This window comes from Coptis chinensis, chromosome 4 (genome assembly GCF_015680905.1).
Source record: "Coptis chinensis isolate HL-2020 chromosome 4, ASM1568090v1, whole genome shotgun sequence".
In the NCBI taxonomy this organism is placed as follows: Eukaryota; Viridiplantae; Streptophyta; class Magnoliopsida; order Ranunculales; family Ranunculaceae; genus Coptis; species Coptis chinensis.
In genome coordinates this window covers 32216200-32288288 of record NC_141459.1, presented here as the reverse complement: position 1 = coordinate 32288288, position 72089 = coordinate 32216200, and the positions used below count along the sequence as shown (strand labels likewise).

The 72089-nt window shown below is 37.0% G+C and overlaps 2 protein-coding genes across 3 annotated transcripts; both read right to left on the bottom strand.

Moving 5' to 3' along the window:
- Positions 1 to 40839: 40839 nt before the first annotated feature.
- LOC147503226 (uncharacterized) lies at positions 40840 to 44520 on the bottom strand. The gene is made up of 2 exons (XM_086604745.1): positions 44463 to 44520; positions 40840 to 41351 (listed from the first exon to the last, which is right to left on the bottom strand). Exons 1-2 carry the CDS (start codon positions 44518 to 44520, stop codon positions 40840 to 40842), a joined length of 570 nt encoding a protein of 189 aa, XP_086460871.1.
- Positions 44521 to 59629: 15109 nt separating this feature from the next.
- On the bottom strand, positions 59630 to 63071 carry LOC147503225 (RNA-binding motif protein 25-like). 2 transcript variants are annotated; one of them, XM_086603948.1, is made up of 4 exons: positions 62345 to 63071; positions 61660 to 62249; positions 59959 to 60082; positions 59630 to 59869 (listed from the first exon to the last, which is right to left on the bottom strand). In XM_086603948.1, exons 2-3 carry the CDS (start codon positions 62056 to 62058, stop codon positions 59981 to 59983), a joined length of 501 nt encoding a protein of 166 aa, XP_086460074.1. In that variant the 5' UTR covers positions 62059 to 62249; positions 62345 to 63071; the 3' UTR covers positions 59630 to 59869; positions 59959 to 59980. The 2 variants fall into 2 exon arrangements, 1 of the variants encoding a protein (XP_086460074.1); XR_015220151.1 differs by lacking the exon at positions 62345 to 63071 and having other exon boundaries at positions 61263 to 61849.
- Between the last annotated feature and the right edge of the window lie 9018 nt (positions 63072 to 72089).

Below are 72089 nucleotides of genomic sequence, written 5' to 3'. Positions count from 1 at the left end.
ACTGGATAAATTGGAGTAGAGAGTCCAAAAGAGTATTGAAAGGGAAAGTGGCATGTACCTGAAAACCGGAGTGTTGGTACTCCTGGTTAGTCTCGCGCGCTATTAATTTAGTCTCGTCCGAGACTCTTTTGTCAGTTCAGTACTTCAAGTTCCTACGGAATACTTAAACTGTGCTAATAAAAATAAACAAGATCTGGTTCACAGATATCTGTTAGTAGAAAAAGTTGGGGCAAATAGGTACGTAATACATTAGTATTGCAAAAGAAATGGAAATAAAAAAGATGAGGGGGTAGGGGAGGGGGTTTATGTTTGATGTATTCCAGTTATTACATTAAATGTCTAGAGTCTTTCGGCGTGCAGCGGCGCCATTTGATAAAATGTTAAATCCACGTTATTTGGTTTTTATTACTTAAGACCGAGGTCCACAGTCCGAAGTCCGAAGACCAAAGTCCAAAGTCCAAAGTCTGTATAGTCGTCCGTTTAGTCAAGTTACCTTATTCACGTGGGTTTGGTAGGATAGGTCGAGTAAGGGATCGTCCAAATCTTAGGGCTCGACAAGGTTCACAACTAGAATTACAACTTTTAGTGAGTAGGATTTTAGGTTTTTTAGTTGGTTTAATTAAATTAACGGTAATGTAAATAATGTAAATTACTAACGGTGATTTCGATGTAAATAAACAAAGATAGAGATACAGGGAGAGGGTTAATCATACTCATGCAAGAATCATTTTTCAACAACTTATATTACACATCACTACAGCTTTAATTCGTCTCGAGTTCATAGACAAATCCGAGACGACATCGAGTATCGATCCCTAGCAAAATGCCCACATCTCTGAGCCGCATCGCACTAGCATAAGGAGTTGAACTAATATTTCATCTCTGGAATATCATTTCAGGTCCTGGTTCGATTCTACATTAGCTGGACAAATTGGAGAGCTGTCTGACACCAGAGAGTCGTGCGCGAGACTCTCGCGAGATTGTTCTGGAGCATCAGCACTCCAAATTTGTACAGTCTCAATCATTTTGGGACCGGATGTATAATCTACACTTAATTCCTAAGGCTGAGTCCAATGGCTCTCTATCCCTTTAAAAATAGTGTTAAAGTCAATAAAGTAGAGCTAAAGTCAATAAAGTTGAGCTAAAATAGAGCTAAAGTCAATAAAGTAGAGCTAAAGTCAACATATTTTACTCTCTATCTCTATTTTACTCTCTATATATGATATATATAGAGAGTAAAATAGAGATAGAGAGTAAAATATGTTGACTTTAGCTCTACTTTATTGACTTTAGCTCTATTTTAGCTCTATTTTAGCTCTACTTTATTGACTTTAGCTCTACTTTATTGACTTTAACACTACTTTTAAAGGGATAGAGAGCCATTGGACTCAGCCTAAGTAGTTATTCTAGAACATTAAAGTGTCAATCTGGATTCTCACACAAGCAGCATAACCCTCCCCCTGAGGGGGGGGGGGGATTAGCTCATGGTCATTGAAGGAATAATTAAACTTGCTGTATATATTAAATAAATAAATGCAGGACAGGAATTAAACTTGAAAAGAAATGACTTTTATTAAGAAGAAATGACTTACAGAATTGAAGCTGCTGAAATGAAAAGGACGGAATGTAAGTGCTTAAATGAAAAACTACAGACGATTAACTAGCTAATGTATTGGCTAAAGCATAAAATACTGAAGGAGAATATCTAAAGACCCATATATATATATAGGATGGCTGGAGAAGGATTTAATTGAGTTTTGGCCGTTTCTCAAATTGAGACGTTCAAAGTCTGCATGTGAATTCATTTTATCCAAAGTTTTGTTTACGAAATAAAACTTCATTTAATGTTTCTTCCTTTTATGTTTTGCTTTTGTCCCTTTTCTCAATTCCATTTCAATCTTTGAACAGGTACGTGTCTTCTCACATTGCAATGTGGCACAAATTTGTGACCATCTCTTGCCATCTGCCTATGCTGACTCGTCATGCCTTTTGGGCCCGCCGAGTGGGTCCAGTGGCGGCGTTGATTTTGGCATTTTTACAATTTTTTGTCTTTGTGTAAGGTTCGTCGCCCTGGTCGCTCTGGCAGTTCACTAGCCAACGTCGGCATCTAGATTTATCAGATGTGAGCTTCGGAAGTTTGCTGCTTCTTTATATGTGGACCCGTTCTACACTGGTTTTGTTCTTTTGGAAACTTCGGCTCTAGTCAGGCTTTGTTGGGCTTCACTAGGGTTGAGTGAGAAACTTCAAATATTCCAGTATTCCCGTACTTCGATGCATGTTTTATCATTATATTCATGTTAACTGCGGAAACTTGCAAAAGTACAAAATTATAATTATTACATGATTATTAGACACATAATTGATCAAAATGCTATGTCTCTCGGGGTTTAATATTACAGTTTTGGGTGCTTATCAGTAAGTCCTGATGAACTTTATTATCCCGCACTTACATCTTATTTTTATGATAATTGTAAGTTCTTTGATAGACCAGATGGAGAACAAGTGTTCTCCATCACCATCGGGGATGAACCAATGGAAATTTTGAGGTTCTTGCTAGCCTTTGTTCTTGGACTTGCTATGCCCGCTGAAATACAATACTCATGGGCCTATTTGGTAGATAATATGTACATGTATAACTATGAGGATTTGCATGAGCATTACGGGGCAGGAATCTTTAGGATAGATGACCAAGGGGATTACAACGTCGCCCTTAGTAGCCTGTCTATGAACGTGGGCACTGTTATGTTTTGGATCATGCTAAACATTATAGGGGAATGGCGTTATTCTTTTGTGAATGACGAAACTTGTGATATTTTCCTTGCTTTAGCTGGGGGATGTACACTCTATGATATTCCCCAGACCCTAATGTCTAGTTTAGCCCAAGCCCATAGCAAGAGGCATAAGTACCTTCTTATGCCTGTTTTAATTTGTCGTATTATGCTATGTTTCTTTCCTGTTTTTTGTGCCCGTTTCACGGATTGGGTTGGGGTCGACATTGTGAGACCCACTAATTGTATTATTCGATCATTCCGTAAAATGATTTGGCAAGGTTGGAGGATACAACCTCATCAGGTTGCACTTTACACCCCATCCGACCAAGTGGCGCTTGACATGTTAGCTATAGTAGACGATAAGTGGCATGAAGCCTGGCAAATTACCATGGCATGGCAGGATGCGAAGGAACCTCCTCTCTTTGGAGAGAGAAATGAGGATGAGGCTTAAACGGGAGTTAAGGTTAGTTTTTATTTCAGTTAGTGTCTGCTTATGTCCCAAGCAATTTATTTCTCATTAACCCTATAACGGGTGGAACTCTTATAGAGTTGCATCAGTTTTATTTTCTATATTAGTATGTTTAACCTTGTTTTGCAGATGTTCCAGAATTTCACACGTTTCCATGATATTTCTCTACCCTATTTATTTAAATACTTTGAGGACAAAACAAGCTTCTTGTTTGGGGAGGGCATAGAAACACGTGTAATTAAGGCATCTGTTAGGATATAGATATATACAGTATGCACTTGTTTTCTAGTAAAAAAAAATCAAAAATCAAAAATCTTAAAAATATTAATAAAAAGTTTATGCTGTACGCTTAGGAATATTGGTATTGACTCCTTCTCTAGGCCCTTGATAATCTAGAATTCTTATGTAGCTTTTGCATTAGAATAGTTTTAAGAAACTTAGGTTAATATGTAGGTAATAATCTTTGCATCAATCTATAAATATGTTACATGAGTATCTATGATTGCTGGCAGTAAGTTTCTGAAATCTAGGCAAGAGTACTTATTCTACAAATCTTGTGAGAATATAGCCTAAAGCCTTATATGAGTGGAACATTTGAGAAATGACACAAGGGAGAAGTAAAATCCGGATAGAGAAATCACACGACCACTTGCTTGATCACTATACCATATCTTAAGCGAGAATTTAGGCCCTCTTTGGATCGATATAGCCAGAAATTCAAACTTACAAATTATTTTAAGCTAGTTGCCCCTCTGAGCCTTTCTTTAGCCTTTCATAAATCGGAAATCCTTTACCTTGTTACAAAACAAACAAAATAAAAAAAAAATCAGCCTACCCATTCTTTGAATGAGTTTGAGAATAGAGATGAAGGATAGAAAAGAGAAAGACCTTTGAAATCAAGAATTTGTTAGTCGCTTCAAATAAGAAAATAAAGTTTCCATCCAAAGAAAAAAATATATATAAATAAAAGAAAATAAAGAATTAGAACTCCAAAAATAGAATCAAAGGAGTCAAAAGCCAAAGACTATATATATATATATATATATATATATATATATATATATATATATATATATATATATATATATATATGTCTAAGGATGGAAACAAAGTGTAGAAGCAAAAGTAAAGAACAAAGTTTTCTCTAGTTATATAATATGAAGACCCTATTATCTCAGACTTGTTTGTTTTGAATATCCATTTCCTTCCTTTTTAAACTATCTCCTAATACCCGCAACACCTAATAAAGACCTCTAACACAATTAGGAATAGGTTAGTGTGATAATAAGTGGTAGATGTGTTTGATCGACTCCGGCTTCCTTGTGTGTCATTGAGATTGTAAGGTAAAGTGTGCCCATGATAAGTGCTCAAAAAGTGCAATTTAACCCTTGATTATGCCTCTTGTTTAGCCATCTTAGTGGACTAATAGTGTTTGTAAGTTATGTTTTATGATTCTATAGGAGAAAAAAAATGAGTTTTGTGGAATATTAGAGAAAAAAGGGTAAAACGGAGCAATTCGGAGCATTAAAGATCACATGGGAAGCTCGTGGACAATCATGGAGAAGGCCAAGGAATTGAAGCTATTAAAGACACGACTTGGACTTATTTTAAAGCCTATTTGGAAGCCCAAGGCCAAAGAATTCGTTGCTTGGACCAAAGCCCGCAAAAAAGGATAGAAGGATAGAGTAAAAGAGACAAAATAGACTTACGCGTCTGAGACTCATGGATTGTGAGTCCAGACTCAATGATTATATCTGGGACGCATGGATCATGAGTCCTGACGCATTGCTCGAGTCTGAGACGCATGGATCATGAGTCCAGATGTATGAAACGACACTGTAGCAATTCTTTCTCAGTTTTGGAGACGAAGTTGGACTCTAAAAGAAGTCTATTTGTATTAGGAAACAAATGGCGGTTTGGAATGCTTCTAGAGCTCATTGTAACCTCTATAAATAGAGGACCTAAGTGCCTCATGTAATTTTCCAATTCACTTATATTATTGTCTCCAGAACTTGAGGTAGAGAGAGATTAATAATAAAAGATCGGTTTTAACTAGCTGAGTCTTAATAAATTAGTCTTTCTAGTCTTATATTCTTCGACTCTTCTTCTCCTCGTTCTTCGTGTTCTTCATTTTTTATGGAAGGCTAATCTTCTCCTTCAAGGGAGAAGATGAAGCCAGTGCTTAAGGTTTAATGATTCTTCTGGTTCATGGTGTTCTTCAATTAGGTTAGTTCTTTATGGTTTTAGTTTTAGTTCCATTGCCCAGACCAGGGGATGGAAGTATAGATTAAGGTTTTTATTTATTACAATCGAATATCATGCTAGTTTAGAGTTGTATTTATTACAATTGAATATTTGTTAGTAACATGCTTTTATTTATTGCAATTGAATACAATGCTAGAATAGAGTTTTATTTATTGTAATTGAATATTATACTATTATTCTCTACTTTTCTTCTAGTTGTGTATTGTTTTAGAGTAAGGGAAGTATTCTTTGTGTTTGCTTTAGATGGTGATTCATTGAATAGCTGCCCAAGCTCACATAAAAGGAAAGAAGATACTAGTAACATGAACATAGGAACAACCTTAAGTAGAGTTATTTGTTAACAATGTTTTGTCTAAGAGGGCATCGACACTCGCTCGATTGCCTAATTGAAGTCTACTTGTGAGAACAACCATGAAGTAAAAGGTCATTGAATCAAAAGTATTGGTGGATTCTAATCTCTTGAATTCTCTTTCTTATAAATTCTCAATAGTTTAGTTTAGTTTAGCATTAGAATCTAAAATATATAATAATAGTTTTTAATCCCTCAAACCCCCTTTCCAGTCCTGTCCTTCATATAAACATACACTTAAAAGTAGAACGATACCTTACTCATCCTTTACTTATTGAGGGATAATTAGGTTTTGATACGCTTCTATTTTGTTCAACGACCATCATCTATCCATATCCCACATCTCATCTACACACAAAAAGAGCTAAGGTCAAATGGCGCCGCTGTCGTTTTAAGTTGTTTATGTTTAACGTTTTCTTTCAAGATTAGAATTTTGGATCTTGAGGTAATTTTAGCCGCATCATCCATCCTTTTGAGAAAGAAAAAAGCTTGAAGGATATCTCGAAGACAAGATCTACCATCCAGGTTAGTCGAATCTTCATTCTTTTTATTTCACTCTTAGTATAGTTGCATCGTAGTTTAGTTTTATTGCTTTCTTAGTATAGTTGAATCGTAGTTTAGTTTTATTGCTTTCTAGTATAATTGCATTTAGGACCTTTTCAACAATTGAAGTTGTAAGCCAACACAGCGAAACATCAAAATCTAGTGTTTCTTGTCTGAATCTTGACAAACGGACTATCGTCTGTGGGTCGTGGTACTTAAGCAATCCAAGTGATTCACCATAACCCTAGAAGAGACAGCTTTAGACAATGGTCGAGATACTAGCTACAAAGCCCAACCCTTGAACTGCCTAGCGGCTGCCTACGTATCTCCTTGTTTATTTAGGAGAATTAAACCCTATTTTGCATAGTTCCTATGAGCGAATTCCTATAGTTTATATAGGAAGAGCTTTGAGAGTCATAGGGTTATGGCTGTCCTCACCGCTTGTGAGTTCCCTTCCATCTTTGGATTCTACCTTCATATTAGGAATCTTTTCCTCATGGAAGTCTGAATCTAGACCATATCTTATTAGAGGCAGGTTTCCTTGTTGATCATAATGTCCCATCGTACATGGAAATATTATATCTAAAAGGTAACTCTTAAAGATATGCCATCACGATTCCTTCCTTATCATCAAAGATCGCCTTCTTCAGTTTCCTTCTGTTTAGGAACTGTCCATATCAGTTCCTAACGACTTGGAAAATTGTTATGCTTAGAGGCGGTCAGTCATGTGCCTAGCACATGCCTACTAAACACTCGTGTTAAACACGAGATCACTTATTTGCAGAACTGATCCGATGGTCCTCATCTCATTCTAGACAGCTATAGTCCTGGGTTATTTCCCATACATGTGTCATCCATCTAATGACGGGAAATCCGCTTTACAGCGTCCTTGACCTCCACTAGGGCATCTGTGGCTTGGAACCCACGGTTCTGCATGATCTTGGTGACCAGCACTGTAGAGGGGCAGTTGTCTTCTTCGGTTTGCAGAGTTTCTCAAAGATAAAGGAGACGATGCAAAAGTTGTTCATCTGCTCTTGAAGAATCCATAAAATGTGAACTATTAGCTTACCTATATCCGAAGGCTTGATTGAGCCTAGCAGGTTGTACGCTGTCCACGGAGATACTGCAAGCTGGTTCCTTTGTAACGAACTCTGATAAGCGCAATGAGACTTGGGGTCAGCGTCTCTACCATCATCACATCGATGGTCTTATTGTCTGGGGACTGTTCCGTCTGAACATAGGCCTTCAGAGGAATCCCCGGCCAGAACTCCACTCACCACCTCTTTGGTGAGCTCCAGCGAGCAACCATCCTTAACAACCATAATGCGGTCATCCTCCCCTCTAATCATGCAGTTATAAAATGAAAGAGTAAGAGATGGAGAATACACCACATCTTCCAACAAAACCAAGGGTTCCCATCATCTTCTTCTAATCTTAGCCCTGAAGTGCACTTCAAACATATAGGAATAGAAAAGGTCTTGAAAATTTTGCTCCGGCACGATTTTAAGAATTCGAGCCATTTAGAGTAGGGATTTGAAAATTTGGGGTTTTTAGTTGGAATGGGGGTTGAAAATGGGGAAGGTTGTAAAAAATTGGAGTGGTGGTCTGTTGAGGTGTACATGCGGTCGCGAGCTAAGTGGGGCGGCTAGGGTTGGGAATTTTTGGGATGGTGATAAAAGTGAAATTGAATAGTTTACCTACGCAATGAACGATGAAACTCAAAACGTAAGTAAACTAAAACTAAATTATGTGTCTATAGTTATCAAAGTTTCTACTCTCAATTCTATCGAATATAGTGGAGTAGGAAGTTCGTTCCACTCCTAGTGCTCTAGCATGGAATTGTTTTCTAATCTAATTAGTCGGTCTTAAGTCTATGAGAGTTTTATGAGGGGGAATTATACTACGATGCAATATGAAATTGATTATTTTAATTTAAACTACGAATGCTATGGAAATATGATTGTTTTTGAATCTAGATAAAGGATTAGAGGGGAATTGAATCCACCTCGAATCCAACTTAATAACCTAGCATAGATTGTTGTATCTCGATTCTTACGTTCTTACGGCAAGAATTTCGAGTTCTAATCCCTAGTGTTCGTGGCATTTCTACCAAATACTAACTAGCATGTGAGGTCGTCCACCCATTCTCATGGCGAAACACGACCTTCTAGAGTGGAATAGAATCTACAAACAATTCTACACTAACAACTAAGTTTTCATCAAGGCTTCATCAACCCCTCTAATGGAGGTTTTAGCCTTGATTCATCAAACTAACATTTCCCATTGAATCTAAACTAAACATAATGTAAAGAATTGAAATTTACTTAATCAAACAATAATGACATCTAATTTAATGACTAAAATGAAATAAGAACAAGAATTGAAATTAGATCTAGAAATGGAAATGACAAAAATCAAAATTGATAAAAATACTACTTTATTGATCTAATCAAATGAAGAACAAGATTCAAAGGGTTAATCTAATACAATGAATTGAAACTAATTAAACTAAGTTCTAAAACTAATTAATGGAGGCTAACTAATCTAGGTCTAACTATCTACCATTAACAAAGAGTGAAGCTTTGGTTTTTATACTCTCAGATCCAAAAATCGTGCATGGGCTTGGAGCCATGTTTTGGGCCGCAGAAATCGCCCAAAACCCAATTCTTTCAGTCCAAAAAGGCCTCTTCAGCTGCAGTTCGCTTCAACAGACTTTTTGTCCACTTCTGCTCCTCTGATTGGGTCAAGGCTTAGACCATTGGAAAGCTCTTTCCGAGCCGGTCGGTTTGACATAAGGTAGGCCCAATTCCGAGGTCTGAGTCCAAAGATATGGTCTTCGGAAGTTCTGTTGACTCGTAATTTAATTTACGCTTCGTGGACTTTGACTTTTCAGCTTTGACCGGGCTTTAGAAAGGCTTTGTCTTCTTGAATCTTGGCCTTTAATCACGGAACTCTTTAGTAACTGACCTTTGCTCCTTTATCTCGCTAAAGTGGTACATTTTTGCACATAATAGACTTTGAAGCCTGAAATGCATAAAAACACGTAATCAGTATTAACTCTTAATTATTACTCACATAATTGGTCTAAAAGTATGATTGTTAAGGGGTTAAAACTACAGTTTTGGGCTCTTATCAGATGGAGAAGAAGGGAAGGGGCGATCGTGTGGGCAAAGAGGGTTGATGGCATGTGCCTCGCTTAAGAAAATAAATTTTTGGCTTAAGCCCAAATGAATTCAGGAAATTCCGATCTTGTCCTCAGTGCCTTGCCAGCTTCAAGAGTCGATCCATGCTTCGTTACTCGTCCGATCTTGACCCGTTAGATACCAAAACGATCAACATCGATAATGCAATGTAGCGGTATAGGATACACTCATATCCAATAGTAGATGCGAAACAGATGATGGAAAGAACTGTACAGGAACTATAGGAAAATATGTACACATAACATAAAGAAAATTTTAATTAATTTTTTTGGATTTTGAATAAGTTTGACTGAAATTTTAAAAAGGTGGGTCGTTTTAAGTTAGATCCCCAAGACTTGGAAGTTTTTGAAAACTTGAGTTAATCCCAACCAGACGGCTGAATTACATTCTTAGACCCAGCGTAATGCACTGGGGGATAACACATTTAGACTTTATAAATAGAATTATTATGAGGTTGAAGACCAGGGAAAGTTGGTGTTTGACAATTTGAGCACCAGCCTTCTCTCTTAGCTCATCTCTTACGTGCGTATGAACTCTTACCTAAACTAGGAATGATTTTCGGTATATATGTCCATATCTTAAGCTGCAGTTCCCTAGGAAGTGTTTGAACATGATCATTGAAACTGATCCATCTAGTCTTATTAGGTGGAGGGTTTTTGTTTGCTATAGAAGATATTTTTGAAAAGTTTTCAGAAACGAGGGAGATGAGAAGGGAAAAAGATTTAATAAGAGTGTAAAGATTTTTAAGAAAGGAAAATTTTGGAAACTTTTGAGTCTTTTAACATCAGATTCTTGAGACAAAAATAGAGAGGTGGAGGTAAAAATATAGAATTAAACAGAGAATAGTATCACTTTGGGTTACTCTATTTGTTTAATTCTCGTTTGGAGAGGGGTTTTTTTTTTTGGTTTGTTTTCTCATTCAAAATATATCCCTATCCATATAGAGGTTTTGCCAAGAAGATAAATTTATACGTTAATCCAGTATTATTTTGGTTACTCCAGGCGTATAACTTTTATTTTTTATATCTTATGGTGTTGAAAACTATGGAAAGATGCTTTAAGAAACTCGTACTCAAAAGCTGTGATTCTAGATGTTACTACTTTAAAACAAAACAAATAATCTTAGGCAACTTTCGTGTCGACTCTGTGGCGAACCCAATCTAGACAGACAGAGCTTCAGCTATGCGAGTTGGGGGATTTACTGCGCAAGACATGGAATGTCCTGACCCGGGCAAATAGCTCTGTGATATAGGCGACTCTTAGTAAGCAAAGCTGATCTTAAACCGCCCCTAGATTGCGTTGTTATAGGGGTTGGTCTCTGTAAAATCCATTGACCATTTTGAAAAATCACTTAACTATTGATGTATCGAGAATCTATCATTAATAGCACAAAGAAAACAAACATTTTTATTAAAGAAAGAAAGATTTGTTTTTGGCTTTTTGGTTTTTATGTTCCTAAATTACTATGATAGAAAAATACAAACTGATGCATGAGCATGGATTATTAAATAATTAGTAGTTTCTATTTATTTGGTCTCCTCATTGAATTAGGAATAAGAATAAGATGGTTTCCTATTTGGTTTCCAATTAGGTTTAGTAGTTATTTTCTTATATAAAGGTATCTAGGCCTTCATTGTTAGGGGGTTATTATTGATTATTAATTCTTTGTGAATTGTTTTTCATGTTTGAAGGTTTAAACCCTAGATTTAGGTGTTTGTTTTATTAAATCTTATTGATGTTCATCCATTATTGAAGCTTCCGCCAACAAGATACATCAAATTTGGTATCAAGAGCCAATCGATTTTTGGATTTTTAAAAAAGGAAACATTGTTCACGAGTACTGTTCACCGGAGCACTGTTCATCGCCGGTTCACTTCATAATGCCTATGGAGCCAATGACCTTGTGATTGCAAATTTATTCAATCGAGGCCAAGATAATTTAGATACCTATGTGGATCTTTTTCTTTCTTACTTGAGAAATAAGTGTTCTTCTTGTTACAACAATGCCTTCCGATATATCATCAATGAATTACCAATTTGCATTTATTCGCGGTGGAATTATTTGAATGGTGAAGCCATGAAATTGTGGTACTTGGTTCATTTTGTGAGTAATTATTTGGGCAAAATTCGAGGTCGAATTCCTTTGAACTGCGGGAGGGTGATGGTGATGTACGTGACTTATGCTGACTTTTTAGAGCGTGTTCATGAAATCAAACTCGAGGATGAGTTTCTTTCAAGCGGGGGAGTATGATGCATGAGCATGGATTATTAAATAATTAGTAGTTTCTATTTTATTTGGTCTCCTAATTGAATGAGGAATAAGAATAAGATGGGTTTCTATTTGGTTTCCAATTAGGTTTAGTAGTTGTTTTCTTATATAAAGGCATCTAGGCCTTCATTGTTAGGGGGTTATTATTAATTCTTGGTGAATTGTTCTTCATGTTTGAAGGTTTAGACCTTAGATTTAGGTGTTTGTTTTATTAAATCTTATTGATGTTCATCCATTGTTGAAGCTTCCGCCAACAAGATACATCACAAACTATAAAATTACTATGACGAAAGTGATCCTCCCAATAGAAGGTGCTTGAAATTAAGTGATTCTAATTGCGAGCCATCCCATGGTTTAGCCTTCATAGATCTTCCACCTCTTGTTTTGCAAGTAGGCAAATCTAGTGAAGAGGACTAGCTCTATTTCTAGATAATCTAGTCTCTCCTCTCCTACTCTCTAGTTAGCCATAGTTAAAGCCATTCCAACCAGAGAGAAAGACGAAGCTCGAAACAATTAGAAATCACCCATAGAAGGAAAAAGTTTTCGAAATCAAGGGCTCCAGCTGCTAACCATCCCACGGTATGGCATGCCTATGGAAGACGAGACATGCTAAACAACTATGAGAGGCAATCGTAAGACACCTTCACTCAATCCCCATCGCCCTCTGCTTTGTTTCACATCTCTTTTTTGCAGAGGAAAGACTACTCAGCGTCAAAGGTGAAGATTGGAAGAAAAATGTTTATGTAGGACAGAAAACGTAAAAATAGATAACAGGTAAATGAAAAGACAGGAATTGTAAATGACATGAATAGAAAAGCTATTCTAAAAAGAAGTGTAAAATAAAGAAAAGAAAAATTGTATACTCGCTCCACAGGTTCACACTTACTCAAATGACGAGTATAAAGTGTTTTACAAAGAATATGCAGACGCCCCTTGACTCCGGCCAAAGTCGATCGTCTTTCTGCTACTTCTTCAGCTCCTCTTCAGGTTCTTGGTTCCACACCCTAATTTGTAAGAAAATAGATAAGTAACGAAAAAACAGCAAAATAAAATGACAAAAAATAAAAGAAATGGAAATGAAAGGGTGCGAAGGGTGTTTCCTCTTTAGGTGCTCAACCATGCTCTTCTCCTCCTTCAATCCATGACGGCGGCGCCATTTGAAGCTGGATTGTAGAAAGTATACTTGAAAGATTTGTAAGAAGTTAAAGTTCATCCTAGATTGTTTAGAGTTGATAGATTGGGAGTTTAGGGAAGAAGGTAGACTCTTAGTTTAGGACTTAGCTAGTTTAGCTGTGAATGAAAACATTGAAAAGCAAGTTGTTGAAGATTGAAATGACTCAAAACATTGAAAGCAAATGATTGAATGAAAAATTGAAACAAGAAGAACAAGGAAATATTGATTGATTAAAATAAACAAGATAAAATAACAAGATTGAAATACAAGAAAATGAAAAACAATAAAGCAAAACTTGAATTAAAAAACAATACTAGAAAAGTAAAGCAAACCAAATAGTTTGGATCCTAATACAATGGATGAATTCTCTCTCCTTTGCTTTTTGATTATATACCCCTCCTTTTGCCAATTACAGATTTGCCCTCATTTATTCTAAACTAGACACCTCACCCCTTTCACTTTTGCTTTATGGGTGCCTTTTTGACCAAAATAGGTTTAGGGATAAGTCATCATAATTTGAGATAAGGACTTCCATCTTTGGTATTCTGATTTGAGTCCTTTAACTGTTGACTTTGACCGGTTGACTTGACTTTTTCAATACTTTTCTATAGCAGCTACTGGTCTTCATAATAAGCGTGATTAATACTCCTTTTGGTGCTAAGATGCATCTTTTATGATAAGTGGTATGAAATACTCCTTAACCTGAAAAGGGCAGTAAAAATTACGAGTTGTCTTTTCGTCAAGCGTAAGAGGGACTGTAATGCATTAATAAAAGGGTAATAAAACGTATATTTGGGAGCTGATCACCACCCCCAAATAGCATCTTGCTTGTCCTCAAGCAAGGATACACTACAACAAACTGGTTCTTTAGCGACAAAAGTTTTAGCGACGCTAGAAAAACGTAGGTAATGATTCCCTTTGGCGACGTTTACAAGCGTCACAAGTAAACTTTTGTCACGATGCTTAAAACCAATATATGGCAACGTTTTTAATGTCGCTAAAAGTCATAATCCAAATTCTGTAAAATAATAAAATTGAGAGTTAGTTTTCGGCGACTTAATCAGCAATGGCAAAATCTTTTGACATAAAACGACATTTAAAAACGTCGTCATTGGTGTGGTTTTTACACAACATCGCGAATCTTATGGCTTTTGGAACCAAAACTTCGTCGTTAAAACTTTCCCACCCCGGGCAAAAAAAAAATTAGATCTTGCCGTTGGGTTTTGGTATCTCGCGCCCTCCTTCTGTTTTGGCAGTATAACGAAATAATTTGAATAAAAAAAAAAAGGGAAAAATAGTATACCCGGCCGCATAAAAACAGGAAAAATAAAATAAAGAAAAAGACCTAAAAGCTAGGGAAACAAACCACCACCGTCTCTCCTCTCTCACCATCGTCTATCCAAGAAAGGAAATAACACCGTCACTCCAATGAAGTCTCTCAAAGCAACTAGAAAGCAAGTCTCTTTCTCTCCTCTCTCACCTCGTTATTCTCTCCTTCTAGCTAGTCTCGCTCACTTGTGAGTTTTCCCCACCCTTAAATCTCAAATATTTTAGATTTAGAATTTCTACTAGTTTTGGTTTAAATTAATAGTTTTTTTTTATTAATTGGTTAGGGTTATATTTAATTGAATTCGGTTTCGATTGTTTGTTGAGATTTCGCTCCATTGCTGAGATTTCTTTGAAAGCTAGGGTTTTTAAAATGTCATTGCTGCCACTGGTTTCAGGCTCTCTTCGTCATCTTTTTACTATGTGATACAAATATTAATGGCATAATGGCAGTTAAGTTTATGTTTGATATACTTTGCCTTTATATTTGAATTTGGGTTTATTCGCCCGATTCAAGAATTCTAGTAGCTTATTTACCTTTTTTATTCTTTCAGCTAATTTGTGGTGCTAAAGTTTGTTTGGGTGTGTCTTTGCAGTTTATGTGTTACTATTATTAAGGTTTATTTATTTATTTATTATTTTTTTTTCTGGAATAGAATTTGGTTCCCATTTGGTTAGACTCATCCTGTTTTGGTTTGTTTCAGGTATATATATAGTGTTATCTCCTTCTGATGGTGTTGTTGTTCATATGTTTTGGTGATGTTGCTTTCTCATAAAATATTTCCAATTTTCAGTATAATCTATTGCCAAATTCTGTTCCCTCTTTTTGGGTTGCTTATGTGTTGGCTTTATAGCTAATAGGGCCAGCTGTTTAGAGATCCCATTCTGGTTTTGGTTTAAAAATTTATGGTGTACTTGTCTATTCTTTGATAAGCCTTACGCAATCAAACTTCAATAATTTACTGTCTCATATTACACTCAGACTAAATCTCATTTAAGTTGGTAGACTTATATGTTTTTCGATAAACCAATTTCTTGTGAACTTTAAGTACACATTATGCGACAGTGTGAGATGAAATGCTTTGGTGGAGACTGCAAAAGGCTTACATGATTGGAATAGCTTTGAGGATTCAATACGGAAATGCAGGTATGAATTTTGGTACTTTTTCTTTCTTCGTAAGTGATTTCTTCGTTATTGATTTAATTTAATCGGATGTGCTCTGGTTAGACTTAAGGTTATTTAATTAGGTTGTAGGCACAAGTTCAAGATCTTTGAGATTATAATTTGGTGAGTCAATTATTATCTAACAACATGACATAGCTAGTGAGGTGTTTATACTTGAAATTTGAGAGAAACACAACTAGTCTATACATAGCATGACATAGTCAGTCTTGGTGTTGGGTGTAGACACATTCTTGTTATAATAGTACTGAAGGGTTCTGCCTAACCCCAACTTGCAATAGGCATAAAGAAAAATATATTAAGTTTCTTTTATGGTTATCTAAGGTTGTTTTGTGATATTTTAATGGTGCGACACTTGTTCCTTGTCAATGTATTAACTTATACAATGTAAACGCTATGAAGATATTTGGTAAGTGGTGTGTATAATTAGGGACTATGTGGCAGGCGTAATGGTAGAATTTTATTGAGTATTGAGAAGACAATGTTATGTAAAGTGTTCTTTTAATTATACAATTTTGGTTTATACACTCATGTGAGGATTAATAATTACCACTTGAGACATTGTTAGTTCAAGTTAACCAGTGAATACCAATGAATAATTTTTTTTATAAAATAGTTTAATAATGATCTAATTGGATATGCTATCCCAAGAAATGTCAAGTTTCTTTATTTTATCACCAATTCATCTTCTAAAAGTTAAACCAATTAAAGGGTGAGCTAGAAATCATTTTAGTTAGAGGATAATCTACCGATGTCAACTTCGTGTTTGTAGTTGGCCGGCAAAAAATTTCCAGCAATCTACCACCACTTATTGGTGAGTAATTTAGAGCTCTCTTAACTTAATTTGATATTTGCTTAAGTAAACACCCAATAAACACTTAATTCCTTTGGTCTTTTGCTCATTATTAATCAAATAAGTTAGAACACTTGAACTTTCCACCGAAAGTTTTTCTGACATGTTGAATTGGGTTAGTAAATCAAACCCCAATCTAAGGTTCTATCTAAGAATAGAACATTCTTTATGTACGTCCATAATTTGTTTAGCGAATGAGTATTATATATGAAGATAGCTTGGTACGGTGGTGTTTACCCATTATTTGGTTTCTTTTGTGGTGTTAAGAAGCTTACAATAAATGAAGTGAAACATAGAACTTTTCATATGAGACAAGAGAATGATGTTATTGTTGTGATGGTTGTTGGATAGCTATATATCATTGATTGGTATGTGGGTGCGAGTACATGATATAATTGTGGATGGTGGTACTGATTTTGGTATTGGATGAAAAGAGGTTTAAATTACCAACTGCTAGTGATACCAAGGATTGTTACATAAGTGTTTTTGTGAGATTATCATTTGTTTCATAATAGAAACTTTAGCCAAAAGGTTCAAGTGATTGTTGAGTGGATATTGGAGGGAACTATTATAGTTAGGAACGCCACATAGTATATGTTAGTGGTTGGAAATGTCCTATCAGTGGCCCAACAAAGGCTGGAAACAACCTGGGAGCGACCTACAGCAGCCCGGGGCTTGCTAGACTTGTGTATAAGGCTTGCCCAGAGATTTTTCAAGGGTCATGTAATGTGCCTAAAGTGTACGGATTGTGGACATGTTTCAAAGGCTGGTCAACATTGTCACGTTTGTAAACATACTGCTTTTCATATCAAACTCCTTGCTTTTCATATCAAAGTAGATTTACTTTTACGTCTCTTCTTGCAGGAACTATCTTTCATCAATTTTGATTTAGGAATTATTCCTCACGTGGGATCATGACGACGTTTCTCAACGGGCTAAGGTGAATTCACTAGTTGATATGTTTAGGGTCCAAACTAGGAAATACTGGCTAGATTTACCCATGTATGTTGTTAATGGGAACAGAGAAAAATATTTACATATGTTTCTCCCCCTTTTTTATTTCTAATTTTTTGCCTGGATGTAGAAATGTTCCAATCAAGATATATTTTGTTTTGTTGGCTTCTAATGTATCAGATTTTATGGATATTTTGGACCTTGAATATGTTCCATCACTTCGATCTTTTTCAGTGGATGTGTATATTCTTTAGTAAACATTTGATAAAGTCGATATCGTCTTGTATGATTATTGCTTGTATCTAACACTATAATGTCTCCTTGTCCTCAGGCGGCGCGCATCTTAGTATTTTTGATGTGCAAGCATGAATTTGATGTCCGATACCAGAAGCACGAGGATAAATTATGTATTACTCAGCTATATTTTCCACTGATTGGACATGTTATATCAAACCATTGAACTCTCTATCACAATCCTTTCGTTTTGCATTGTGGCTCATATCTATGTATGCTATGAAAGTTTCACACCTGTCGCACACTATTTCAGAATATTAGCAATAGCATGACTTACAGCAGTGATAAACGTAAAAAGACTAGTTTACCTACGAAATGAACGTTAAACTCAAAACGCATGAAAACTAAACTAAATTACGAAAAGCTATCAAAGATTTCTATACTCTCAATTCTATCGAAATAGAGTGGAGTAAAAAGTTCGTTCCACTCTCAGTTCCTTAGTATTGAAGTTTTCTACAATTGACTAGTAATCCAAAGTTTAATGAGAGCAATGGTGGAGGTTTTATACTACGACATGAATTCGAACGACAAGATACGAATAACGAAATGACATATATAAAGATGTGAACTTTACTACTTTTAATTAACCAATACTTCAAATCTAATTAATGACTAAGAATTGAATAACAACAATTGAGATTAGATCTAATAAATTGAAATGACAAAAATTGAATTGACAAGAATAACTATTTTATTTATCTAACTAAATGAAGAACAATGATTCAAAGGATTAATCTAAGACAACGAATTGAAACTAATTAATTTAACTAATTGAATTCAAATAAAACTAGATCTAGAAGCTATTTTAATGTCTACTTTTTACTTTAACCTATCTTACTATATCTAACTTAAGAGCTAAGTCTTATTTTATACAAAGGAGGAGACCAGATCCACAATTTCGTGCATGGGCTGAGGAGCCATGTTTTGGGCCAGAAAATTGAGCCCAAAGCCCAATTTCTTCAGTCCACAGAGCCCGTTTCAGCTGGCTACAACTTCAGCAGACTTTTCATCCACTTTTTCTCCTCTGATTTGGTCAAGGCTTAAACCATTGGAAAGCTCTTTCTGAGCCGGTCGTTTTGATGTAAGGTAGGCCTAATTCCGAGGTCTGAGTCCAAAGATATGGTCTTCGGAAATTCTGCTGACTTGTGCACTGTTTCTGCCCGTGTTGACTTTTCAGCTTTTGACCAGGATTTACAAAGGCTTTGTCTCCTTGAATCTTGGCCTTTATCACAGAACTTATTAGTAACTAACCCTTGCTCCTTTATCTCGCCAAAGTGGCACATTTCTGCACATAATTGACTTTACTTCCTGAAATACATAAAAACACGTAATCAACATTAACTCTTATTTATTACTCGCATAATTGGTCTAAAAGTATGATTGTTGAGGGGTTAAAACTATAGTTTTGGGCTCTTATCAAACCACCCCCAAATAGCATTTTGCTTGTCCTCAAGCAAATATGAGAAATTAGAATAAGTGACCAAAAATGGAGTTTTAACTACTCTCGTTTCGCTGAGTACGATTGCATTTACCATATACAACAAGGCCTTAGACCACTAGGAATTCCCTAGTGGACGAGTTATAGCCTCGTGAGAGTTTTCCAGTGAAGGTACTCACAAACTTCATCTATACTACGACGACTAAGAAATAAAACTATTGTTTCCTTATTCATGCTTTAAATTAAATATACATCTTACTAGCAATGAATATAGAATAATCAAGTCGAAACCTAAGGTAATATATGCATAATAATCAATCATCTACAATAAACATATATTCAATGAGTAATACTATGAAATGCAATAGCAGGTCCGTTTCTGAAACTCGGAATAGCGTCCTTAAGTAGGTCCTCACATAAATGTCAAGACAAAAACCACTCTGATTTTTCCGCTCAAGGTTTACTACTCCAGTGTGCAGTGGGCACACTTTACCTTACAATTTCAATGACACACAAGGAAGCCGGAGTCGATCAAACACATCTGCCACTTACGATCACACTAGCCTATTCCTAATTGAGCTAGAGGTCTTTATTAGGTGTTGCGGGGATTAGGAGATGTTTTAAGAAGGAAGGAAGTGGATATTCAGAAAGAACAAGTCTGAGATAATAGAGTCTTCGTATTATCTAACTAGAGAAGACTTTGTTTCTTACTTTCGCTTCTACACTTTGTTTCCATCCTTAGCCATATTTTTCTTTTTCTTTGGCTTTTGACTCCTTTGATTTTTTTTTTTTTTTGGAGTTCTAACTCTTTATTTTCTTTTATTTGTTTATTTATTTATTTTTTATTTTTATTTTTTTTATATTTGGATGAAAACTTTCTTTTCTTATTTGAAGCGACTGACAAATTATTGATTTCAAAGGTCTTTCTTTTTTCTATTCTTTATCTCTATTCTCAGACTCATTCAAAGAATGGGTAGGTTGATTTTTTTTTATTTGTTTTTGTAACAGGTTAAAGGATTTGCAGTTTATGGAAGGCTAAGGAAAGGCTCAGAGGGGCGACTAGCGGAAAATAATTTCATAAGGGTTGAATTTCTGGCTATATCGATCCAAAGAGAGCCTAAATTCTCGCTTAGGATATGGTATAGTGATCAAGCAAGTGGACGTGTGATTTCTCTATCCGGATTTTACTTCTCCCTTGTGTCATTTCCCAAATGTTTCGCTCATATAAGGCTTTAGGCTATATTCTCACAGGATTTGTAGAATAAGTACTCTGACCTAGGTTTCAGAAACTTACTGCCAAACAATCATAGATACTCATGTAATATTTTTATAGCTAGATGCAAAGATTATTACCTATATATTAACCTAAGTTTCTAAAAATTATTCTAATGCAAAAGCTACGTGAGACTTCTAGATTATTAAGAGCATAGAGAAGGAAAACAATACCAATATTCCTAAGTGTATAGCATAAACTTTTTTTATTTTTTATTTTTTATTTTTTTGAATTTATCAAAATTTTGAAATTTTAACTAGAACATAACTGCATATTATTCATATCTATATCCTAACAGATGCCTTAATTATATGTGTTTCTATGCCCCCCCAAACAAGTTGCATGATTTGTCCTCAAAGAATTTTAAATAAAGAGGGTAGAAAAATACCATTGAAGCGCGTGAAATTCAAGAACATCTGCAAAACAAAGTTATAACATACTAATATAGGAAATAAAAACTGACGTAACTCTATAGGAGTTCCACCTGGTATGGGGTAGTAAGAAATTACTTGCTTGGGACATAAGCAGACACTAACTGAAACTAAAACTTACCTGCACTCCCGCTTACTCGTCATCCTCATTATTTAGAAATAAATGAGGTTCCTTCACGTCCTGCCATGCCATGATAACTTGCCAGGCTTCACGCCATTTATCATCTACAATCGCTAACCTATTTAGCGCCACTTAGTCGGATGGGGTGTAGTGGGCAACCAAATGAGGTTGCACCTGCCATCCCGGCCAAGTCATTGTACGGAAGGATCGAATAATAGAATTGGTGGGTCTCATAGTGTCGACCCTAATCCGATCCGTGTAACGAGCCTAAAAAACAGGGAAAAAACGTAGCATAATACGACAAACTAAAATAGGCATAAGAAGATAGTTATGCCTCATGCTCTGTGCTCATTCTAAACTAGACATTAATGTGTTGGGAAGGCCATACAGCGGCCGTCCCTTAGCTAGAGCAAGGAAAATGCCGCAAGTGGCATCATTCACAGAAGAAAAATGCCACTCTCCTAATATGTTTAGCATTAGAAAGAACATCACTGTGCCCACGTTCATGGATAGGCTACCAAGGGCGACGTTATATTCCCCTTGGTCCTCTATCTTAAAGATTCCTCCCCCATAATGCTCATGCAAATCCTCATAGTTATAGAGGTACATATTATCTACCAAATAGTCGTATGAGTCTTTTATTTCGGCGGGCATAGCAAGTCCGAGAGCAAAGGCTAAAAAGAACCTGGTAATTTCCATCATTTTATTCTCGACGGTGATGGAGAACACTCGTTCTCCATCCGGTCTAGTAAAGAACTTACAATTTTCATAAAAATAAGATGTAAGTGTAGGAGAATAAAGTTCATCTGGACTTAGCATTAGTCGTTCCCAGCCTGCTTGTATGATCACCTTGCGAAACCAAGCCTTATAGGTGTGACTTTTGAATAATTCTTCAAAAGACTGCTCCAGTATGATACGAGGGGATGTCATCACAAAACTCCTCTCAAGAACAGCCACAACTATCCTAGAACAACCCTCAGAACTGGAAAGTTTTGGTGCCCATTGGGGGGGGGCGCAAGTGTCGCTCCAAATTATGCTTGGTTTGGGCATAGGGTGCGCTCAGGATGAAAACTGGAATTCCAATGTTTTGGGTGCAGGTAGCGCTCAGGTGTGGGCTGAAGAGGGCGTAGATCGCGCTCAGGGTAGGATTTCTCTGATAGTGCTAGGGCGCAGGTAGGTAGCTCCCTCCAGGAAAAAGCAGAGTGCTTCGGGAGCTGATAGGCCGAAGTGTGAAGGAAAAATAAGGTAAAGTGGGAGTGAAACATGAGAGATGTAGTTGGGGTTGTGAGTGTAGAATGAATGCAGTTTTTATAGGTTTTAAATTGCTAAAACGAATCGGGAAGTTGCCAAAAAGCTTTAAGGCAATTGTCAAAAATAATAAAATTTCCAAAACCGAAAACGGAAACAACTCATATTCTTGATTCTAAAACAACCCTAATAACTTTTAAGCTGAATTTAGGATAGAATCTGCCTAACTCATCGAGATTTCATCCTATCACAATACCTATTCATGGCGATGCTTATATCGGCAATATTCTCAACCCTCACTAAAAAATAACTGCTAAAATGGATGATCATATAACGCATTATGATAGGCTAAATACCACCCCCCCCCCCCCCCAATTTGGGAAGGTGGGATTAATAATAAAAACAATGCATAATCCGAAAATAACCAACTTAAATCGATATTTAATTCAAACAACATAAAACAACCAAATTCAAATTTAATTACTGAACTAATAAACGAAGTAAAAAATAATAAAATACTAAATAACAGCGAAACACAAAATTATTTGGAACACTAGCCATGTGATGAAGAAGGACCCTGAGATGGAGATTGGTCATGGAATGAAGAAGGGCCTGAGCCATCCGTTCTTCGGCGACGACGCTCATGCTGTTCAGACTCATCTGAAACAGAACCCTCCAGGGGTGGTAGGCGTCATAGAATCTCTACTTGGAACAAGCGCCACCGGCTTCCATCTCTCGGCCTTTATTGTCAGATAATCGATCCCGTGACGCTGGTGGATAATCTCCATGTTAATCAAGATATCTTCCTGACCCTTTTCGAGTATTTCAAAACTCGTGTTAATGTTCGTTTGTTTATTTCAAACTATAATCTGCCTATGTCGGATATATTCACAAATAGCGTACATGCAAGGCACGCTAGTATGCAACACTGACATGCGTTTTGAATCAGACGTACACCTTTCCAAGGCATTTTCATCCCACCATGTCATATCTTCCCCTTCCTCATCCGAATCCACCACCTTATCCTTTGGCAACATCCAAGTCTTTTGGATACACTCCTTATAACTACTTTCATTTGCATGCAATTTCAACATCACCCGCTCAGTTCTTGGTTTATTCCCCCAAGACAACATTATCTTCGTTATTAAAACAGGAAACGGAGCGGTACTCTTCCCAACTCCTCTAATCATATTTAGCAAAAACTCGAGGATAAGAATTCATACCTCTGTTCTTGCAATATCCAGAGAACGTGCAGACATGTGAACCCGATGTCGCTCACTTTCTCCTTCCCAATAACGTTCTTACCAATCCATTGAGCTACAGCCAGTTGGTTGGTTCGCAGAGATGACTGTCGAGCACAATGAGAAGTCGTATTATATTGACCCTCCATGACGATGTCGTTCATCAATGCAAGAACTCCAGTATACTGGGACTCCTGCATGGTGGCGTCCAGGTGGTGTCTAGGCGTAATGTCTAAAATTTCAGCCAACCTCTCTCTCGATAATTCCCTCCTAGTCCCAGCCACTTTCAGGAAAATTTTCTGATCGTCGAACTCTCTCTTCTTATAGAACTGTTCAACCAAATCAGAGTGGTAGAAAACATGTGTCGAGTACCACAACCGATTCCAACCCCTCTTAATCATCTCGTCATCATAAAACGGCGCGAAGCGGTCGGACTCAAATGCTTGTTCCGGCAACAACCTTCGTTTTTGAGCCATGATATCTGAGAACGATTTGGTGGTTTATCTGGAATGTGGGAATGGAGTTTGAGACTCCCTTACTGACAAAACAGTAGTGGTGGTGCGGGGGTGTCGATTTGGTTGAGTTTTTGTGTGTTTTCGATGGTGGAAATTTTTGGGATTGGTGGAGGATTGTTATGGAGAAGATTTGAAGTTGGAATTGTATTGGGGCGTGTTAGTTTTTAGGTTTCTTTTTATTTTAATTTTGGGTAAGGTTTTTGAATTTGGCAATGGCGGAAATTGGAAAGAATTCAGATCTGTTGGAGGAAGGAGACGACGCTGCTCGTCGTTGGGCCCAAGCCCAATTTGATTTTCCGATTTTGTCGATTTTTAGCGCAACTTTAAACTAAAATTCCCGCTTCGTTACCATTCCGATTTATGTGAATGAGATATGGAAATGATCAGGAGAGAATTTCCAATATAATGGTCTGTAAAACACTATTCCGGTCATGGATTACATATGAGAAAATGGAAAATGCCTCGAAGTGCGTGCATGACGTAAGTTATGCGAACGAATGAAATCTAACTTAATAGAAAATGTCAATCCGAATCGTAATACAATTAACGGTCTAAACAACACAACTGTAAAGTTGAACAATCCAGGATGGAAACGAACACCCCACCCCCAAACAAATTTTAGACACCGAGTTGAGAAAATTTGGTTTTTTAAAAGTGGGTCTTTTAAAGTCAGATTCTCGAGACTTCTTAACTTACTATGTTTGTGATTTTAACAAGTTTTTATTGTTTATGAATAAAATTTAATATAAGAAAAACAAGAGAGAATTAAAAGCATAATTCACACCATAGAAGAACATGACTCGAAAACCGAGAAAACATGCAAGAGTGGAAAACATGAATTATGTTAAACGTGTACTTAGGATCCGGTACTTACAGCCACACACTCCATAGGGAGGGCCCAGTTAACTGAATGGTGCATTTACCAATATATGGAAATAAAAGGAAGTACACCAATGAAAAAGGTCAGTTCTCATAGACAGGATCGTGTAAAAGAACTTTCTCTACATCAAGGGACAATAGCTCGTGAAAATGTTTCAACCGTTGGCCATTTTCTTGAAAAGTACTGTTGTCCTTGGGATTTACCAAGGTGATTGCCCCGTAAGGGGTGACTTCAGTAACCAGAAAAGGACCAGTCCAACGAGTTTTTAATTTCCCTGGAAAAATATGTAGACGGGAATTGTAAAGTAAAACCTTTTGACCTACCACAAACTCTTTGCACAAAATTTGCTTACATGAACACGTTTCATGTTGGTTTTATAATCTTTTGCGAGGTCATAATAATCGCTACGGATTTCTTCAAGCTCATTCAATTGCAACTTGCGCTTGACACCCGCCTCATCAAAATTAAAGTTAAGGCTTTTTATAGCCCACATAGCACGGTGCTCCAATTCAACGGGCAAATGACAAGGTTTTCCAAATACAAGTCTAAAAGGAGACATACCGATAGGGGTTTTGAAAGCAGTCCTATATGCCCATAAGGCATCAGATAAACGCTTTGACCAGTCTTTTCTATCAGGATTTACTGTTGTTTCTAAGATCTTTTTGATTTCTCTATTAGAAACTTCTACTTGTCCGCTAGTTTGTGGATGATACGGAGTTGCTACCTTATGTGTAACTCCATATTTCTTCACTAGAGATGCAACAACTCTGTTGCAAAAATGTGTTCCACCATCACTAATGATGGCCTTGGGAATTCCAAATCGACATAAAATATACTCTTTAACAAAAAACACAACTGTCTTATGGTCATTGCTACGGCAAGCCAAGACCTCTATCTATTTAGACACATAGTCCATTGCAACTAGAATATAGATGAAGCTGTGGGAAACTGGAAAGGGACCCACGAAATCAATGCCCCTTACATCAAAAATTTCTACCACCATGATTGGATTCAATGGCATCATATTATGCTTTGTGATGCGCCCAAGTTGTTGGCAATGAATGCACGCCTTGCAATGCACTTGAGCATCTTTAAAGAGAGTAAGCCAATAAAATCCACATTGTTGAGTTTTGGCAGCTGTTTTCATACCACTGAAATGGCCACCACACTCTTTTTCATGGCAGAATGAGAGAACCTCATTATATTCCCACTGGGGAATACAACGATGAATAATCTGATCCTTACAATACTTAAAAAGGTAGGGCTCATCCCAGTAGTATAGCTTAACTTTGGCCAAGAACTTCTTACATTCATTTTTTGTCCAATCATACGGAATAGCCTCAGCCGCTAAATAATTTACGATGTCAGCATACCATGGTGTAGAAAAAATAGCATACAAATACTCATCAGAAAAAGAGTCGGGTATGGACTCAGAATCACTATCATCGTTGTTTGTCAGTCTAGATAAATGGTCGACAACTACATTTTCGACCACTCTTTTGTCTTTTATTTATATTATGAACTCTTGCAGGAGGAGAATCCATCGGATTAATCTCTGCTTAGCATCCTTCTTTGCGAGAAGGTACCTAAGGGCTGCATGGTCCGTGTAAACTAGGGTCTTAGAACCAACTAAATAAGGACGAAACTTATCTAAAGCATAAACGACAACTAAGAATTCTTTTTTAGTAGTTGTATAATTCTTTTGAGCATTGTTTAGAGTTTTACTAGCATAATAAATAACAGTGGATTTATTATCTAGTTTCTGTCCCAAGACAGCATCAACTGCATAATCACTAGCGTCACACATGAGTTCGAAGGGTTTAGACCAATCGGGAGGTTGTATAATGGGTGCAAAAGTTAAGGCGTCTTTTAAGGTTTCAAAAGCCTGTTTACAGTTAAAATTAAAGTCAAAGATGGCATCCTTTAAAAGGAGATTAGTTAGCGGCCTAGCTATTTTCGAAAAATCTTTGATAAAGTGCCTATAAAAACTTGTATGGCCTAGAAAGGCTCTAATATCACGGATTGTCTGTGGTATAGGTAGAGTCGCTATCTTATCTAGTTTGGCTTTATCAACTTCTATGCCATCACTAGATACAATGTGACCTAGTACCATGCCCTTTTTTTACCATGAAATGACATTTTTCCCAATTTAAAATTAGACTCTTCTCTTCACACCGTGTCAAAACCTTAGATAGGTTAGACAGGCAGTCAGTGAAAGTGTCTCCATAGATAGAAAAATCATCTATGAATACTTCCATGAAACGCTCTACCATGTCACTAAATATATGAAACATACAACGCTGGAAGGTATCAAGAGCATTACAAAGGCCAAAAGGCATGCATTTATAGGCGTATGTTCCAAAGGGACATGTAAATGTAGTCTTTTCTTGGTCATCAATATCGATAATAATTTGGAAATAGCCAGAGTAGCCATCCAAAAAACAGTAAAAGGCATGACCAGCTAGACGTTCTAGCATCTGATCTATAAAGTTCTAGCATCTGATCTATAAAGTTCTAGCATCTGATCTATAAAGGGTAAGGGAAAATGATCCTTTCATGTCATGGCATTTAAACGTCTGTAATCAATACAGATCCTCCATTTCATGGGACCATGTGTGGCAACATATTCACCCTTTGCATTACGTACCATTGTAATCCCTAATTTTTTTGGAACTACATGAATGGGACTAACCCATTCGCTATCAGAGATTGGGTATATGATACCCACATCAAGTAACCGTAAGACTTCTTCCCTGACCATTTCTTTCATGGCCGGGTTCAAACGACGCTGAGGTTCGCGAGAAGTCTTTGCATTATCCTCCAAATGGATACGGTGAGTACACACATTAGGGACAATTCCCTTAATATCAGCTAGGGACCAACCAATCGCAGAACGATATTCCCTAATCACCCTGATTAAACATGTCTCTTCCTCCTTAGATAAGAGAGAAGATATAATTACCGGATGACTACCATCCGGATCAAGTTGAATATATTTTAACTCAGGAGGAAGAGGTTTAATAACCGGAGCGGTTGGTATGTCGATAAAAGCTTCTGGGGGGTCCTCATCTTGAGTAATGAATACTTGCTTAGGCAACAGGTCTTCGAACTCTATATATGGAGCAACCAAAGGTTCTACGATTTGGTTAGACTCGAAGATGGTGTTGACTTCTTGTACGTAGGAGTCATTGACAAAATCTGAACTTCCTAAAGAAAGGAATTTATGCATATGGTTTTCTGGAAACGTGTTATTAAAGTAATCTTGAGTTAATCTCTCGATCATGCTAATCGCTCCATCTATAGATGAATCTGGTAACTGTTTCATCATTTTGAACACATTTACTTCAACCGAAAGATGGCCAAAAGACAAGGACATCGAACCATTTCGGCAGTTTATAAGCGCGTTGGCAGAATGGACGCCCTAAGATGATCGGAACAGAGTCATTAACGACCTCTGCATCGAGGATAACAAAATCAGTAGGATAGTAGAAATCCTGGACCTTAACTAGCACGTTTTCAACCACACCCTTAGGATACTTAATAGACCTATCCGCTCATTGCAACGTCATTTGAGTAGGTTGCATCTCTTGCAGACCTATTTGTTTGTATAAATAATACGGGAGTAAGTTGACACTTGCCCCCAGGTCCAATAAAGCTGTGGTCGTGTGAGAATCTCCTAAGGTGCATTGTACAGTAGGACGACCAGAGTCCTTGTACTTCATAATTCCATTATGTTCTGTTAAAGTTGGAAATTGTTCAGTTAGAAAGGCGTCTTTAGGAATATTTGTCCTACGCCTAGTAGTGCACAACTCCTTAAGAAACTTAGCGTGGTGAGGTAATTTTTTAATTGCTTTGAGAAAGGGTAGGTTAATCGTTAGATTCTTAAATACTTCCCTAATCTCGTCAAAGTTTGTATCTCTGTTTAACATAGCTAATTTCTGGGGAAACGGTGGTGTCTCTCTATGCCTAGCATATGGTTCAACTAGATGTCTAACCTTTGCTTTTTGTTTCATAGGTTTCGATTTAACTGGTACCGCTACAGGGGTAGGCTCACCAGTTTGCATTTGGGTATCTAGTTCCATCTCCTGTGTAGGGACTACTTGTGGGGTAACTATAGGCATAGCTACATTGTTATCAACCACTCTGCCAGAACGGAGAGTGGTGATGGCACTTAGCTCACCTACATTTTTACCTTATCCGTACTAGTATTATCGTCCACCTCAAAGGCTGTGTTTGTTATTTTAGGATTAGGTATCGTGTGTCCTGTTAACACACCTTTGGGTTGTACGTTCTCTTGGGCTAGCTGCTGTAAGGAAAGTTGGATGGCTTGCAAAGTCTGTTGTTGAGATTGTATAAATGTATTGAAACGATCCGGTTATCGAAAAGTGTTAGCTATAGGTTGTGTGACAGGAACTATGTCCCGTTGATTATTTATGGGTGGATTTTGGTAGTTATTATTTATCAGAACGATACCTCTATTAACATTATAATTATTATTATTGTTATAATTATTATAACGACCCTGACCTTGTCGTGGTTGTGCTTGGTTGTTATAATTGTTATAATTACCCTGACCTTGTCCTTGTCGTGGTGGCGGTTGGTTATAATTGTTTGCATGCCTAACATTTTGATTATTAAACCCTGGAGTTATTATTTGTTGATTATTTCTCCAACTGAAGTTGGGGTGTTGTCTCCAAGGGGCGTTAGGAATAGGATAACTATTAATTGAGCAAACGTTATCATGTTGTAATGTTTGTTGTTCGTAAACGAAAAGATAATAGGAGTCGGGGTGCGCTGGACTCAAACAGAAATTACATGGGTTGGAGTTGACATTCATGATGGGGATAGGCTTTTGTTGGACAGAGATAGCCTCTACCTTTTTAGTTAGAGATTCGATTAAATTTTTAAGTTCTGGATTGGGTTTCATCTGAAACATACTGGCGGCTTTAGCTGTTGTAGAAGAAATAGCGGAACGGGAGATATCATCACTACCCCCCCAATGATTATTCCGCTTAGTCTGATCTTCTAAAAATTTATAAGCCTCTAAGGCTCTTTTACTTAAGAAACTACCCCCATTCATTATGTCAAGGACTTCTTTATGGTGGTGTAGAAGTCCTTTGAAAAAGGCACGAAATAACATGTCTTTCGCTAGGTTATGGTGTGGACACTCTATAAGAAGGTCGGTGAAACGATTCCAAGCCTCTGAAAATGATTCATGAGGATTCTGTCGAAAGAAATGAATCTTGGAAAGCATTTCATCGGTCTTCAGTGGTGGGTAAAAATGTTCCATAAATAGTTGAACAAGTTTAGCCCACGAGTCCACAGAATTAGGCGCTTGGGCAGTTAACCAAGATGCCACCTTATCGGCTAAAGTGAAGGGAAATACCCTCAGTTTAATTTGTTCAGCACCAACCGAAGGATGGTGGAAGGTAGTAAGGACTTGGTCAATCCTACGCATGTGTTGATAAGGTTTTTCATGGTCTAACCCATGAAAAACGGGTAACAAATTAAATATATTTGGGGGGATTCGGAAATCCCCCATTGGGTCTGATAGAACGATGCAAGATTTAGGGCTATCGCTCAAGGCTTTATAAAAGTCTGAGAGAGGAGACTCTCTTTCTTCAGCCATAATCTCAGGTGTGGTGTGTGGTGTGCTAGCTAGAGGTAAAGTGAGTGGTATACTAGAAAGGCGTGTTTGTTGACGTTGTCGGTTAATTACGTTAGGCATTTTTCTTCAGCCTGACCTTAATCTCATGCAAGGCTAAGACCAATCTTAATTAAAACAACAACACTCCAAACAATCCTGATATGCTAGTATGAACCTCTAACAGAAGATGCGAGGTGTGGAAGAAAAGAATACCTGAAAGTCCCCTTGCTTCGCTTATGAATAGCGTCTTGTTTACGCTTGCTCAGTGTAAATCACAAGTTAGAACACTGAAAAACTTGAAAGCAATGGAAATTTGAACAAACTTGTGGAAATTAGGCTATTTCAGCAGAGGGCACGGGTGCGCTCAGAATATGCCTAGACAGTATGTCGTCGCTTCGAGAAAAAAAAATTGATTCCAGCGTGTGGGGCTAAGTGGCTCTAAGTTGGCCTTGGTAGGGCGTAGGTGGCACTCATACAAACTTCAAGATTCCAGGCGTGTGGGCGCAGGGTGCGCTCCACTTTGGCTTGCCCAGGGCGCAGGTGCGCTCCGAGTAATTTTTCGTGGAAACGTGCAAAGCTGAAACAAACAACCACAGTGAAAATCCAAACAAGGGTGGGTGGGATATGGGACTTTGAAAAACTATGAAGTCTACAGAAAACAATACTAAAGAGTACTAAGATGGCAGCGACGCCATTTGATAAACATAAAAAGACTAGTTTACCTACGAAATGAACGTTAAACTCAAAACGCAAGAAAACTAAACTAAATTACGAAAATCTATCAAAGATTTCTATACTCTCAATTCTATCGAAATAGAGTGGAGTAAAAAGTTCGTTCCACTCTCAGTTCCTTAGTATTGAAGTTTTCTACAATTAACTAGTAATCCAAAGTTTAATGAGAGCAATGGTGGAGGTTTTATACTACGACGTGAATTCGAACGACAAGATACGAATAACAAAATGACATATATAAAGATGTGAACTTTACTACTTTTAATTAACCAATACTTCAAATCTAATTAATGACTAAGAATTGAATAACAACAATTGAAATTAGATCTAATAAATTGAAATGACAAGAATAACTATTTTATTTATCTAACTAAATGAAGAACAATGATTCAAAGGATTAATCTAAGACAATGAATTGAAACAAATTAATTTAACTAATTAAATTCAAATAAAACTAGATCTAGAAGCTATTTTAATGGCTACTGTTTACTCTAACCTATCTAACTATATCTAACTTAAGAGCTAAGTCTTATTTTATACAAAGGAAGAGACCAGATTCACAATTTCGTGCATGGGCTGAGGAGCCATGTTTTGGGCCGGAAAATCGAGCCCAAAGCCTAATTTCTTCAGTCCACAGAGCCCGTTTCAGCTGGCTGCGACTTCAGAAGACTTTTCGTCCACTTTTACTCCTCTGATTTGGTCAAGGCTTAGACCATTGGAAAGCTCTTTCCGAGTCGGTCGTTTTGATGTAAGGTAGGCCCAATTCCGAGGTCTGAGTCCAAAGATATGGTCTTCAGAAGTTCTGCCGACTTGTGCACTATTTCTGCCCGTGTTGACTTTTCAGCTTTTGACCGGGATTTACAAAGGCTTTGTCTCCTTGAATCTTGGCCTTTATCATAGAACTTTTTAGCAACCAACCCTTGCTCCTTTATCTCGCCAAAGTGGCACATTTCTGCACATAATTGACTTTACTGCTTGAAATACATAAAAACACGTAATCAGCATTAACTCTTATTTATTACTCGCATAATTGGTCTAAAAGTATGATTATTGAGGGGTTAAAACTATAGTTTTGGACTCTTATCAAGTAGCAATGGATTTTTTATAATCCAGGTTCAAAAAATTTGTTGGCCCTCTGTCCCTGTGTGAATATTTTGAGGGAAAATGTCAGATTTTGCCCCTGATGTGTTAAAATATTGGTAAGTAGCAAAAAGAACTAAGAGGGGGATCAGTAGCGTCTAAGAAGAATAGAAGATAATAGATTGGACCTTAGAGTACTCTCCATTTCTTCCTTTTTGAACCTTACTCAAGAATATTGAGATTTTCGCGAGAGTTTCTCAAGTTGTTTTTCTAACCTTCTATTTTAATCAACAAATATCCAAATTGAGAGAGAAATCTCAAGCATTTCCCACTCTGAGGTCTAGAAAGACCATTTGCATTTGAATCATCTCGTTGCTATTGCTTGGAGAAATGACGAGTTAGAAGTGGATGTGTTTGCGGTTTTGATTTTCTGCTGTCTGAGCTAGAGATTTTGAGAATGATGATTGTGGATTTGGATCATGAAGAAACAAAAGACACTTGGAAGTATGGTTGTCAGCTAGACAAAGGATGCTTGGAAGCTTGAGAGATGATGGTCTGGCAGCAAGAAGATTGAAGGGGATTGTGTAAATCATGTGCTTGTGTTGAGCATCAGTATTCAGTAACCTTTGTTGTACACTTTCTTAACCTTCTTTTGGTGGATTTCCACAAGGCCTCTTTTCCACTCAGTGATTGTTTGTGGGTTGAACTGTCTAGGCTATTTGTTTGAAGGTGAAGTTTTTATTTATTAAGCAAAATATTGAGAACAGTTGTAAACCTTTAAACATATTAAAACTTCACCTTTGCCCCATCCTGAAGTTTCACATATATAGAACAGTTGTAAACCTAAAAAAATTGTGCCTATAGCAGCCTAGGACTTAATATATATTAAATATATGGGTAGAACGTTAATTAGATTAATGGTATGTAGCATTTAGTATCTCGTCTTTAATTGTTGTACGTACTTGTATATTTCATATTTCTATGCTAAATAAATAATTCTTAGATTTTAATTATGTGTACTTGACTTCTAGGAGCCAACGAGGGGTATAGTTCGTTATTTGGAACGAGTGGTGATACGGAAGCGTGAGAAGGTAGGAACTTACATTACCAATATTTAGCATGCTTATTTTCATGCATGTTTTGTTTGTTTAAATTGATGAGAAGTAGTTTTATTATGGAGCCATGCATGTATACATTCTCTTATGGAGTTACTATAGCTAAATTTGCTGCTGTTATAATGGATGAGCAAGGCAATGAAACCTTTGATACAAGTAGTGCATTAGACAAGTTGTGGAATATTAGTTCTATATTTTATGAGGATATCATAAGTTTTTCGGTAATGGTCAGAAGTATATAAGCTATAAATCCTTTTTATTTCTGGACATATGTTACCTTCGATATTAGAAATTGTAGTTGAAAATGATGAAGGAAACCACTATTGCATCTTGTTTAAGTGAACTCTTCCACCCATATTACTACTACTATCTCTGTCTTGTATTGCTAATTTGAACTGGGACTTTGATAACTTCTTTGGATACATTTTAAACATTTTAAACTTAATGTAATTGTTAATAGTTGGCCGGATTTTACTTCTGACGTGATTATATTTTTCGTAGTCTAATGGATAATATTTTTGTGTACAGATAATCTTACGTCACAAGAGAAGTGGGTCGGTATTGTGTTTTTGTGAAGAAATGGTGATTCCGAATTGCAAGAGGCTCCAAATGAATCTATATGCTATTTTATGGCACAATTTAGTTTTTATGTTAAGACGATTTTAGTTGCAAGCTGCTCGAGGGAAGTTTAGAGTTGCTTTTGTTTATGATAGGAATTATGCAACTCCTTTGTATAAAATTGAGTGAATTTACTCATTTTTATTTATTGAAAATTTGTTGCTTATTGCATATTAAAAAATAATTGATGTTATGGTTGCTTTCTTTTAGTTTTATTTGTTGAATTGCAGTGGAAAAAAAAACCGGTGAAGGATGAGAGGAAAAACTGTAGTACAATATCATTTAGCGACGATATGTGATGTTGGAAAAATAGTCTTCTGTGACGTAAGTAAATGTCATAATACAAATACTAAAATTTTTTGGCTTCTTGCGACGATCAAAACGTTGCATATAATACTAAAATTTTAAATTTATTTTAATTTTGTCGACGATAAAAACATCACTAAAAAGACAAAAAATTCAAAATGTTTTAGACTTTTAATGACGGTAGCAACGTTGTTAATAACACTATTTTTTTTAAAATTTTTTGAACAAGTAGCGATAATTATAATGTCGCTAATAACACTCAAATTTTCAAAAAAAATAGATCTTTACTGACGATAAAAACGTAGCTAATAATATTTTAAGGACGACAAGTTTAACAACGTCGCAAAAAAGAACATCTTTTGCGACGTTATTGTATAGAGAACAAGAAAATGAGTTAGCGACGAAATAGAAGCAATGACGACGATTTGCATCGTTGGTGAATGTCTCATATTTAGTGACGTTGTAAAATCGTCGCTCTGTATCTTTGCCGACTATATCATTACCTAAGTTGGCGCGACACTCCAAAAAACGTTGCAAAATATATTTAGCGACGTTTTTGTAATATTCAGTGACACTCTTTTTTTTGCCAAAGACCCTGTTTCTTGTAGTGATGTGAGAAAAAACTAAGATCACAAATGTGTGATTTATTATCAACTAAACATCTCGATTTGTAGAGTGCGATTGCATTGACCATATGCAACAAGACTTTAAACTACTAGGAATTCTCTAGTGGATGAGCTTTAAGTCTCATGAGAGTTTTCCAGTGAAGGTACTCACAAATTTCTTCTATTTAATACAAAGAGTCTTGTTCCTTTATTTATTCTCAGATGTCCATACATCTCATTAGCGGTGAATAAGGAAAAGCTTCTTTGAACTTAGAATAATATATGTACAGTAATTTAATCTTCTAAAAATAAATGTGCAAAACATGAGCAATGAAATGCAAAAGTAGAGTTGTTTCTGATACTTTTGGAGAGCGTCCTTAAAGTGGGTTATCACAGGGGTGTATTGTAATCACAACTCTCTGATAGATTCACTCAAGTTTCATTCTTTCAAGTGCAGCGGGCACTTATATTCCTCACATACTCAAATGACATCTGAAGGAACCGGGGTCGATTGATCATGCTTGCCACTTACTATCACACCATCTTATTTCTAATTGAGCTAGAGGTATTTTATTAGGAGTTACGGGGCTAAGGTGATGGTCTAGAAAGAAAAATGAAAAGAAAAACAAAATTTGATAAGTTGAGAAACTGGGTCTTCATGATACTTGTAACCAGAGAAGAACCTCATTTTGTTCTTTGCTTTCGAATTGTGATTCATTCTTTTAGCCCTTTGGCTCTGTGACTATATATGAATTTGAAGTTTAGGAGTTCTAACTTGCTTTTGGTTCTCTTTTTGTTTTGTTGTTAATATCGTCTTCTTTTGATTTTGAACTTTGGGAGATTCGATTTTTGAATCCTTTGAATTTTTTTGGGGTTTTTGGTTTTTGATGGGTCTTTCTTTTCTTTCTTTCTTTTCTTTTCGAGGCAACTAACTGATCTATTTTTGTACACGGTCTTCTCTTCTCTTTTTTTTATATCCATCCAATTCTCAACTCCTCAGCTGGGTAAGCTTTTTATTTGGTTTTGTAACGGGTTAGGATTTTATGGTGAAGAATAAAAAATCTTTTAGAAAAAGGTGAAGGCTCAAAAAGGGGTAACTAAAGGAAAAATCTATCTTTTTGGGATTTTAACGTTTATTTGGCTATATCGATCCAAAAAGAGCCTAAATTATTTCTTAGGATATGGCGTGGTGATCAAGCAAGTGGACGTGTTGTCTTTCTATCCGGACATCCTTTGTGTCATCACTCAATAATCATTCAGATGAGGCTTTTGGCTAGATTCTCATAGGATATGGAACTTAACTGTTCTAACCTTGGTCTCGGAAACTCACTGCTATATACATACAAATGCTAATGCATGTCATTCATGAAAAGATGTAGAAACTATTGTGTGTATATTAGTCTAAGTTCGAAGAACAAATCCTTACTCTGTTGTTATAATGAGACTTCTAGACTATTTATTCATCATAGAAAAAGGAAACAAAACTTTTAATACTAAACAGAAGAATATTTTTGGTCTTTTTCGAAAAAAAAATTTAGGAAGGAAGAAATATACTATATAGAAAATGCATAGTTTTTACAATATGTTACTATACCACCCCCAAAGAAAAATATGTTTTGTCCTAAAAGTATGAAGAGATAAGGAAAGAGATTACCACAGAAACATGAGCAAAAATGGTGATACCTCTGTATTCTGTTCTTCATGATGAAAATATACCACCCCCAAATAGGTTTGGGGCGTGGGTTGTTTAATATAGAATGAGAAATACATGGTTTATTATACTAAGGATAATTATTCTACTATGAAATTTTTTTTGGGTTTTTGTATTTTTGAAAACTTTTGCAATTGCAGAAAAAAATGAAAAAAAAAACGGAAATTTTTGGCATGATGTATGTGTATTACCTTTTTCTCATATACCAAATTCCTCAAAAGAAATGAAACAATAAGATAATAATATATATAATCTAACTTATACTACATCATACATGTGAAAAGAAAAATACAAATAAATATATCTAACTATATGGACACTAGGGAGATTTCCTAGTCATAATCCGTGCGTGACTCGTCGCGGTGTCTAGAAGATCCTTCTCCTTGATGGCGGGTCCTAGCATGTCTATCACTCTGTGGAAGCGCATCTTGAATGATTTACAGTGTTCTAGTGACACTGTGCTGGAAGCGTCTCTGCTCCTGCTGGAAAGACTACTGCTCCTCCCCGATGTTCTGCTGAGCTGCCATGATATCTTGTTGTGTATGCCTGAGCTAGCTGACGTGCTGAGCCAGAATCCTTTGGCCTCCATGGAGGAAGTGAATTCCATCCATGGGTTGAGTGAACACTTGGGTGGCACCTTCAGCGAAGTAGTCCACTCGCTCTGTAGGCTGTGCTTGCTTGGTTGCTCTAGTGGCAGGGGCATAGATGGGACCTAAGGTAGCATCCCTGACCTCCACTAAGGTGTCTGGTACTTCAAAGCCCCAGTGCTGCATGATCTTCGTGACCAACACTGGTAAAGGGGCTATCGACTGTAGGAACCGTTATTTCAGAATGAATATTTCTACAGACCGCGAAAACCACGCGCAGCGGTGGAATTAATGGTTTTCACGGTTTTGGAATGGAAAATCATACCTTTAGATTAGCTTCTTGATATCTCTGAGAATCCAATAGCTATGAATACGAATCAACAATTAACCCCTTGATCTTTTGTTGTATTCCTTTAGAATAGATTGGACGTTGTGTGGGCAACGATCTACCAACCCCCTTCTTTCTCACAAAGCTAGATCCAATTTTGGATCTATCTTTCCTTGCCTCTCTTTTCAATCTAGTGAATAGTGAATTTTGGCCAGGAGAGAAGGGATTCTATTTATAGGCTACAACAGGGACCATGAGGATACATTAGGGTTGGGTCTCCTGATGGGCTTGGGCTTCCCATGTTCACACAGAACACACGGCCCAAGTCTGTCAACAAATGGCTTATTCCCACTAAAGGCCATTGTTGCACTACCACCCTAATCCCAAATTACGTGTCAGCGTTTGTGGGCTCTATATTATATGCTCGTTGATCTCCCCGTGTTTAAGATATCGAATGTCCATTGATTAAGTCCAGTTACTGACAACTACATTAATCAACTTCTTATGTCCTTGAGTAGTACAACTCAACCTCATTGTCATGTCGGAATAAATCTACCTACAGGGTTTACATGACAATCTTTTTGAGCTCCTCAAGGGGACATCATCAACCCGACTTCTTGCGGGTCACGGATTCCTTCTATAATCAATAGCACACCTTACATACAATGTCATTACCCAATCCATCGAGTTTGTTGATTCACAAATGAATCTCACTCATACAATGCACGTAAGTTCCCGTTATTATATCCGGATTAAGAGGACAAACATCCATAATAACAGAGGCGTTTGTTCTCTTATATAGTCAGTATAAAGAGAAACAACATCACTTGGTCCTGTTCAATACACACAAAGTGTACTAGTGTAATCCTATAGTCAAGATAGACTAATACCAGATTATACTACAACCATACCAATGGTTTGTCCAAATCCATCTAGGTTGTGAACGATTACTTATACTTTATAAGGTACTGATGATATCATCTTCTTTGTGTCCACACCATATCATCTACAACACAAAGTATTAGACACATGCATATAACTAATAACATATATAATATGCATAACATTTGCCCATATGATTCTCATTTAAAATATAAAGAATTAGAATTAATACAAAAGTAATGCTTTTAGTATATAACCCCATAAATCTCCCACTTATACTCAAAGCATTGCTTTTTAGTATACTACTAACAAATCTCCCACTTATACTTAAAGCTATGCTGCCAAGCATCTGATTCCCATCCCCTCAACATGCCTGTCAAGGGGTCAGCTAGGTTATTTTCTGATGCTATCTTGGTAACATAAACATCTCCTCTTTTCTAGGTGGTACTTGCGCTCAATGTGTTTACTTGCTTACAAGAAGTTTCGGACCCAAAACTGATTCTTTGGCTGCCTCAGTGGCTACCACATATTCAGCTTCCATGGTGGAGTCAGACAAGCATTTCTGCTTGACACTCCTCCATACTATGGCTCCACCTCACAAGGTAAACACACAACCTGAGGTAAACTTACTCTTGTCCCTATCTGACCCTTCAGCACCCTCCATACCAAGAAGTAGTAAGCCATGATAGTGTGGACGTTTACCATTCTACATTCGTGGAAATACTTTTGGAGTTCACGATAGTGTGGACTGTATACCCTAAGGGAACCAAACTATCTGCATGGTATACTAACATATAATCTTTAGTCCTTTTCAGGTACTTCAGTATATGTTTTACCACAGTCCAGTGCCCTTGTCCTGGGTTCTTCTGATATCTGCTAACCATGCCAACGGTAAAGCAGATGTCTAGCCTCGTGCATAGCATGGCGTACATTAAGCTTCCTACAACCGAAGCATAAGGAACCGCTTTCATGTCCTCTATCTCTTTTGGTGTCTTGGGACACATCCTTTAATAGAGGAACTCCATGCCTGAAAGGCAAGAAACCTTTCTTGGAGTTTTGCATGTTAGAACGAGTCAACACAATATCAATATAGGTAGCCTGAGATAAGCACAACATCCTTTTCTTGCGATCTCTTACAATTTTGATCCCAAGGATGTGACCCGCTTCTCCCAAGTCTTTCATATCAAATTGCTTTGATAACCATACCCTTATGTCTGACAACACTTTCACATTATTTCCAATGAGTAAGATGTCATCCACATAAAGCACAAGAATTACCACTACGTTTCCATCAAATTTCTTGTACAAAACAAGATGCTCTTGACCTTTTTCAATGAATCCTTCTGGTTGTTCCATATAGATGGTTTCCTCAAGACTTCCATTAAGGAAAGTTGTCTTGACATCCCTTTTATAGACCCACTTGCATCCAATGGGTTTTACACCATTGGGTGGCTCTACAAGCTCCCAGATCTGATTAGAATCTATAGATTCCATCTCAAAATTCATTGCCTTTTGCCAAGATTCTACATCTCTATCTTGGAGTGCTTCATTGTAGGTCCAGGGATCAGGATCTTGGTTATCAGTGGTTATGTCTAAAGACATTCCCAAACCAATCCACCTATCAGGTTGTCTAACAACCCTACCACTACGACGAAGCACCTCTTGTTTTTGTACATCATTGGTGACACGTTGTGGTTCCTATTCTTGTACAATTGGTACTAAAGTAGTTTAATGTCTCTCCTCTCAATACTTCTACAATAATACTACTCTGGGTAAAATTTAATGCACTATGGGTGGAATAAGATTAATGATGTATAAATTGCCTTCTAATGTACCAGAACAGATAAAAAATTTATTTTTCTTAATGACGATCTTGTCATTTAAAAGAAACAGAATATCCATCCTTAATTAACATAGAAACTGAAATCAAGTTCTTTCTAAAATTAGGCACATAAAGACAATTCTTTAACACCATAGTCTTATTTCTACCAAAAGATAAACAAACATTTCCCACTGCAACAGCTACTAATTTCATAGCATCCCCCAAAGATATGGTAATCTCTCCAGCACTACGTTTTCTGGTTTCCTGGAACCTTTACATCGAAATGCAGGCATGGTTAGTGGCTTCCGTATCTACACACCAGGTACTGGTAGATAACATCGCTAAACATGTTAAACGACTAGTGCGTGAGACATACCTCCATTATTCTCTTTGTTGAGAAGAGGACAATCTGGCTTCTAGTGTCCTGACTGCTTGCACTTGTAGCACTTGGCCTTAGGCTTTTTCACAACTCCTTGAGGTCCCATGCCCTTGTTTGCCATGTTCCTATGCTTCTAAATATTATTCTTCTTCTTACCGCCATTAGGCGTAGAAGTAGAAACCTTCTCAGTAGCATAAACCTGAACATAACTATGCTTAAAAAGACTCTCACCGACCGTTCTCATAAAGCTCCGCCAAAGAATACAACCTTTTGTTCATGTTGTAGTTAAGGTGGAACGGTTCAAACCTCTCAGGCAGCATCATGAGAATGATATCGACCTGCGTTTTCGCATTGATATCAGCTCCAAGGATCTCTAATTCATTCAGATAAGCCATCATCCTGAGTATATGATCCCTTACAGGAGTCCCTTCAGTCATAGTTGTGGTCATCAAGTTTTTCATGGTAGTTTGCCTAGCAGCCCTATTCTGGTGTCCGAAGAGTTCTGTGAGATTGGCTATCATATCATAAGCCGTGGTCATGGCCTGATGCTGATGTTGCAGCACACTTGACATAGATGCCAGAATGTAACACCACGACATCTCATCTGCCTTGATCCACTTCTTATATGTTCCTTTCTCCTCTTCTCTAGCAATATCGTCAGGCTTAGGTGGGCATTCCTCATTGAGTACATATTTGTACTCTTCAGCAGTCAACACAATATCCAAGTTGTGTTTCCAGTCTATGTAATTAGGGCCAAGAAGTTTGTTTTCTTTAAGAATAGTTGCTAGAGGGTTGAAAGTAACCATTTTGAAAACCTGAGAATCACATAAAATAACTATTATGTAGGGCAAAAACTTCTTGAGTTAATAACAAAAATTAATTAATTAATCAACCCATCACTTGCACCTTCCACACCGAGAAGTAGTAAGCCACGATAGTGTGGACGTTTACCATTCTACATTCGTGGAAATACTTTTGGAGTTAACTTAAAAAATTAATTAATTAACTCTTCAGCACCCTACACACCGAGATGTAGTAAGCCACGATAGTGTGGACGTTTACCATATCTACATTCGTGTAGAGAGGTTTTTCTTATTAGTTCTACTTCTCATCAATTTAACATCACACCACTCGTTAAAGTGGACACATGCCATCTAGACAAATAAAACTAAAATGCTGACCTTCTTTGGTCCTACAAATAATAGCAGTGACTCTGATGGGGAGGATACCATTACTTGCATCTAAGTGTATACCATTACTCAACTTCTTAGTCCATTATTTGTAATGAATCTCTTCAGATGGAGAAGTGAATCCATACATTAATAACTTTATATAGTTGTCCTTTAGAAGTTCGTTCTGGTGATCCATAATTAGACTCATCCGATATAGAGGAAGGCACTAAAACCGACGCGCAAGTATAATTACATCACCAACAAACCAGTAATGGAGACCGTGGGATTTATACAAAACAAATTACCGCTCCCACTTAGTTATTTAGAACTGAGGATCTTTTTGTTTACTAGTCAGGCCTATGTCCATGTTATCTATTATTCGTGTGGGCTTAGTTTTTAACAAACATCCACAAATAAAAACATGCATATAGAATAAGCAAATATGAACAATAAAATGGAAAATGAATTCCCAACTGTTATGGCCCATATTCATTGCTCCATCTTGTTCGCCAAACTCTTTTAGTTGCCTTCGAAAAGTCCGGCGGGGTTCGACCTGCCCGGTCAGGTCGCAAGGTCCGAGGCAGCGCCCCGATTTTTTTTTTATAGATATCGTGACCTGTTTCCTTCACTGGAAACCTCACGAAATCACTTCATAGACCCTCGAACAGCAAACAAAAAATCATCTCATCTTAGAGAAAAAAAATTTCTCTTTCTGCCATGAAGGGCGTGACTCGCGCTCCATTTGTGCTTGTATAAGGCGCGTGGCGCGCTCATGCTCCAGGCAAATCAGCGCTACCCGCGCTCCATTTTTGTTTGTATAAGTCGCGTGGCGTGCTCACTTCCAATTTCTCTCTTTCTAACGTTAAAGATGACCACCATCCCCTTATGCTCCAATGTAAAGGCGGCGGCGCTCACTTCCAGTGACAGTCAGCGACCAGCTCCACGAGAAAAAACTCAATTTTCAAGTCTCGACCATTCCAAATATGGATCTTTTTTATCGTTTGATATTTACATAAGATTACATCATGGATAAAAACAACAACACGATACATACCGTGATTTAAATTACATCCACCAATAATCAAAAACTGTAAAATCAATCAATTTTTCATAAAAACAAAAATCGATCCATTTCTTTCCATAAATCATTCTGACCATAACAGTTGGTTTAGATGCCTGCAAAACCATGTTAGAACAGTTCTACATCTACCAAAAAATCTACATGCTCCGATACCAATTGTAGGAACCGTTATTTCAGAATGAATATTTCTACAAACCGCGAAAACCACGCGTAGCGGAATTAATGATTTTCACGGTTTTGGAATGGAAAATCATACCTTTAGATCAGCTTCTTGATATCTTTGAGAATCCAATAGCTATGAATCCAAATCAACAATTACCCCCTTGATCTTTTGTTGTATTCCTTTAGAATAAATTGGACGTTGTGTGGGCAATGATCTACCAACCCCCTTTTTCTCACAAAGCTAGATCCAATTTTGGATCTATCTTTCCTTGCCTCTCTTTTCAACCCAGTGAATAGTGAATTTCGGCCAGGAGAGAAGAGATTCTATTTATAGGCTACAACAGGGACCATGAGGAGAAATTAGGGTTGGGCCTCCTGACGGGCTTGGGCTTCCCATGTTCGCCCAGAACACACGGCCCAAGTCTGTCAACAAATAGCTTATTCCAGTAAAGGTCATTGTTGCACTACTGCCCTAATCCCAAATTACGTGTCAGCGTTTATGGGCTCCATATTATATGCTTGTTGATCTCCCCGTGTTTAAGATATTGAATGACCATTAATTAAGTCAAGTTACTGACAACTACATTAATCAACTTCACTCAACCTCATTGTCATGTCGAAATAAATCCACCTGCAGGGTTTACTTGACAATCTTTTTGAGCTCCTCAAGGGGACATCATCAACCTGACTTCCTGCGGGTCACGGATTCCTTCTATAATCAACAGCACACCTTACATACAATGTCATTATCCAATCCATCGAGTTTGTTGATTCACAAATGAATATCACTCATTGATGATTTAAAACAATGTATAATGCACGTAAGTGCTCGTTATTAGATCCGGATTAAGAGGACAAGCATCCATAATAACAGAGGCGTTTGTTCTCTTATATAGTCAGTATAAAGAGAAACAACCTCACTTGGTCCTGTTCAATACACACAAAGTGTACTAGTGTAATCTTATAGTCAAGATAGACTAATACCAGATTATACTACAACCGTACCAATGGTTTGTCCAAATCTATCTAGGTTGTGAACAATTACTTATACTTTATAAGGTACTGATGATATCATCTTTTGTGTGTCCACACCATATCATCTACAACATAAAGTATTAGACACATGCATATAACTAATAACATATATAATATGCATAACATTTGCCCATATGATTCTCATTTAAAATATAAAGAATTAGAATTAATACAAAAGTAATGTTTTTAGTATATAACCCTATCATCGACTTCTTGGGTTTGCAGAGTTGCTTGAAAAGGAAGGAAACGATGCAAAAATCATTCTTCTGCTCTTGAAGAATCCATAAAAGATAGAGCATCGCCTTACCTATATCCGAAGGTTTGGTTGAGCCTAGCAGGTAGTAGGCTGTCCACTAAGATACTGCTAGCTGGTTCTTTGGTAGCGAACTCTGAAACACACAGTGAGACTTGGGGTTTTTCACCCCTTTGAGAAGAATGTCAACCATGAGCACATCCATTATCTTGTTATCTGGGGACTATTCTATCTGAACATAAGATTTTAGAGGAATCCCCAGAATAGCACTCACCACCTCCTTGGTAAGCTCCAGCGTTCTGCCATCCTTAACAACCTTGACGCATTCATTCTCCCCTCTAACCATGAAATTATAGAATGATGGCATAAGAGAAAGAGAATAAACCGCTTCTTCCATCACAACCAAAGATTCCCATCCTCTTCTCCTTATCTCTGCCCTGAAGTGCCCTTCAAACAGGTTGGAATAGAAGAGGTCTTGAAAATTTTGGTCCGACACGATTTTTAGAGCTCGAGCCATTTTAGAGTAGGAATTGATTAAATTAGGGTTGTGATTTGGAATGGGGGTTGAAAATGGAGCAGGCTGTGAAAAACTTGGGTGGTGGTGTGTTGAAGTGAGGTCGCGGTTGCGAGTTGAATAGGCGCGATTGTAAGTTGGTGTAGGCGGCTAGGGTTGGGGATTTTTCGATCGAGAATATGACTATGGGCAGTCGCGAGTTATAAATATGGGTTGATGGCACGTGCGAGGCACGTGCCTTTTTAAGAAACTCGAAATTTTGGCCCAAGCCCATATGAATAAAGGAAATTCTGATCTTGTCCTCAATGCCTTGCTAACTTCAGGAGCCGATCCGTGCTTTGTTACTCATCCGATCTTGACCCATGAGGTACCAAACCGATCAGCATCAAAACTTCAATGTAAGGTTATAAGGTACATTCACATCCAACAATGGAAAAAGAACATATAAAGGAAGGAAATGTAGGAAAATATGTACAGATAACATAAAGAAAATTTTAGTTAATTTTTTTGGGTTTTGAATAAGTTTGATGAAAATTTTATAAAGGTGGGTCGTTTTAAGTCAGATCCCCAAGACTTGGAAGTTTTTGAAAACTTGAGTCAATCCCAACCAGATGGTTGGATTACTCTTTTAGACTGAGCATAGTGCACTGGAGGATAATTCGTGTACACTTTATAAACAGAATTGCTATGAGGTTGAAGACCATGGCAAGTTGGTGTTTGACAATTCAAGCACCAGCCTTCTCTCATAGCGCGTCTCTTACGTGCGTATGAACTCTTACCTAATCCAGGAATGATTTTCGGTATATGTGTCCATATCTTAAGTTGTAGTTCTCTAAGAAGTGCTTGCACACGATCATTGAAACTGATCCATCTAGTCTTGCTAGGTGGAGGGTTTTTGTTTGTTACAGAGGACATTTTTGAAAAAATTTCAGAGACGAGAGAGATTTAGAAGGGAAAAAGATTTAAACGAGAGGGGTAAGATTTTTAAGAGAGGAAATTTTTGAAATTTTTGGAAACTTTTGAGTTTTTTAACGTCAGATTCTCGAGACAAAATAGAGAGGTGGAGGCTAAAATATAGAATTAAACAGAGAATAGTATTACTTTGGGTTACTCTATTTGTTTAATTCTTGTTTGGAGACACCTCATTTTTTTTGGGTTTGTTTTCTCATTCAAAATATATCTCTATCCATATAGATTAAGGGTTTGCCAAGAAGATAAAATTATACGTTAACCCGGTATCATTTTGGTTACTCCTGACGTATAACTTTTATTTTCTAATATCTTCTGATTTTGAAAACTGTGGAGAGATATTTTAAGAAACTCGTACTCAAAAGCAGTGATTCTAGATTTTATTACTTTAAAACAAATCATAACAGATATTCTTAGGCAAATTTTGTGTTGTCTTTGTGGCGAACCCAATCTAGACAAACAAAGCTTCAGCAACGCGAGTTGGGAGATTTACTGCGCAAGACATGGAATGTCCTGACCCGGGCGAATAGCTCGGTGATATAGGCGACCCTTAGTAAGCAAAGCTGATCTCAAACTGCCCCTAGATTGCGTAGTTTTAGGGGTTGGTCTATGTGAAATCCATTGACCATTTTTGAAAAATTACTTAACTATTGATGTATCGAGAATCTATCATTAATAGCACAAAGAAATCAAACATTTTTGAAAAAGAAGTGTAAGATAAAGAAAAGAAAAATTGTATACTCGCTCCACAGGTTCACACTTACTTAAACGATGAGTAAAAAGTATTTTACAAAGAATATGCAAGATATACTGTAGACTAAGGCTCCGACACTTACAACCACACCCTCCAAATGGAGAGGTCCAGTTACCTTATTGATATATCCCCTTAAAGCAAAAGATGGAATGGAATGGGAAAGTAATACATCGGAAAAGAGTATTCAATCCTTGTAGATGGGATCTTGGAGAATGGTTTCATCAACATCCATAGACAGAGCAACTCATGAAAATATTTGAGGCGCTGACCATTTACTTGAAAAGTGTTGTTATCCTTATGAATTTTTTAAGTAATAACCCCATAAAGGGTAACTTCAGTTATTTGAAAGGACCAGTCCATCGAGTATTCAATTTTCCTGAGAAAAGATGTAATCTTGAGTTATAAAGCAAAACATTTTGACCAACTTCGAATTGTTTTTGTAAAATATGGTTATCATGAATCCGTTTCATGTTGGTTTTGTAATCTTTTGAAAGGTCATAAGCATCATTACGAATCTCTTCAAGTTCGTTTATTTGTAATTTACGCTTCTCACCTGCCGCATCGAAATTATAATTAAGGGTTTTTATTGCCCACAGGGCACGATGCTCTAGTTCAACTGGCAGATGACAAGGTTTTCCAAAGACAAGTTGATATAAGCTTTACTATGTTAGAGATTGACTCTCTAATTTGGCAAAATAGCGAATTCAAAGTTTCCTTACTCACGATCTTCGTGTTCGTAAAGTTGAAATAAGGATTCGAACCAACCTAAAGTCTAGGACAACTACAATTTGGTTTTTACTCTTAGGGAACTAGTGAGTAAGTTAATACAAATACTAAGTTTCTTTCCTACACAAACATTAAAGAAGAACATTAAGATTAGAAATCATGAAACTAAGACAAAATACAAATTGCTAAAGAAAAAGGTGGAGAGCCAATCCTCCTCATGTGAAACTAACTTTTTGATGTTGATTTGAATAGGTTCATTTGATTCTTCCTAGACTCATAGACAAGCCATAATGGAAGAAAACTTGATCCCTAGCATGTATGGCTCATCTCTAAGCTCATACATGTTAGCAAGTGGAACCAAGCAATGACTTATCTCTAAGCTCATCACTTTGATTCCTAACTAGACACTACACCAACTATCATTTTAGGATAGGATGTAGGTCTAGTTGTTCTTCCTAAACAACTTACCAACCCAACAACAAATATTTTCCCTCACATGAGTTGGATTAACTCCCCTAAAGGGAAGTTAGCTCATGATCCTTGGGGCAAAGGATTACTAGTTAGAAATACAAAAAGAGAGAGAGAAAGAGGAAAAAGAAAACTAACTATCTAAACTCACTTGATTTTTTATTTATTTCTTAGAAGAAAACCAAAGTTTCCTCCATTAAAACTATTACAAGCTTTTCTTACAAAACTAAAACTAAATAATAAAAATGGCTAAGGAACTAAAATAATACAAGGTAAGGAAAAGAAGTCAAGGGACTAAATGGAGTGTCCCCTTGTTTTGTTTTCTTCTCCATTTGAGAGACATCTCATTTCCTCCCATGTGAAACATCAAACCACATTTACTTCATTTTTATCCACCACATTAAAACAAAGTGACACCTTGCCTCTTTTTCACTATTAACACCTAATCTAATTAATTATATGCAAGGTGTCAACTTTGCACCAATAATTTGTCATTTTTGTCTTGACATGCTCCATGATTGATGACTCATCCAATCTTGTGGGCCCGCATAGTGGGTCCTATGTGCAGTCCAGTGGTGGTCCGATCTTTGGGCAATTTTACAACTTCCCGCCTATGCGTAGAGTTCATCGCCCTGATTGTCTGAGTAGCTCACTTGTCGCATTCGGAGTCCTGGTTCAAGAGGTAGGAGCTTCGGAAGTTTGATGCTTCTGTGCGGATTTGGAAGAATTCATATATATGTCGTTCCTCGTGCTTTATCGTAGGTTTAAACCATATTTCCATGTTTACTGCGAATACCTGCAAAAGTATGAAAACATATTTATTTCATGATTATTAAACACATAGTTAACCAAATTTATATGTCTCAACGGGGTTTCATAATACACTTTTGGGTGCTTATCACACTATCCCCAAACAGCACTTTGCTTGTCCTCAAGCAAAGAAGAGACATTAAAACCGATAAGTGGCCAAAAATGTGTAGTCCTAACTAATTCTCGTTTCGCAGAGTGCGGTTGCATTGACCATATGCAACAAGGCCTTAAACCACTAGGAATTCCCTAGTGGACGAGTTTATAGCCTGTGAGAGTTTTCCAGAGAAGATACTCACAAACTTCATTTATACTACAATGACTTCGATGACATTAAACTCGTTTCCTAAATTAATCTCAGATATCCATACATCTCCTTAGCAGGGAACGAGGATTGATTTCTTTGAAACTCAAGTTAATATGTATTCAATAATTAAAACATCTACATATGATCATGCATGGAGTGAACTTTTCATTGAAATGTACTAGCAGGGTTGTTTCTGAATCCTTTTGAGAGTGTACCTAAATGGGTTCTCACAGGTATGTGTCAAAACACAATTTCACTCAAAAAATTTCCACTCAAGTTTTGTTAACTCCATTGTGCAGTGGGCACACGTTTCCTCACATCTCAATGACAATCAGAGGAGCCGATGTCGATCAATCACGTCTACTACTTATTATCACACCACCCTACTCCTAATTGAGCTAGAGGTCTTTATTAGGTATTGTGGGGCTTAGGTGATAGTGTACAAGAAAATAGAAATGGATAATCAAAATTTACGAGTATGAGAGAATAGGGTTTTCATATATTTACACTAGAGAAATCCTTGTTTTCTTTCTTTCTTTCTTCTAACTGAGTTTTCCAGCCTTGTTCTTAAGCCTCTAATGGATTTTTTTTTTTTTTTTAGATGGCTTAAAAACATGATTCTATTTTTCTTTCCTGAAGCAAGTAACTGACTTTTATTTGGGACAAGTCTTTCTCTTTATTCTTTCCATATTTCATCCTATTTCTTATACTCATCATTTAGGTAGGTTCTTTTATTTGGTTTAATAGATGGGCAAGGATTTTTTTTTTTTTTTTGAAAGTGAAAGGTTTGATGAAAGGTTCAGTGGAGTGACTAGTGGTAAAATTTGTAACAGGTAAGAATTTTTAGCTATGTCGATCCAAAGATGGCCTAAATTCTCGCCTAGGGTTCGGGTGGTGATCAAGTAAGTAGATGCGTGATTTTCTCTAATCGGAAAAACTACTCCTCTGTGTCATCACACACAAATCACTCATGTCAAGGTTTTTGGTTAGATTCTCACAGGATTGATAGTTTAAGTAACTAACCGTTGGTTCTAGAAACTTACTGCTATGTACAATCGATGATACTCAGTACATGAATGTTCATGAAAAGATGTATAAACTATTGTATACGTATTATCTTAAGTTTCTTAAAAACAAATCCTAATTCGGATACTAATGTGAGATTTCTAGACAATTTTCATCATTGAAAAGGAAACAAAACTTTGTCACTAAGTTCAATTATTAACATGAAAATAAAAACTATATACAGGTTACAATTTGCCTAATATTTGCTACAGGGTTAAAGCACCCCCAACAGAATGATGCTTAGTCCTCGAAGTATCAATAATTAAAGAGAGAAAGTACCTGAGAACCGTGAGCAAAATTAGGGCTAGATTGTTGGACCAGAAAGGTTGGAGAACATAATATAATATATTATTCAGAAAGAACAATAAAATGTTCAATAGCACACTAAACATAGCACAGGAAATAATGAAAAACAATAGCATACGACACATGAAAAACAATAACACACCAAACATAAGGTTTAGCTAGATATGTACAATGGCAATCTCAAGTTTACCATCCAGCAGGATGTGAAGTTCTGGCATCTTCTTGAAGGAAATGCATTTCCTTAGCATCGCGCCAAAAGATAATAGTCTGCCAAATTTCTTCCCATTCTTCGTTTCCAGATTTCCTCAAATGTGTCTTCATATTTTCATCCTTCGGGTAACAACGAACATGCCTCAGGTACCGAGCGGGACGCTTCCATTGCCGAAACCTCAATGAACGAATGATTCTGTTTGTTGGGCACATAGAATCTACCTTGACCCAATCATGAAAAGTAGCTGCAAACTGTGGGAAATGTGTCTTCATGATTCGGCAAGCGGTGACCGGTAAAAGTATATACTGATCCTGAAAAGTGCGAGCTCATTTCAGGTTGGAGATAACACAACCTATGATGTTAAATAATGTATGACCTTGAGCTAGTGCACTGAATACGATGCAAGCAGCCTCATTGGCAGTAGAAAAATGCCAATCTCCCATAATGTTCAGGAGTACAAATAACATCGCAGTCCCCATGTTCATGGTCATGCATGCTAAAGGAATGGTGACGTCACGCCATGCCACATGGCCATTTCCTTCTCGTTTAATCTCAAGACCATCACCGTAAGTTTCACGAAACACTTGCCACTGAAAGGAACGGTAAGAATTATGATAGATGTAATGCCATGATGCAACAGGTTCGTGATATGGAAGATCCAAAGTTAGTGCAAGTTGTTGTTCAGAAAAGATATGAGGTGTGTCACCAACTTGGATTGTGAACCCGTCTAAGTAGAAACCATGCACATGGTTGAATGCTAGTGTGTCTTCCATATTAGCATAAAAGTATGCAGCCAAACTCGGAGAATAAGTTTGGTCAGGTTGAAGAATTAGGGAAGACCATCCGATGTTTGTAATGTAGTCACGAAAGAGATGGCCATAGGTATTGGAATCCATCATAGACTGAAAGGATTGCTCAGGAATGAGTTTGGGAGATACCATGTTTGATGAAGATGCCATAGTGGATGAAGTAAAGAAATAGGTAACGACAAAGGCAAACTGGATGGATAAATGAGTATGTAAGAGAATAGACCCTCCTGTAAGCACATGTTAAATTATATTAGTCACAACGCAAATGGTGACAATCCTATTAAGCATTTCATACAAAAGAAAACACAAAGCTAAGACAAAATTGATAATACGACGAAAAATGTAATAACATATACGAGTATTTATTTATTGACTTAGTAATATTAGAAAATTATGGATTGTTATGTTGATCTTGGAGACGCATATCATGCACCAGACTGTTTAGTTCTTCCATTTGTTGGCCGAGCTACATCTGAATGTCCCCTTGGCTGGCAGAGAGTACAGTTTGATTTTCCATTAGGAGAGCGTGATTTTGCAAGGATTGAGAATGATTTTCCAAGATCTCCTCTTGTTCAACATCATGCATTGTTTGACGTTCTTGGAAATCCTTAAGAGTTGTGATGATGATATTCAAACGAGCGTGTAATTCCCTCAAACCATGATGAAGAAGTTGAATGCCTTCCATGGGATTAATAATGTTCAGCATGGCATTTTCATCAAATAAATGGTCAGAATTTGAGCTTGGGTCGTTCTGTTCATCTATCAGAGTATCAGGATTCCAAAAACCAACGGAGTAGTTTGTTTGGAGTACTTTTATATGTGTGTTTTTTTTTTTTAATTTATTTACACTTTTATATACAAATGTACAAGACAAAAGGAACGTGTCAACAACACCGGAAGTCCAAATAAAATAACACATCACAACAGCTTAACTCAGGCAACTTTCATGTCGGCCTGGGGAACCCAATCCAGCCGGTCGTGGCTTAACCTTTATGTTTTGGGGCCTAGGGTTCGGATTCGTACCATCCCCCGACCAATGTGCAATGGTCTAATAATAATATTACCCTTAGTACATATGGTATAGCCTCAAACTGCCCCTTGATACAGTCACATAGAAAACCGATCGGGGTTGGCCTGGTGGAATCCGTTGCCCGCACGAACTAGGAAATGTCCGATGTTGCATATCACGACTTTCTTTGGGCACCATGCTTGGTGCTAAGGGAAAAATGATTATATACATGTTGAGTCTTTTTACGTCAGATCCTCAAGACGAATGTGAGTCTTTTAACGTCAGATCCTCAAGACGAATGTGAGTTTTTTATCGTCAGATCCTCAAGACGAATCCCAACCTGTGGGAACAACGGAACGACGACGAAGTTTATCCTGCTGAGCTGGTGTCAGACAATAATATACCTTATACCGGCTCATCTCGGATAGAAGATCAAGACCTGGACAGAAGCGTTGTTGACAATTCATACACCACCCCATCCTTCGCGCACGTCGCTTTCGAGCAAAAGTACTACGACCATTACCAATTCGAGATGGGCGAGATTTACACCAAATGATGAGTTGGAGTTCGCGAGGAAGAGAATAGAAAAGGGAGGAGAAAGAAGGAGGTGAGATTTTTGGTACCCATTGTTTTCCAGGAGGCACGTATGCTAGATTATCAGAATACATTTATACTCAGTTCTGAAGTAGAGTTTTTGTAGACTATGGTTCCAGCGCTTGCAACCACACACTCTAGGGATTTTAAGAAAAGAAAATAGAAGAGGGCTCGGCTACCCAAATGGCGTACTTTCTCTGTTTAAACACATGGAAAGAAGTACACCATCGAATCTATTAGTCTATGTAGACTGGATCATTGAGAAGAGTCTCTTCGACATCTGGAGAGCGCAACTCATGATAATGTTTAAGGCGTTGGCCATTTACTTGAAATTCGCTGTCATCATTTACGTTTTGCAAAGAAATAGCCCCATAAGGAGTGACAGCAGAGACGGTGAAAGGACCAGACCATCGAGTTTTTAATTTTCTTGGAAAAATGTGTAATCTTGAGTTATACAACAAAACTTTTTGACCCACATTGAAATCTTTTCTCAATATGTGCTTGTCATGCACTCTTTTCATGTTGGCTTTATAGGATTTCGAGAGATCATAAGCATCACTCCGAATTTCCTCAAGCTCATTTAACTGCAATTTTCTCTTCGCGCCTACCGCATTAGTATTCTAATTTAGGCTTTTGATGGCCCATAGAGCCGCGGTGCTCAAAGTTCAACCGGCGGATGACAAGGTTTTCCAAAAAAACGAGGGCGATAAGGAGACATCCCTATAGGTGTCTTAAAAGTTGTTCCCAGATGCCCACAAGGCATCGATAATCGTAGAGACCGATCTTTTCTAGATGGATTGACGCTTTTTTCCAAATGGATTTGATCTCTCTATTAGAGACTTTTACTTGACCAATCGGGTTTGAGGATGATACGGAGTTGCCACTTTGTCGCGTGACTCCATATTTTTTTACTAAAGATTCAAAAAATTTATTGCAGAAATGTTTTCCCCCATCACTAATTATAGCTTTTGGAACACCAAATCGAGAGAAAATATTTTCTTTTACGAACAAAACGACCGTATTATGATCATTAGCACGACATGCCAATGCCTCAATCTATTTTGACACATAGTCAATTGCTACTAGAATGTATAGGAAGCCATGTGAATTTGGAAATGGACCCATGAAGTCGATGCCCCATACATAAAAGATTTCCACAATTAAAATGGGATTTAAGGGCATCATATTGCGTTGAGTAATGCGTCCTAGCTGCTAGCAGCGATTGCATGCTTTGCAATGCTCATGTGCATCTCTAAACAGTGTTGGCCAATAGAATCCACATTGTAGGACCTTGGCCGCAGTTTTCTTACCACTAAAATGACCACCACAAGATTGTTCATGACAGAAGGATAACACATCATTGTGTTCCCAATCGGGGATGCAACGACGGATTAGTTGGTCGGAATAATACTTGAAGAGGTAGGGATTAGGGGTGGGCAATGGGCCGGGTCGGGCTAGCCTGGCCCTAAACATTTAAAGCCCTTCAGATATTAGGGCCGGGTCGGCCCGGCCCTAAAGTCAGCATAGGGCCGGGTCACAAGTCTAAATCTCAAGCCCTGACCCTGACCCTAGCCCTCTTTAAGGGCTTTAGGGTCGGGCTTTAGGGCCGGGCCTATATATTTTCTTTTTTTTTACTACATTAGTTTTAAAACTCATTTATATTACAAAAATGTACAATAATCTACAAACTCAAAGTCCAACCAATCTAGTAATAATCATGTATAAGTCCAAAAATTTAAAATGCACATCCACAATCTAATGAACTGAAGTACATCGAGAGTTCGGAATTTGTTCTTCCTTGTACTCAAACCTCACTAAAATTACATTTAACATTGAAATACATAGACAAATAATTATATTATCATTTTAAAGGAAGAAGTAATAGATATAAAGAAGAAACATAATAGTTTTGGTTAAGGGTCATGGAAGTTGTTAAACTATTTGTAATATCATAAATTATTTCTATAATAGATTCAAACAAATATAATATTACTTTTCTTCTAATTTAAAAGTGATTCAAGCTTTGTATATGGAAATGAAAATATTGGCTTTTGAACAAGTGATGGAGAAAGGTTTGAGATTATAAATGTCATTTTTCCACAAAGGGTGTTTTTGGTTTCTATGTTACAAATGTCCGCGCTCGTATTTTGCTTTAATGGTGTGGAAGGAAACCTTTAGTTTTAGACTTGGCTTGGATGTGAATAAAAATATAATTTATAAGAAATAAGTGAGAAAAGAAATTGAGAATAATAAGTTATGGACTTTGACTTGATGATCAAAGGAATAAAGTCTTATTTTTTATTAGGCTAGTGCTCATTGTTCTTCATGGCTGCTAAGTTGACAAATTTTTGTTATATAAAACAAGTTATTGGAAGTACCCTTGGGTGTAAGTGATAAATTACAAAGGACAATGTTATTTTAATTGAAAATATTTAACAAAGAGTTGGACAATTATGGTATGTGTATTTATAGTGAAAGTATGAAACAGGGCCGGTTAGGGCTTGGTTAGGGCTTGGTTAGGGTCGGGCCTATGTTTTAGAATCTTAACCCTAGCCCTGCCCTAGAAAGCATTAGGGCCGGCCCGGCCCGGCCCTAAACTCTGTGAGGGCTTTAGTTGTGAGGGCTTTATAGGGCTTAGGGTCGGGTCGGTCAGGGCCGGGTTAGGGTCGTTAGGGCCAAATTCCCACCCCTAGTAGGGATCATCCCATAAATAAAATTTCACAGTGGATAAGAACTTTTTCCAGTCATTACGAGACCAAGATGAAGGGACTTCTTCGGTAACTAAGTAATTTACTATGTCAGCGTACCAAGGGGACGAAAAAATAGAGTACAAGTGTTCATCTAGAAAAGAATCACAGATAGGTTCGGTATCAGTATCAACATCACTGACAAGTCGTGATAAATGGTCCGCAACCACATTTTCGCAACCTTTTTTATCTCTAATTTCTAGAGTAAACTCTTGCAAAAAGAGAATCCATCGGATCAACCTTTGTTTTTCATCTTTTTTCGCTAATAGATAACGAAGTGTCGCATGGTCAGTGTAGACAATAGTTGGAGAACCCACTAGGTAAGGATGAAACTTATCCAAAGCATATTCAACGGCGAGAAACTCTTTCTCAGTGGTGGTATAGTTACGTTGAGCTTCATTAAGGGTTTTACTTGCATAGTAAATGACAACTGGCTTATCTTCTCGGCGTTGCCCTAGTACGACTCAATAGCATAATTAAACGCGCGTCACATTAATTCAAAAGGTTTAGACCAATCAGGTGGTTGAATTATGGGAGCGGTAGTTAGTGCGGTTTTTAAAATTTCAAAGGCTTGTTTGCAATTGAAACTGAAATAAAAAATGGCATCTTTAAGCAGGAGATTAGTTAAAGGTCGAGCAACCTTTGAGAAATCTTGAATAAATCTCCTATAGAAACCTGCGTGTCCTAAGAATGCGCGAATGTCTCGAACTGTTTTTGGTATAGGAAGTGAAGCAATTTTTTCTATCTTAGCTTTGTCGACTTCGATTCCGTCCTTTGAAATAATATGGCCTAAAACTATTCCTTTTGTAACCATGAAATGCCATTTTTCCCAATTAAGAACAAGGTTTTTCTCTTCACAACGTGTAAAGACTTTTTCAAGATTTGATAGACAACTATCGAAAGAATCTCCATATATGGAGAAGTCGTCCATGAACACTTCCATAAAACGTTCAACCATATCACTGAAAATGTGAAGCATGCAACGTTGGAAAGTACCAGGTGCATTGCAAAGGCGAAAGGCATTCGCTTATATGCAAATGTACCAAATGGACCAAAGAACGTGGTCTTTTCTTGATCAGCAGGGTCTATGACTATTTGAAAATAACCTGAATAACCATCAAGAAAACAGTAATATGCATGACTGGCTAAGCGTTCGAGCATCTGATCGATGAATGGAAGTGGAAAGTGATCCTTACGGCGCGAGTGATGACATTAAGTTTACGATAGTCAATGCATATTCGCCATTCACTGGGATACGAGCGGAAATGCATTCATCTTTATCATTTCGCACAACTGTAATGCCAAATTTCTTGGGAACAACATGTATTGGACTCACCCAAACACTATCAGAGATAGGGTAAATAATACCTGCATCGAGTAATTTTAAAACTTCATCTCGTACCACATCTTTCATGGTATGGTTTAGGCGACGCTGCGGTTCACGCGACGTCTTAGCATTTTCTTCAAGGTGTATGCGATGGGTGCACACAGTAGGTTCAATGCCTTTAATGTCATCGAGGGACCATCCAATAGCAGAACGATGTTGTTGAATGTCATTAATTAAACGAGCTTTCTGATCGTCAGTCAATTGTGAAGAAATGATAACTGGGTGACGACCATTTGGATCAAGCTGTATGTATTTTAATTCCGAAGGAAGAGGTTTTAAATCAGGGGTGGGCGGAGTGGGTATTAAAGATTCTTGAGGAAAGTCATCATCCATGCAGTAAACAAATTGATGTTCATCCAAGTTACTGGATATCACAGTCGTAGGGTCAAATAATGGTATTGACTCTAATAACTCATTTACTTCTTGTGTATAATCATCGTCCTCAAACTCGGATTCGCTAAAGGAAAGAAATTGGTACACTTCATCTTCTGGAAACGAGTTTGTTAAATACTCTTTTGCGAATGCCATTCAACCCCTGTTCACCTCACTATCAATGTCAGGCTCTGGAATTTGTTTCATCAACTTGAACACATTTACCTCTACCGATAGATTTCCGAAGGACATGGTCATTGAACCATCCCTATAGTTAATAAGAGCATTAGCAGTTGCTAGGAACGGACGTCCTAAGATGATAGGAATGGAATCACATGCAACTTATGTATCCAAAATAACAAAGTCTACAGGATAGAAAAAGTCTTGGACTTTTACAAGGACGTTTTCCACAATTCCTTTTGGATACGTAATGGAACGATCGGCTAACTGTAGAGTCATGGTGGTAGGTTTGAGCTCATGAAGACCTAGTTGTTTAAATAAGTAATACGGAAGTAAGTTCACACTAGCTCCTAGGTCTTGTAGCCTAAATGGTCGTATATTTGTCACCTAAGGTGCATGGAACCGTTGGTCTACCAGGGTCTTTGTATTTGACTATACCATTATGTTCGTGATGGATGGAAACCGTTCGGTGAGGAACGCTTGTTGAGGAACATTAGTTCTCCTTTTTGTGGTGCACATATCCTTCAGAAATTTTGCATGTTTTGGTAATAGTTTTAAAGCATCGAGAAAAGGTAAGTTGATCATCAAATTTTTAAAAGTCTCTCGAATTTCAGCAAAATTCTCATCAAGTTTATTCTTTGCCAAGCGTGCAGGAAACGGTGCCTTAGGGCGGAATTTGGAAAAAGGGTCTTCTTGCTTATTTCCTAAATTCTGATATGTTGACTTTGTTTGATCTGGTGAATCGTCCGTAGGTTCATTATTAGAAATAGATTCATTGGAACCTTCGGATTCCTTTGGTTGATCATCTGGCATACGTATTTGATTGTCTACCGTTTTTCTAGATCGTAGAGTAGTGATTGCATGCACCTCACCTTGATTGGAGGTGCTTGTACCAGGTGCATTAGTAAGTTCAAAGGCTGTGTTTGCTGGTTTAGGGTTTGGAACTGCTTGTCCAGGAAATACGCCTTTCTGACTCTTTTCTTGCGCCAATTGTTGAAGTGATTGTTGGATAGATGTTAAAATTTGAGACTGTTGGTTCATGTAAGCTAAAAAAGTCTCGTTTGTCCTATCCGAAATGGGTTGCACAAGTAGTTCACGATTATTGCTGAGAAGTTGTTGATTATAGTTGGGATCTGGATTAGCTGGAACAAGGCTACGGTTGGTTTGATAGTTAGCATTGGAATTATTTTGAAATTGACCTTGTTAGTATTGTTGATTATTTTCTTTGCCGTATGGAATAAAATTGTTGGTTGGTCGAACAGGTGGATTAGCGAAACTTGGAGGAGCCCCCATTTGTTGGTTATTTTGGCGCCAAGCGAAGTTCGGATGTTGTCTCCACGGTGCATTGGGAATGTTGAAAGCACATGCCTCCTCCGACTGTTAAGAAGGGGAGACATATAACAAGGGACAATAAACATCAGGATGGTCAGGACTGAGACAAAGAACACATGGGGATGTGTCAACGTTCAGGACCTGTTTTGGTATTTGATCGTTTACTTGAACTGCAAGGGCATCTACTTTTTTAGTTAGGGATTCTATCAAAATTTTAATTCGGGATCGGGTTTTACTTCAAAAATAGACGTGGCTTTTGTAACATTGTCCTTTGATGACCTAGACGACTCAGTGTTACCCCAGTGTATACCTTTTTTCGCTTGTTTTAACTACACCATAACAGGCTATTTGCAACGGCAAAAAAGCGTTGCAAATATGGCGTGGGCAAAGTGTTGGAAATATTTGCAACGCTTAAAAAGCGTTGCAAACAGAAATTTCCAACGGTTATTAACTGTTGCAAACAGAACTTTCGAACGCTTATTATAACTATTTCGTGCACAAATTTAAAACCTTTGCAACGGTTTTTTATTTTACAAACGCTTTTTAAGCGTTAGTAATTTGTTAAAAATTTTACCAACGGTTTGTAACCGTTGCAAAATTGTTAGTGAATTTTTTAAAAAATAATTTAAAATTCATTTGTAACGGTTATAAACCGTAGCTGATGGGTTGCTAATAAAAAATAATAATTTCTCATATTTTGTAGCGAGACCAGCTAAACCTACAATAAACAATGAATACAAGAATGAATACAATAATACAATAAACAATGTATCATCGTTGCCAATTGAAATAACTGAGTCCACAACCATAGATGTGAAAAATTCAATTTTTCACCACCAATCATCTTTGAAGAGAGTGAGGTATTTCCTATCAAAAAAAACAAAAAAAACAAAACTTTGAAGAGAGTGGTAGCAGCACACTTTGCCAACAAACTCTTCTTTTCTTCCATATTTTCCCCCTCTATACTCGCAGCAAGTTCCTTAATTTTGCTAATTGCCTGAAATACAAGTAGCAAACTCATAGCTTCTAGAACAATTTGTCATGAACATATCCAACCAATCAAACCAAAAAATCCAAATTCCTTACCAAATTGGAAGCAGCTCGAAAACTACGTATAAGACTTTGAGTGGACACCATCCTCAATGAAAAGTTTGGCCTCCTTTAAAAACTCTCTCGCAAAAAGAACTACTCTAGTGGTTCCATCACCCACCTGTAGACAATAAATCCGGTCATTAAAATTACAAGTGAATTCCAAATTTATCCCTAAAACCTAACCAATACAATTATTAATGATACCCTCTCAACTTTCTCTGAGACAATGTCCTTGTTAATGTCATTATCTTCTCTAAAGTATAAGCTGTTAAATGTTGTAGTAATGCAACCATCATAACCCACTCTAAGATAAATATAAACTTTAGCATAAAAATTTCACTCTTTTAGTCAGCCAATCACATTGACACGGATACGGAGTGTCCGAGACGGCGTCCTATATAAGTAGGACATGGGAACAAAGCTAATTAAAAAGAAAAATATTAGTATTCTGATATGTAAACTGACAGTCACTACACCAAAACAGTTTTTTTGTGACACCAAAATGGCATCACAAATAATTTTAGTAACACCATTTTACTAACTCACTACAATATATTTAATGATATTACTTCCTGATGCACCCAAAATAGAATTCAATCCCAAGTCATCCATTCCTCAAATAGTCAAACCAAAATTTCATGACAAAATAATTAAAAGAACTAACAAAGAGCATACAAGTCCTAGAGAACTGGTTTACAGTTCAACCTTCAGTTCTCTATATGTACCGGTGGTAAGCAAGTGCAGCAACAAATTGTCTAACCCAAATATGTGCTCTACAAAGTTTATGCAATCTGAACTTAATAAGTCCACATTGGCTAAAGTAGACAATCAACCCTTTTGTAATCAGCGGCATAACAACCCATGAACAAATTCCAAACCGCTTAACACAACATAAATAATGCAAACCAAAGAAACTTAATCATTCTCAAACTAGTTCACACAAATTTGAAACCAATTACAACACAATGCTAAAACCTTGCATCCGTGACAGACACCAACAAACCAACACGCTTAATCTTATTACACAAATGACCATGAGATAGATGCTTAATTTGATGGGCCTATCACCTTCACATATAACAGACTAGGAAGCAGGAACACTATATGAACAAGGGAGCAAACTCTTAATACACAGTACCAATCCTTAGACAGCCTCCCCCTCACCTCATATATATATATATATATATACAACATAAAATATTCTATGTACATAATATATACACGATTGGCTCATACAGATATGCATGATGATAGTCCAAAGTTTTATCCATTAAAATAAATGTTAATAAGTAAATTACCTTGTGAATATACCAATTGTAAAGACAATTTCCTTCATGACCCCCTATATATCCATATGGATCGATCAATTTCTCACCCTCTATGTAATCCCCACTAACCGATAAGAAATTGCTTGAGTGAAAGGAATATAAACCAAACTGCTCATTAGCATCACTTTCCAAATAATGTTCCTACTAGCTAAGCTAACTAAAAGAGCAGTTACCGAATGCTAGAATAATAATGTTTGCATGCAAAGTGGGTAAAGTCCATCATCGAGAGCATTAAAAAGAGGGAAAGACAAGCCCAAACTTGTGTGTGTGTGTGTGTGTGTGTTTAACAGTTTGCAGCAGAAACTGTATTTAATAAAAAACAACATATGAAAATAAGTAAATAACATCATATGAATGTTCCTCGTACCTTGTCGTACACCGCCCAGTTTATCTCATATGAGAACATCTCCTCCTTTGTCTTAGGAATCATGTCAATCAACTGCTTTGCATCCAAAAGTTTTTTGTTCTCTTGTGTCTTAACATGTTCACGCTCCCTATCACGGTCAGTTGTCTTCTCCTTGTAGTCATCCCTCGGACGATGTCTGGCCTCATCATTGCGATCCAGCTCCACTGGCTCGACCGAATCACTAGCTCGTCTACTTCTGTCCCTTTCAGCTTCATTTCGTTCTTCTTTTGGGTTAACATTTGAAATGCGCTTGGCAAAATCCGCTGCCGTAGCCAAATTAGGTGGTGGTGTCCTGGAACTGGGAGTTTGGACAGCTTGCAGTTCCTCCGTTGAGTAATCAATAGGAACCAAGGGCCTCATTTTCTTGTCTTTATCCCCATCATCTTCATCTTCTTCATGGAATATAGAAGGTACAACCGTTCGTTTACCTCGAACCCACCGCACCAATCCCGGTTTCTTAGTAGGAGCATTACTGCTATGCACGGTATCCGGTAAAGGAACCGGAAGACAGTTGAATCATCCCCAACGCTTATTTTTCATTATCACATCATCTGTGAAAAGTAAAGTTGAGATTATAAAACAGATAAGAAAAACAAAAGAGCAAGGAACGTAGAGCAAATAAAATAATTAAGGTACTATAACTAACTTTGAATGATTCATAACTCCGAGACGCCTCTCATAAGACTGTTCAAAGAATAAAGATCGGATCTAAAATCAGCAATAGCTTCTTCTAGCAATGCTGATTTTTCATCTTCGTTACACTGTTCTACACACATTTACTGCAGCATCCTATACATATTCCATCATGAGCATTGAGAATTACACAATAGCATTGATCTGTTTCTGTCATGACCTGCAACAAGATAGTGATTTTATTCATTGATTAGAGAGAGAGAGAGAGAGAGAGAGAGAACAAAACATCCTTAGCAACCAGTCCAGAAGAATGACATGATAGAAGAACACTCAAGTCGCTTACATGAAAGGATAAAATATAGTACTTCTTCTGGGAAAAGAAAGGGAGGAAGAAGGGGCAAGGCATCTTACTAAAATATAGTACCTTGGAATCTAGTTGAATTATCATATTCATAAAAACTTAAGAGAATCTATTTGCAGTGTACCTACTGGTGGCACTACTTACTAAAAAGTCGAACCACGTAATAGGAACACATTATTCGAGGTTATCAAAAACTTATTCTTATAGTTTGGCGGTGAGCTCCAAAGAAAGAATGATGAAACAAGTAGAATTCAAATCAACAAATGCAAAATGATGTTCGAGAGTGACCAGATTCAAGGTTTCCTTTACATATCAAGGTTCATGCAATTTAGTAAAAGGTGGTGAACTTAAAAGGACATCACCCAATATCTGCGTCATCTAAAACATCATCATGAAGAAGGCTTGCCACCGATGCACAAAAAGGATCTTGTTAATTTCTCTTAAGGAAAATTAAACTAACAGATAGAAAGAACACAAAGATTAAATAATATCATGTCGGTAGATGTTTGTTTGAGATTTTCTATTTCATATGGACCCCTCTCAATTAAGCGACCAACATAGACACTAAGATGTTCACTAATGGATTGCACTGATACAGCCTAATCCAACTCAACCTACATCCACAGATTCCATTTATCTTATAAATATCAAATAACTACTACACAACTCCCAACCTACCAATGAGTTTAGGTTGCACAAAGACATGGACTATTATATTTGAGCGACTTTTAAGTATCGGAAGTTACCGTGCAACTGTTTATATTTCATAATGTACGTGTGACTTTCAATTCAATATGTAATCTACTAATCTCTCTCACCCTATTGTAGCAACTGATCCTGCTTACAAGTTTCTTACATTCCATCATCTGAATAAATAAACTGACAATAGAAATACTTAATTGCATTTCTTAGTTGATGCGTTAGTCTTACTTGTATAGAGAACTTTCTTGTTTGAAATTATTTTTCAGCTCAGATGTGATAATCATAGACAAAGATTTGGAAACCACATCAACAAATAAACTCCAAACGTCATTACATCTTACATCTGAGTGGCTTAACAAGCAAAAAACATGAATTAAATAAGTTCCAATTTCTACTAATCTTCACTTAGTGTGTACGATTATATTACTCTATTAGAGTAATAACCATAATTCTCTTGTGATAGCAACCGAGTTTAACTTCTCACCCTCATTATTTATAATCGTCCTCATTGGGCTCTATGTCACCGTCTTCGATCATGATGCAATGACTACCGATCGAAAGTACAGAAAACAGATACCAAGTATCACTCACGTCCATGTTTGAGTTCTTAAATCTAAAATTTGGCTACCTAATGTTCGATATGTCTAACCTAAATATTCAACAATGGGTAAGTACTTCAGCCATGCAACGCCAAAACTAGCAAACCAATGAGATTTATGTCCAAGAAAAAAAGTAACATACCTAAGTGTTATTCTTTCACCGCCCAATTGTTTACCCAAAATTTGGCGGGACGCAGTGAGAACTGAGGCTGCATCTTGTACAAGTAGTCACTTTCCTCCCTACGTGGAGAGAAAATAAGGGGAGACGATTAAAAATCTGTTTCCCATATGTTCACACATAAAACTTTTTGTTCCAACGACATGTGATGCACGTACTCGTATAATAGTGCATTCCTAGATGAATACCATCTTAGTGGTCCAAAACCGAATTCCACACGGTAAAAAGAATTGGCACGACCAGATAACCAAGCACATGGAATAATAATCAATGAAAGCATCACCATCACATGGGAAAATTAAGACATTTAAGAGTTAGTTAGCTCATTACCTCAACTTGATAACCTAACATCACTATATATATATATATATATATATATATATATATATATATATATATATATATATATATATATAGGTCACCCATCCTTCATTTAGAAAGAGACGGAGACTGCAAAATTTATATAAAGTGACAACCTTTTGAAGATTTACCTAGTTTTGTGGCAACCCACTCCTGTTTATCGTTCCACAATTGTAAAGCAGCAGAATTAGTCATGTTTACCGACTAATGTTACTAACAGGATGGTAATCATTTGAACTGTAAAACTAGTACACTAGTAGTATATCTTTTACTAAAAGCAAAGTTCTAAAGCATTTGTACATAAATTGAGGACAGATGACTGCTAGATTACCATTGACAAAAAATATATAAACAAGTAATAAAATAGGATATGACCTCATTCTTGGATGGGAATGAGTAGTTCAACAAGTAGTCCGGGTGTTGAATTGTTGATCTAACCAGTTTCTGATCGCCACAATAACAACCATCTGGGGGTTAAAAATTTACAATATACAAAAGCAGTCAAATATTGTAATGTCCAACCAAGCCCACTGTTGCGGGGGATTCGCTTACGTAGAGCTCTCGACAGTTGTTTGATCTGCTGCACATTTTGTGATACCCAACCATTGTTGCAAAAACTGAATGCGAAAAGAGAAAAAAGTTGTAAAACGTGCTCCAGCCCCAGAGAAGAAGCTAATTATTATTAGTTACCTTTAAATCTTCCTCCTTTGAGAATGTTCTAAGAAAAGCAACTAAGTCATCGACCGATCTCTTTTGCAGGGATCACTCATACTAGTTCCCATCTTTGTATCATGAACAGTCAAAGAAGTCCTTCATGAAAAAAAAAAAAAATTAGTTGGGGAAAAGTAATACACACCATGAAAATGATGTTGCGTGATCCGACACAAGTGAGAGGCATGGACCAATTGTTCCACAATTTCACCAAGTCAGATTATTCTTAAAACCCATGCTCCCAGCTTGCCTAATGTAACTTACACCCCATTTTGCATTCAACCCGTTAAAAGACAAACAAACAAACAAAGAGGCCTTTCATCTATCAAACAAGTTTCTTGCAATCCATATGAAGAAGTCTTTATTCGTGTTAGCGTAACATATAGCCACGTAACAAACATACTTGGGATGAAATGCGAGGGTAGCCCTTGGACCTCCGGGACGGGCTTTCCACCGTATGTTCCCAAACGACCGTCATATCTCATAATCACAGCTTCCACATAATTCCATTCTAGTAATAATAATAATAATAATAGTCATATCTCATAATCATGCACCGATAAGCTAACTAAAAGTTTGATTATTTTAATTAATTCAAATAAACCAAGATTAGTGAAAAGTAAGTACACGTAACTTAACAAGAAGTTTAGTGGTAACATTATCGTTTGATTCCAAAACAGAATCAACGGTTGTAGTCGTGGACTTAAATTTCAAGTGAGCAAAGCATGTGCACGTCAGTAATGATGGTACTTCACTTAATTCACAATTAGGATTCTGAATAACGTATCTGCAAAAATACACCAAAATTAAATATAAATAAATAATGGGAAGAGAGTGAAATAGTTAGTGCATCTCCAATGGGGGGTGTAAACCGTATAGAGTGGAAATTTTACACCCCAAATATAAAAAAACTCTCTCCAATGGGGGTGCTATACCGTAGGTAATAGTGTATTAGCTAATAGAGAGGGTGGGGAATTCCCCCTCTCGCTATTAGTTAATAAAAAACCCGGACGTCACTTAAAATAACGTCTGTTTAACTTAAAAACTCGAACGTCACTTCAACACACGTTTGAGACTTTATTTTTCTGTTTGCGACGGTCTAAGTCCGTCGCTCAGTGATACATTAAACTTAAAAACACGGACGTTGCTTTGAATGACGTTTGAAAGTGGACCACTATTTGTTTTAAGCTTTTGCGACGGACCAAATCCGTTATTTTACATTATTTTGAATGTCCGTTGCTATCTATTTTTACACATTTGCCTCCACCTACCATTGGAATAGCCACAAATAGTAAATATACACTTTATATATTTGGGATTTCTCTAGAGTGTATAATCCTAATGGCGCCTATGTGGAGCCTATGTGGAGGTGGATTTTTCCACTCTCCATTGGAGATGCCCTTAGTGGGTTTTCTTACTTCCATATGAGTGGAATGAAATTGGTGTTGATTTCGGCATTCTCGAATTCCTTTTTTACTGAACCGAAATCGAAAACCGAACGGAATGCCATTTGATTATTACGATGGCAGCTCAAATTTTTCCCCCTTTATCACCCTTTAGTCCTTGCTTTTGTGCCATCTTCACCATACCAACAAGAACCTACCACATTAACAATTCTTCACTGTCATTCATAACTAAACATGTTCTTGATTCATTTTTAAACAAAACAGAACAAAATCAATTACAAATTAAAGTAAAGTTTGAAACTTTACTTTAATTTGAAGAGAGAAAACTAAAAATTTGAGGAGTGCGAGAATGCGAGATCTATTTTTCAAAGTTATGTTTTATAGTTACACCGAAATAATAGAGCGCGATTTTTTTTGTTTCACTCTTTCGCGAAATTTTAATTTGTAACACTTTTCAAACGCTTTGTAAGCGTTAGCAATTAATTCTTGAAATTCACCGAAATAAAGCAACGCTTTACAACATTGCTAACGCTTATGTAGCGTTGGCAACTTACTAATGGTAAATAACCGTTGCAAAGCAAAAAAGGTGCGTGTTGCAAATATCCTATTATGGTGTAGTATTTTCAAGAAAAGTATATGCTTCATTAGTTCCTTTGTCCATGAAGCAACCGCCGTTCATTATATCAAGAGTTTCTTTTTGATGATCAGAAAGACCATTAAAGAATGAACGAACAAGGACAGCTTTGTCCAGTTGGTGATAAGGACATTCTAACAGAAGATCAGTAAAACGACTCCATGCTTCCATAAAGGATTCATGAGGATTTTGATGAAAGAATTGAATTTTCTGAAGCATTTCAGATGTTTTCTTCTGAGTGTAAAACTGAAGCATGAAAACTTGAACTAGTTTATTCCATGTGTCTATGGACTGTGGATGTTGTCCTGCCAGCCAAATTGACGCTTTTTCGAGTGAATGGAAACAGTCGAAGCAAGAGTTGTTCCTTAGAGACTGCTGGATGGTGAAATGTTGTTGCCACTTGTTGAAGCCTACGAAGATGATTGTAAGGTTTTTCGTGCTCCAAACCATGATATATAGGTAACAAACTAAAAACGTTTGGTGGGATACGAAAATCACCGACAATGTCCTCAAGTTTGATCACGGGAAGAAGGTCCTTCCTGTAATGCAGTATAGAAGTCTGAGAGGGGCTTCTCAGCTGGTGGAGGATCGTCGGCCATAATGACAGTAGTTGATGACGACGAAGGATCGTGATGAAGGTAATTAACAGAAGAAGAATAATTTTTAGGTGAGAACTTACGCAATTACTTATCGTATTTTTTTCGACGATAGGTATGTTCAATTTCTATAGTGGAACCAGACCTTAATCTCATGCAAGCATAAAATTAGCTCTAATTTACAGAAGGAATTTAGTAGTACTCGAATTTTATTATTATCTTAAGCATTAGAGTTGAACAACATAGGCCTAAGCTGCTGCTAACATAGCAGTGAAGCTAGGAATACGTGTGCATAAACCAACAGCCAGGTCACAAGAGAGATATGAGGGAGGCTTTCCGTGCGAGCACGGTTCTAATTAAGTAACCTCAATCTTTCAAGTTTCCTAGACACCGTTAGAGTATGATTAAAATTTATGGAATTAAAATTTATACAAAGTCAGTATTAATTTTAATTAAATTTTTTTTTAATTTTTTTTTTAAGATTTATGCAAGGGTGAAAATACAAACATGCAAATACGATCTACTCATACAATACTAGGTGCAGTAGCATGTGAAGATACTCTACTCATACGCATAGCTATACGAATAGGCAAGCTTGTGTCATCGATAAATACTTCCATACGTACAGGCAAATATACATCAGTAATACGTATATGTACATTAATTTGTAAATCGATATTATGTAAACGTATATCAACAGTAACAGGCAAATTTCAATCACTCATATATAGCTAAATACATTAGCATGCGAATATAGTATACGTACGCAGATAAATACGACAAAACTAAACATGCAAGGTATTATACATACACTAAAATATGACTCTTGTATTGCATAATAATTTGATTTCGACAATACTCATTGAGATTGCGAGTGTCATATAGAGAGCAGCTTTACCCCGTAGGGTTTAGAAACAACTTACCCAACTCAGATTTTAACCCTCGTTGGAATGTTCTCCTCTTTCTTGACAAAATCGACTTATTAGACAATACAGTGTATGTATACGTAGAGAAATACTAAACATGCAATAATAGACACTTATACATATAAATATAGATAACCATGCAAAACAGTACCATTGGTATGTACATATACATTAATATGCAATTCATACCCACTTAATCGCATATAAATATTTACGGGCGTATTAACATGATTCATGCATATTTCTAGCCTAAGACGTAAATAATAATCCATAAACTAATTTATAATAACTACGTAAATGACATTCATGCAACAAAAAAAAAAAAAAAAAAAACAGTAAAACTTTGGAACCTGTAGCTTCCCGTTATTCCGCCAAAAAAATTGAAAAAAATGTTTCAATTCATCGACGTGATTAATCCCAATAGAATAGTCGAATTTTCAATTCTGAGTCCGAGATTGAGGCTGGATATGGATCAAGATAGATCGGGGGATCTTTGGAGGTAAATTATTAGCACCAACAGAACAAATACACCCAGGACGACGGTTAGACCAACGGACGCTGGCGTGTCAATACATACACGCAGCGTGTCTTTGATGTCACAATGAGTTCAACTTTTCACGTAACTCTTATAATCGCTGAAGTATACTTTCCCAGTCCTAACTTTTTTGTACCGAAGTACGACCCAAAAATCCGTGGCGAGCGAGGTAGTTTTCGAGACAAAATCTGAAAATAATAAAAAAAAAAACAAAACGTAAGAAAGAACGAAAAAGAAGAAAAGAAGAGATTGTGGGTTCCCCTTGATGCAACTTCCAATCAGAGCACAAGTCCTATGCCTTTAGAAGGCGTGGCGCCATTTTGATATAAGCTTTTTACTACGTTAGAGATTGACTCTCTAATTTGGCAAAAGAGCAAATTCAAAGTTTCCTTACTCACGATCTTCGTGTTCGTAAAGTTGAAATAAGGATTCGAACCAACCTAAAGTCTAGGACAACTACAATTTGGTTTTTACTCTTAGGGAACTAGTGAGTAAGTTAATACAAATACTAAGTTTCTTTCCTACACAAACATTAAAGAAGAACATTAAGATTAGAAATCATGAAACTAAGACAAAATACAAATTGCTAAAGAAAAAGGTGGAGAGCCAATCCTCCTCATGTGAAACTAACTTTTTGATGTTGATTTGAATAGGTTCATTTGATTCTTCCTAGACTCATAGACAAGCCATAATGGAAGAAAACTTGATCCTTAACATGTATGGCTCATCTCTAAGCTCATACATGTTAGCAAGTGGAACCAAGCAATGACTTATCTCTAAGCTCATCACTTTGATTCCTAACTAGACACTACACCAACTATCATTTTGGGATAGGATGTAGGTCTAGTTGTTCTTCCTAAACAACTTACCAACCCAACAACAAATATTTTCCCTCACATGAGTTGGATTAACTCCCCTAAAGAGAAGTTAGCTCATGATCCTTGGGACAAAGGATTACTAGTTAGAAATACAAAAAGAGAGAGACAAAGAGGAAAAATAAAACTATCTAAACTCACTTGATTTTTTATTTATTTCTTAGAAGAAAACCAAAGTTTCCTCTATTAAAACTATTACAAGCTTTTCTTACAAAACTAAAACTAAATAATAAAAATGGCTAAGGAACTAAAATAATACAAGGTAAGGAAAAGAAGTCAAGGGACTAAATGGAGTCCCCCCCCCCCCCCCTTGTTTTGTTTTCTTCTCCATTTGAGAGACATCTCATTTCCTCCCATGTGAAACATCAAACCACATTTACTTCATTTTTATCCACCACATTAAAACAAAGTGACACCTTGCCTCTTTTTCACTATTAACACCTAATCTAATTAATTATATGCAAGGTGTCAACTTTGCACCAATAATTTGTCATTTTTGTCTTGACATGCTCCATGATTGATGACTCATCCAATCTTGTGGGCCCGCGAGTGGGTCCTATGTGCAGTCCATGGCGGTCCGATCTTTGGGCAATTTTACAACTTCCCCCTATCGTAGAGTTCATCGCCCTCATGCGATTGTCCGAAAGCGACTCACTTGTCGCATTCGGAGTCCTGGTTCAAGAGGTAGGAGCTTCGGAAGTTTGATGCTTCTGTGCGGATTTGGAAGAATTCATATATATGTCGTTCCTCGTGCTTTATCGCAGGTTTAATCCATATTTCTATGTTTACTGCGAATACCTACAAAAGTATGAAAACATATTTATTTCATGATTATTAAACACATAGTTAACCAAATTTATATGTCTCAACGGGGTTTCATAATACACTTTTGGGTGCTTATCACAAGTCTATAGGGGGACATCCATATAGGTGTTTTAATAGCGGTTATGTATGCCCGTAGTGCATCGTTCAGACGGAGAGACCAGTCTTTCCTATTTGGATTAACTGTTTTCTCCAAGATACATTTAATCTCTCAATTAGAGACTTCTACTTGACCACTAGTTTGAGGGTATGATATGGAGTTACAACCTTGTGGGTTACTCCATATTTTTTTATGATATGCTCAAAAACTCGATTGCAAAAATGAGATCCGCCATCATTGATGATAGCCTTCAGAACCCTGAATCTTGAAAATATGTTTTCTTTTATGAAATTGATGACTGTTTTGTTATCATTATTATGACATGGTATGATGTTAATACATTTAGATACATAGTCTACTGCTACTAGGATGTAAATAAACCATGAGAAGTTGGGAAAGGTCCCATGAAATTGATGCCCCAGAGGTCGAAAATCTCCACTATAAGAATAGGATTTAAGGGCATCATGTTAAGGGCAGAAATACGGCCAAGATGTTGGCAACGAACGCAAGCCTTGCAATGAACGAAGGCATCATGGAAGAGAGTCAACCAGTAGAATCCACATTGTAGGACTTTTGCCACAATTTTATTGGCACTAAAATGTCCTCCGCAGGACTGTAGAATGTTCCCATTCTGGAATGCAATGTCGAATAATCTGATCCGAGTAGTACTTGAAAAGATAAGGGTCATCCCAATGATAGTACTTCACTTAAGCTAGCAACATTTTCCTTTGATTTCTATTCCACAATGGCGGAGTCTCTTTAGTCACTAGATAATTCACAATATCAGCATATCAAGGTGTAGAAAGGATCGCATAAAGGTGTTCATTAGAAAAAGAATCTGAGATGTTTTCAGAATCACTGTCACTATCATTGGTTAACCTAGAAAGGTGGTCAGTCACTACATTTTCAACTATTTTTTTATCTTTTATCTCCAAAGTGAATTCTTGCAAGAG

Bases quoted from the DNA above. Each gene is read 5' to 3' on its own strand.
- LOC147503226 (XM_086604745.1), bottom strand. From the start codon at position 44,520: ATGGATGTGCTCATGGTTGACATTCTTCTCAAAGGGGTGAAAAACCCC. The intron at 41,352-44,462 runs GTGTGTTTCAGA...CTAATTACATAG, and splicing joins GAAAAACCCCAAGTCTCACT to ACTGGAAACACAACTTGGAT.
- LOC147503225 (XM_086603948.1), bottom strand. From the start codon at position 62,058: ATGAGGCCCTTGGTTCCTATTGATTACTCAACGGAGGAACTGCAAGCT. The intron at 60,083-61,659 runs GTACGAGGAACA...TATTGTCTACAG, and splicing joins ACTGGGCGGTGTACGACAAG to GTGGGTGATGGAACCACTAG.